We start from the raw sequence: 63,681 nt of genomic DNA, 5'->3' as shown, positions 1-63,681 counted from the left end.
TTCATGATCCATATTTGGGGGCCCACTGCCACAGACAAATTACGGTTATACATGTACTACTGGGCTTCGAGTGTATACTGCTCGTTTTGCCTGTTCGAGCGAAGAAACTCTCGATTCCGTATGCTATCTAGCATCGTCCGTGCTCTCCCTACAGCACTCGAATGTTTACAATTAAGAGCCACCAGAACAACAAAAAGTAGTGAAATATTTCTTCAAACCAGGAGAGAGCAGATAGACCATATACCAGCCTTAGAAAAAAATGCCTAACCATCATATTGAGATAGCAACATTGTCTTTATATCAATGTATGGTTTCTTTGAAACAACACAAATTGGCAGGTGTAATCGGCACCTGTAATGCTATTACTTGCTTAACAAACTCCAACTGAAGTTTTTCTACCCTTCCTTTCTTGAAACCCTTCTCCCTCATACAAAAGAAACACCATAGAAGAAACCAGCACTCAACCTAGGCACACCCAACTTGACACCCATTCTTCAAAAAATCCCAGACCACAAATAGAAAAAAACACTTGACTCCCTTCCACCCACCCAAAGAACATGAACACACTTAGCAGCACATGTTTCAATATGTTACAATGTAAACACAAAATGTAACAAAAATAATACATCCTACAATTACTCCTGTCCCTGTAATAGAGTCTCGTAAAAATTTTAGTTATGATTTGTCTAACCAATGGAACCTAATAGAATACATGTAGGAGAATCAGAAAAACTTGGGTAGACATCACCATATTCTGGACCGGGTGTTTTAGACGCCATTTTCCAAAATGGCCGACAGCGACAATATTTTCCTTTTATTTCCGCTCCTGAAACCGTTAAAGTCATAATTTTGGTGTCTAAATATATGTTTTGAAGGGTGAGGAATCGAATAAAATGCTTCCTGAAGTTGTATGATTGTTATTTATTTAAGAAAATCTGATGTTTTTTTTTTTGTGTTTTTTTTTCGAAAATGTCGACTGGACTCTATTACAGGGACAAAAGTATAATTTTGGTTTCATTTATTACACAATTAAACAAGAGGCCTACTTAACTGTATGTTTAGGGTGATAAATCTGTCAGAACTGAATTATATAATTCAAAATTCTAATAATAGTTTGTTATTTGGACGGGTTAAAGTTACCGTGGTGTAAGTCACTTTCTTAAAGAAAAGAAAAGGTCTGACTCTCAGCACCTTGCTGATCAACACAACAGCTGTTTCCTTTATCACTAGACGTTATACTGTCATCTGTTGACAGTTGAATGAATCTCTGATTTGCTTCACGTTTTCTGTTAACAGATTGACTTATATAGATCTGGTTTTTGTGTCTAAGTCTTTTTTTTTTTTAAAAAAAATGACTTACACCACTGTAACTTTAACCCGTCCATTTACAGGTTAACTACCACTAATTAAAAATGGATGAGCAAAGACGGATACCGGTAGGAACTAAACTGGCAGATGTTCAACAGGAAGAACAAAATATATTGTTTGATGTGCAGAAGTGCATTATTTGTCAGACTGTGGACGGTAACAATACAGTTACCACAGTTAATGGTAGAAAAAGAAATCACGAAGCAGCCGACATAAGAGATGACATAGTGGCTAAAAGACTGAAAAGTTTGTCGGCTGAAGAAGTGTTTGTGTATCATGTGACAAACCAGTGCTATAAAACGTATACTTTAAAAAAAATCTCTTGATAAAATAGTGGCCGAATGATTGGAAACTTCCATTGCGCAAAGGTCGTCCTGCACATTATTGGAAAATATCTGTGTGGCAGTGGTGCAAAGGATGCACTTATTGAGTGCAAAGTGTTTGTGTTAAGACTGCAGAATCAGTAATGATTGGAAGTCATGTCAGATCGCTCAAGGGCTTACTGATTCTTGAAGAAGCTATATTGAAGATGAAATGGTCAGCATTTTGGAAATGTAACCCAAAAGAAAATTATGCCATTTCCATTCAACAAACCCAGAAATTGAAAATAAGTATTTCAACTAAGAATGTGAAAACAAGCTCAACAGAGTTTAATCAACTTTTAGCAACCTTAGCAGATTTGCACAATGACTTTCAGAAATTTTCCGATGATTATGCCACTAAGTCAGAAACTTGCCGATATTGGGATACATTCCCTTACCTGGTAAACTTGTTCAAATTTCTCATAGCGTCTGACAGAGATGGTGATTGGAATAGCCACCTTCAAGCTATTCAGAACCTTCTACCTATATTTTGTGAATTTGACCGTATATTAACTATTTAAGATATGCATCATGCTATCTGGAAAAAAATGCGATGGTTAGAGGAACAGTATCCTGAAGTGTATCAGAAATTTCAAACAGGCCATTTTGTAGTGAGGCAAACCAATCGATCATTCAGTGCAGTGACGCCGGACATGAAATTGGAGCAAATTATTCAACGATCTCGAAAGAGCTCTAAAGGAATAATTGAACAAACAAAGCAACAAAAGTATGTCACTGAATGGGAATTGGTATATCACGAGGTACTAGGAATAAGCAACTGTTTCCGAGAAATACCTTGTGCTGATGATACCAGTTACAGTGAGGTAAGTCTTCATCATGAATTATCAGGAAACTTAAGTTCCAAGATGTTAATGTTTGTGAATGCAGTATTTGAATTTATGAACAGTAGAGGCAATCCATATGAAACATCCAGCCAGATCCAACTTCATAATTTTATCAGTAAACAATGTGTACCTAGAAAGGATGCTATCCGCCCGATAAATGTGAGAGAGCGTGGAGAAAAGAGTAGGTTATGAACTATTCAGAAGAGAACGTTTCGTTAAGAAAACTACAAAACGTTTTGGTGTCATCACGAAGGTAAAACTCCCAACAATGATGGGTGAAACAGTAGTGCCTACTCCTAAATTGAAGACAACACTTGCTTCCCAAAAGAATAATACTGCTGCAGCTGATAGAAGTATACACATAGCTAAAGCACGAGGAGAAACAATGAAAGATATTTTGAAATATGATCTGATGCCAACTAATATGTTATTAGATGATAATGGCTACACAACCAAACCTGTAAAGTATCTACTGTTGTCTGAACTGGAGAAAAAACTAGATCCAACTGATTACTGTTTTCAAGAACGTGAAGTCATGAATACTGCTCTCGTAGTTGATTTTATGTCACAAGTTCGCCAACTCAGAACTAAGTGTATGGGAACTTTTAAATGTATATTTGATAACGTCTGGGCTAATGCAAATCAATACCACTGACCTAACGAGTGGATTTTGCATTTGACAGCTACATCGAGCAGTCACTAAAAGAAGGTGAAAGGGAAATACGGAGACCTGCTGATCCAATTGAAATGATGACAATCGAATGGGACCCTCTAATTCCTATACAGATGGACTGATTCTGGTCTTCAAGTAAAAACAAACAGCTGCCTAATTGTCCGCTGCTACCACTGCTACCGGTTTTATTGAACATGCAAAAAGGACTAACTTCACTACAGTGATAAGTGGAACCATCAGAGGAGACAATGATACCAGAGATGCCTTAGTTATGAACAAAGAACTTCAAACTTGCTCTGACTTTCAGACCTTTGTAGAAGAAGCAGATTCCAGAATGATACCCCACACATATTCCATGAAGTAGTTGTTCTCGTCCTTTGATATCTATTTGAACTATTCATGAAAGAATTGGAAGAAATGTGGATTAAAGTGGGAGTGAGTGACAAAGTGCATTATGTGCCTCTACACACGCTGGGGAGAAAATGGGGAGCTACGCTTTGCAGCACTTTAATTAAGGCACACATCGTTACAGGTAGTCATGTTACAAGCAAGATAGGAACAAAGCCATGTTCACTGAAAGCATCACCAGAAACATTACTAATTGGATTTGCAGAAGAAAATACTCTGTCTGAAGAAGCACTTAATAAATCAGAGGAATATCTTGTTCACGTTTTACGTCCATCCTCAAAATATAAGACATGTTGATGAGCTTAGTTATTCATTACACAAACAGAAGCACATATCTGAGCTACCACCCTCATATTTCTCAATAAGAAATTGACATTTGAGAAGATGTTCTTTTGTTCTGCAGGATTGATTAAAACTTTCACAAAGCTACTTTCCTGATGGAACTCTGTAACCAATTAATTATGGATGGTGCAAAGATTTAAATGGTGTACTAAAGCCTGATATCTGCCTTCATGAAATGCCTTCTAAGCTACTAATACACTGTACTAGTAAAGCAGTGCTACTAGTAGATGTAAATGTAATATGAAATATTTACCATGCACTGAGTATTGCAAATGCGGCAAAGAATGTAAAAGTTAGTGTGGGAGAAAAATAAGAAATTATCATATTATTATGCAGATTGTTGCAATATCTTGTAAAAAACATTTAAGTTCAGAGTTTTCATAATTATCATGTGTGCTTTATTGTAAAATATATTTTTTAATGTGTGCTTTATTTTATTATATATTTGTTTTCAAATACTTTGTGGTTTAAATGTAACTTTCCAAATAATTGTAGTCAGTTTTTATTCATATTATCCTTTATAGATGCAAAAAGAAAACAACATAATTTCAGAAATAAATAACAATCAGACAACTTCAGGAACCATTTTATTCGATTCCTCACCCTTCAAAACATATATTTAGACACCAAAATTATGATTTTAACGGTTTCAGGAGCGGAAATAAAAGCAAAATATTGTCGCTGTCGGCCATTTTAGAAAATGGCATCTAAAACACCCGGTCCAGAATATGGTGATGTCTACCCAAGTTTTTCTGATTCTCCTACATGTATTCTATTAGGTTCCATTGGTTAGACAAATCATAACTAAAATTTTTACGGGACTCTATTACAGGGACAGGATTAAATGTAATTTCAGGAAGTTTAGTATAAATCTCTCTATGAGTTTCTTGAGTCTCAGTCTATGGCTTCGTAACTTTAAGTTCCCATCCAACCATTTGATGGCGCTAGTGTCTACCGCATCTCCTTTTCTGCAGGCTATGGTAAACAATAGAGTATTGCATTGGACCACTTTCACTCGAAAATACTTAATCAAATCATCCACTCGGCAATGTCCCATATTTCAGAGCCTGATAAGCAGCACTGTCAACCTAAAACCGATACATGGAAGGAAACCACTCCATGCAATTACAATTCTAAATAATGATTCCGTATATTATTATGTAAGGCTCAAATACAATATAGGTATATGAAAGTATGCAATATCTACAGATCGAAACGTAAAATGGATACACATGCTGACAGACCTGCCTAATCAATTACAAATATCGTATCACAGTGTAACAAATACGTGTACATCATTGTTCACTTACCGAAAAGGATAATCATATTCTGCGAAATAATAAAATTCAGTCAAGCATTATCTATTACCTTGATGCAGTTATAACATTCAATCGAACATCATTTAAATGTGACAATAATTGTAGAAACAAAAAATGTCAGCCAGTCTTGGTAGTTTCAGCCCAGAATCATCTACAGGGTGGCTCAAAGAGTCACTTAACACCCTAGGTACAAGGCCACTGCAGCATGCAACATGGAAATGGTGATGACCAATTGTTGCCAGGCCAAGGGGGAACCACATTGACGCCACCCGCATGGTTGCCAGCCATTTTGATGTCCGCCATCTTGAATTCAAATTTAGAATTTTAAATGGAAAGGGGGTGATATGATATATCAAATCAGGCTAGAATTTCACGAGAAATGCAATGGTGAAGGTTTTTTCGACGTATCTTTAACCAGTAAAAAGTTATGACTGAATTCTTGTACCAATTTGCTCCTTTTCGAGGTGTTAGAAAAATGCCTTAAAATTTGTTTAGCGCATGGGTAATGCATCGAGATCAAAGTGATGTCTAGGGAGAGAAGTTCGCATGCCCTTGCACACGATTTTAATCGGATATATCCACGAAGAGCTGCACATTATGAATGGTTGTCGCGAACAATTACAGTGTGACGCTTGCATTAAATGAAAAGTCCTTCACAGTGACAAGGCTAATGTTTATGTTCATAAGGAAGTTCATAAACAGAATATTCGATGCTTTTTATCTGACAACTCATTTTCGACGGATCTAAGCTGAATGGTTAGTGCTGGTAAGTTAATGGTGTGGCGTGCTGTATGGAACACGATTGGTTAGTCAATTTTCCATCAACGGAACCTTAAATGCTTAGGGCTACTTGGATTTGTTAAATAAACAGGTTTTTTCATCCTTGCTTATGGAAGAAGGTACTTTATACAGAGTTTTTTTTTCAATAGGGAGGAACACCAGAACACTATGGGAACGTTGTGAAGCAGTTTCTGTCCAAAGTTAGTTATCAGATGACAAGGGTCACATATTCTGTTTATGAACTTCCTGATGAACATAAAACATTAGCCTTGTCAATGTGAAGGACTTTTAATTCAATGAAAGCATTACACTGTAAATTGTTCGCGACAACCATTCATAATACTCAGCTCTTCGTGGATGTATCCGATGAAAATCGTGTGCTATGGCATGCGAACTTTTCTTCCTAGACATCACTTTGATGTCGATGCATTACCGATGCTCTAAACAAATTTTAAGGCATTTTTCTAACACCTCGAAAAGGAGCAAATTGGTACAAGAATTCAGTCATAACTTTTTACTGATTAAAGATACGTCGAAAAAACCTTCACCATTGCATTTCTCGTGAAATTCTAGCCTGATTTGATATATCATATCACCCCCTTCTCATTTAAAATTCTCAAGTTGAATTCAAGATGGCCACCGACTGCGCGGGTGGCATCAATGTGGTTCCCCCTTGGCCTGATAAAGATTGGTCATCACCATTTCCATGTTGCACGCTGCAGTGGCCTTGTACCGGGGGTGTTAAGTGACTTTTTGAGCCACCCTATACAAAACTGCAATTTAACGTTGAGATCATGACTATGTTCACCTATTTTTCAATTTCACTTCGTCTTTTACTTCACAATCCATATTTTAGGACCTATTACCATAGACAAATGACGGAAAATCTTGAACTAATAGGGTTCGTGAGTTCGAGTGTATTTCACTCGGTCGAGCATTTTTCTCACGAGCGTAAGACCTATCAATTCTGCATGCCATCTAGCGTTGCCCATGCAAACTATTTGCCGCTCGAGCGAAAAACGCTCATTGCAGCACTCTAGTAAACAATAAACATTCTTACCTAGAGTTTGTTCTTGTGGTGTTAAATATCTGCATATTGCAACACTGTTTTTCTGTCCTTCACGTGGCTTCACAGTGAAGTGATACAGTCACTTCAGGTCTAACACATCATTACACACAAAAACGTGAAGCATAATCTTGGATACAGGCCCAGGCCAATAACATACAATCTGATGCTGTAATTATTTCATGAAATAGTGTTATTGAATATGCTGTTTCATGATGGACGATTTTTTTAAAAAAATACACACATGCAATAGGTACTTTATTGAATAATATTGTAGGAATTCAACAATCCAATAATGATTGTTAACCATATCACATTTTTAATTGAGCAATTAAATTAATGACCTTCCTCGCATTTGTTGAGGTAATTCTTTAGACAGCCAATAACATTTGATGTACAATATTATATTTACATTTTCAACATTTTAATGAAACATATCTAATAAATATCTCAAACAAGTAAAGGCTTATTTAATTGCAACGCTAAAATAAAAATAAATAATATATTCTTTCTCTCTCACACAAAACAACAAAAACAAAAAAGAAACACTAACCTCACAGGCATAAATGGAATCAATTTGTGAAGCAACAATATAAAGGGAAAAATTGAAAACAACTTACAAAGTTGCTGGCAGTGTTTACAGGTTTGTGTTCTCAATATCAAACACGGATTGGCACATAGTATAATGCATTATACAGGGTGTCCAAAGAAAGTCACCAAAGACTTCGAATGTACGTAACTTTTGTACAAATAGCATTAGACACACACACCTTGCACTGGGTATTACCTTTGTCTATGGAGATATTTTTCAAACATGTCATGGTACAAAAACCTAAGCTACCTATCTTCTTGTGCAATAAATTACAAATATTTTATTTCATCTTGGCATTGATTGAATAGCATAGACATATGTTGGGCCCACCTGGTATTGCCCTCTGGCACTACCAATGTTGCCAGTACACCTTGTTATATTAAAAAAAAAATACTTTTTCATGAATATGTCATAATTAACCCCATAAATTGTCTGTAATGCATAAAATGCTTAAAAAATGTATCCGTTCGATAAATACCCACACAGACCATCGATACACATCGAAAATTATTGCAAGCGACTCCACAGCTGTGTTCTATTCATGTTTGTTTTTACTTCGTACAAAAACTTCTTTCTACCTTAGTAACTTTTCCGCCATGCTGAACATTCATGTTAATACCCAGTGCAAGGTTCATGTCTCTATTGCTCTTTATACGAAAGTTGTGTACTTCAAAGTCTCGGTTGCGTTAATTTGGACATGAACAATATTCAGAGCTGGTATTACCTATGTATCAAGTATTTCATTGCATAATAGTCACAGAAATCTTTGTCTGCAAAATTTTACACATAAAAAAAATTGAAATAGAAAGTAAAATTATTAAGTAATACAATTTCTAGTCATGAAATGCTGGGAAACATGTTAGTTTTAATATATAAAAAGTTTCTTCAACATTTTTTGCTCTATATTTTTATGTTGCCTCATAATGCATATCCTACTACATGAAATCGGCAACATGCGAGAGAAGTTCTGAATTATACAAATACTATTCACAAATAAGACATAATTTATTGCATAAAAAAATTGTACTGTGAAACTAAGTTGTCATAACTGCAAAAGAAAAAAAGGACTGCTATATTAATTTATTTGCAATTACTAATATTGGTCCCAAAACACAAGTGCCAATTCATAAATATTTTTAGATATTTAAATTATGTTAAATACAAGAAATTACCTAGATGAAGAAAAATCAAGAACTGGGGGCAATACAAAAACATGGTGTTAGTTAAAAATCGCTTGTTATACTCCAAATCTATTAAAAACACAAACCTAATCGAGGTAACAGCATTTATTACATGTGGGGATTTCAAATCCTAAAACAGGTAGCTTTTTATATTATTTTATTATTAGTAAAAGGAGATCTAAGATTTTCTAATTATGATTTATTTACAAAATATTTACGAGCCAAAATACTTAACTTACAACATTATCTGCTCACTTCTTGATACTTTGTGTGTTGTACAGAGTGTCTCACTCGCTCTCAGCGAGAAGCATACACAAAGGTATGTCTGTAGCAAATTCCATTATATTATAACCAATAGTTTGATTTTTATAAGCGAAAATCAGGGGACAAGAGCAAGTGAAACACCCTGTATTATCAAGCTAGTTTTAGTTCTTTCAAATGGAGAAATTAATTCATTGAAAATGCTTTGCTCATTATTAATCTCAGTAACATTATTCCTTACTTAACGTAATGTATGACTAGGTGAAAGTCAACTAAATTCCACAGAATTTCTATTCAGAATGGGGATAACTGTACGTATTATTGTCTAATTTCCTTCCATAGTTGCTCATAAAATACGTTTCGTCTATATATCAAGTCTAAACTTTGTAATCATAAGCTACTTTTCATAACTACACTATGAAGAATAAATTACGTAATCCTTTACATTGATGAATTAATTGATTTTTATAAAGAGTATGCAAATATTACATATATCTAGGTATGTAATAGAGAGCCTTTTTTATTGTCAAAGAGAGTATCGTTTCAAGTCCAAAGATCCCCAGCTTAGCTACAAAGTTTCATCACAACTTCCATTACCTTGATTCATGTGTTCAATTCTCAATGCAATTATTGTCCTGTTTTAATTGCATTCTCATTTTATCCATTCTTTGCATTAATGAAGTCATGGTATATTTATTGTCATGGTTCTTTATTTTTTGTTTAAGTTTAATTAAAATATAATATTGGCTCACACTTCACTTTATTATAGCATGGGGAAAAATCATCAGAATTAGATTTACTTACTGCACTAGTGTGCAGTTGATAAATATTAATTATGTTACAGATATGAATGTACATTCCATCCTTTGAAATTGTTAAATATTAAATAAGCTTGTAGATTATAAGAATACAGTTCTATGGTCCTGTATTGTTAATGAAGTTATTTAGATGGAAACGGTAAATGTGCCGATATTTTAGTCTGAGTTCCGACTGTGTAATGGAATTGAGAGTGGAAATAAGTTCGGAAAAATTAATTTTAAAATCTCAGAAAAATTTTGTCATGACAGTTAAACTTACATAAGTGAATATGCTCGCAAGTTGCTGAGAAGTTTTCTCTTAGTATAGAAATACTAAAGCAATCAACGCCTGGTGGTCCTAATCTACTCATAGCATTTAAATAGTACTGAAAGCAGGTACAAGGGTCGGCACCGAACCTACCAATCATTACACAGTCGGAACTTGAGTCTTATGTTTTGTTCATATTAATACCTTTATTTTTATTAAAATAAACAGCAGAACACTTCAGCAATGATGAATTATAAGCTATATGCAACTTGCTTGTAGAGAGATAATTCATATAAAATATACTTGTCAGTTTGTTCTAACGCCATGAAACGTTTTGTTTCACTCTTTCTCTCTCCTTGTATATACATTAGTTGGAAGACCTTGGTGATGACAAGACATAAAGCTCTCCTGGAGCTTACAGATGTATACCATATAAAAATAACGTAATGATAGCCTGCATCAACAACTATCAACGTTACACTAGTTACAGCATGTCCACAAAAACATCCCGTGATTATAAATGACCACAACATTTTAATTATGTATATTGCGAAATTTATACCGATACCATTCAAAAGAACAGCTCAAAGAATTTTAGTGGATGTGCAATTGTTGGCGTTAACTACAACAATAGATGGCATTACAATAAAATAATGAAAAAAATGAAAAATTAGCCAAAAGTAGCAGAAAAACACATTTTGGGATGTAAGAGAAAAATTAATGAAAATATTCATGGACAATTTGCACGGTAATACTCATGGATCCCACTGTACAATGCTGTATGAATGAGTGTTGCAAAGAAACTTGAAATAACAATAATAAGAAGAAACGTAATGGTGGACAAAAGAGAAAACACCAAAAGACCTTTCGATTGTTAATGTGTTATTTTAAATGGCATTGTTGTTAGAAGCAAATTGTGTTACTGTTGATGTTTACTGGATGTTTAGGTTTGTACAGTGGGATCCATGAGTATTACCATGCAAATTGTCCATTTCATTAATTTTCTCTTACATCCTAAAATGTGTTTTTCTGCTATGTTTCCTTTCTTTCATTCATTTATTGTTATGTCATCTATTGTTGTAGTTAACGCCAACAATTACACATCTGCTAAAATTCTTCGCAATATACATAATTAAAATTTTGTGGTTGTTTATAATCATGGAATGTTTTTGTGGACACGCGGTATAACAAAATTCGTTTACATACTTCACATTTAATGATCTTGTGTAATCAACAGTAATATAAAATTCTTTAATAGAAAATAAATAACAATAACAGTATGACCTTAACTGTGTTGTTTGAGCACCTCGTTGGGCTGGGACAAAAGCTTAGTCTACTCGTACTTTGTATTTCCAAGCAGCTATAAAATTTCTCACTCGTGGTAGATTGTAGAGATATACTGATCCTACTGCACCAAGTGTTGCACCAATCCAGTAAACAATGATGTGCTCGATAGCCGAGTGACCTTTGCAGCCATACTTGAGCGATGTTGCAAGCACTGGATTGAAATAACCTCCAGAGTAGTTAAATGCTGAAAGAATAGTAATAAAAATAATTTTCTTCATTTTTACCAAAAGTAAGGAAACGAAAGGTGACGTCTGCCTGGGAGAACAAGTTAAAACCAGGGTTGTTAAAGGTCTGGGAATTTTAAATAAATTCAGTTCTGGTCCAGGACAGAAAATCAGCAAGAGTAATTGGGTTCTGGAATGTAAAGAGTATTCTTATCTGTAAATTATTTCAATTCGGTCCAGGACCACATTTAAATTGTGCGAGAAAAAATGTTCCGGTCGTGTTGCGGAACCCCAATAGAATTTATTGGTTCCAGGATCTTAAACAACCCTGGTTAAAATTCAAATCACAAAGGGTAGTTTGGGAAGCAAATGTTGCAATTTCCTGGGTGTGTTGTCCAAATATATATATACTTGCAATTATGCTGATCTACATCCAAAATATGTTATCAAGGGTATGTAATATATATTTGTAACCATAACTGCTATATGCCATGTATGTAATCAAACTGATATGTAATAATATATACTTTTAACTTTAATCATACTGCATCCCAAATAAGTAATCAAGTGGATGTATTTGTACTGAAATCATGCTAATGTTATATGTAACAAATGAAATGACGTGCTCTATACTGCTGCAGATTGAAATATAAAGGGCCTCCCCATGGCGCAGTGGTAGCGTCGTCGCCTTGTAATCAAGGGGTCCCGGGTTTGATACCCGATGGAAGCACATAGTGGTTTGGATTCCACTTTAAACTGTAGGTCCAGTCCTGATTAGCCTTACTGTGCACAAAGTGGACTTAAAACACCAACTCAAACCAAAGATTGAAATATCTACAATGTAGTCAACAGAACAAGAATAAATTACAATTACAATTACAATATTCCTAAATCTTGCAATAAGTGCACATAGCTCACTTTCTTACCAATCAACGGGTTCCAGGTTTGATACCCAGTGGAGGCACAAGTGGTTCAGATCCCACTTTAAACTGTAGGTCCAGTCCCAATTAGCCTTCCTGTACATAATGTGGACTTATAAAACAAAACTCAAACTGACAACTCTTATCAGTAATAATCGAATAATGAATGAATTAATTAAAATTTTTCGGTACGTTAGCATTTATGGCCATTTTGCACCCTTCTAAGTACATGAGGGAAAATTCTCTTATATAAAACCCTTACCTTAGAGTTAAAAGTGTGTGGTTGTAAACTGACCTACACAGGGGCATACGCAACACATTAAGAAGGTGAGGAGAGTTTAAAAATTTCCTCAGAAACAGTGTAAGAGGCCTGTTCTTCTCAAAACGCTAACAGGATATGTTTAAAACACCACCATCATCTCCAAAGATGGACGATAAAGGTTTGGGAAGATTAAAAGTTTGTCTGAGGAAAGCAAAATTGCCACACTCAATAAGAATATTGATTGATTGATTTGGTTTATTTTACTTTGTTTTTCTGCCACCTTTTGGGGTAATCATGAAAATGGGGATGAGTGATGATATGATGAAAGGACTTGTGCACTTGAACATTGCCTTTGGTTGAATACAGGGTGGGAAATAACCTTTTGCTAGGGGTCTGCAGGAAAAAGTAACAACAATTAAGAAATTATGGTAATACCAAATGTTTACTACGACAATTGTGGTTACAAAAACAAAATTAAAAGTTAGTTCACGACAAAGCACCTTGCTTCAAGGCAAATGCTAAAACCAAGACCTTCTTCGGCGAAGTGGCATTGACTTCTTCAGCAGTTCTGAATGGCCGGGTGCATCACCGGACCTGAATGCAGCGGAGCATTTTGGGGCTATTCTGAAGGACGCATATGAGTCCTTGATGATAGTGGAACGCGGACCGGATCGCTATTCCCGGCCAACATTCCTTGCACATCTGGAACAAGTCCTCCGTGGCATGGAATGGAATACGGACTGTTTGCGAATCTTCTGAGCTACTACCCTGATCGTCTTCGTGCTGTGAGAGAAGCAAACAGCGGACATACCAACTTTTAATTTTGTTTTTGTAACCACAATTGTCGTAGTAAACATTTGGTATTACCATAATTTCTTAATTGTTGTTACTTTTTACTGTGGACCCCTAGCAAAAAGTTATTTTCCACCCCGTACTATCCCTTTCCCCCCCTAGGAAAATTTACACAAAGCATCCCCACCTTTATACTCAAGACTTGAGCAAATATCTCCCTCCCTCTCAACAATTTTCACTTCAAGGGCTGTTCTTTACTGACTGAATATTACTCTGAGTAATTTATATAGCACCCTCTACATCGACTGTACATATGCTGTAGGTTGCAATAACATCAACTGTGTTAAAACATACCAGCAACCACAAGTGAAGTTCCGACGAATGCATCAATGGCAGTGGCAAATCTTGGCTGGAGATCACCCAGTGACTTTGATACCATTCGACACAGGCAGGTAGCAAAACATTCAATCAAGGCTCCATAGTAAAAAGGTACCTATGAAAAATAACATTGATCAATGTTAAGCATATTAAAGCAGAAAATCAGTGGAGAAAGCTTCACAGAAGTTAAATTATTTATTCATCATTATTGTTGGGAAGCCTGATGGTAAGAGACCTGTAGAAAGGTCAAGACAAAAATGGAGGGATAACTTTGAGATGGACCTAAAGGAAATCGGTAAGGATGGAAAATATTGGATTGATCTTTCACAGGATAGGGACAGATGGAAGGCTTGTGTTGCTGCAGCCATAAACCTTTGGGTTTAAGAAGGCTAGAGAGTTATTTAGTTAGTTAGACTTAGGTGGACAGGCCATGTGGCACGAATGAGAGAGTAAAGAATTGTTTACAGGATTCTTGTTGAGTAACCTGATGGTAAGAGACCTGTAGGAAGGCCAAGACAAAGATGGAGGGATAACATTGAGAGGGACCTAAAGGAAATCGTTAAGGATGGAAAATATTGGATTGATCTTTCGCAGGATAGGGACAGATGGAAGGTTTGTCTTGCTGCAGCTATAAACCCTCGGGTTTAAGGAGGCTAGAGAGTTAGTTAACCCCTTAAGTGTGGAATTTTCTGAATGAGTTGCTACTGGAAATTATAGGTTTTCAGCAGAATTCCATGGAACAAAATTAACTGAAATAAAACTCCAGTATTTTCCAGTTTTTTTTCTGTTATGCAGTACTTTTTTACAGAATTACTTTTATATTCTACGACAAGCGTAAATAATGCAATAATACACAAATACAATTGTACAATAATGCATAGCATGTTGGCATGTATGTACTTCAGGTTCATGCAGAATATTTTTTTCCAGTGTGAAAGTATTTGAAACAAGTGCAACTCAATGTCCACATCACACAAAATTCGTTTTGGAGCAATATTTCAGTTTTCTTTCATGCACGAACTACACCACATGAGAGCAGACAACTTATCTTACGTATAACTTATATTCTCTTTCTTCTTGACCTTCTTCATCTTCTTCTTTTTCATCATCTTCATCTTCTGCTACTGGTTTTGTTTTTACAGCAGCTAGCATAATCTCACCAAGCGTTATTGTTATGCAGTCGAATCTAGTCAAAGGAAATTGTATATATACGCCATCCACACTTGAGGGGTTAAAAGAAACTCCATATATCCTCATGATGTTAGATCAATACTAAAAGTCCTGAGTCTGATAAGGGAATCAAATGTAGAACCACTCTACTGGAAAAGAATAGTATAGAATCGCTTTTATTGAGCAGGCGTGTTTCGGCTCTTAACAAACCCTTGTCAAATACATATTACATGTACAATTGCCACTTTACACTTTCTGAAAATCATGCATAACCCTTGCTAATACTAATAAATGATCAGTTACTTATATTTGTATTGTAATTATGGTATTGAAATCCATCCAAGAAAGTTGACTTCTGTGAAATTCCTGTCCGTTAGGATTGATTAAAAAAGTGAAGTCATTCGCTGCATGTGCACTGTGACATGAAAGCACATACTGGGTGTGGAGGTAACAGGACTGGGCCATGATCCACCCTGTCAAAAAGTTATAATCAAGTTTCATGATAAGAGTAAAAGTCATCGCTGTGTCTTACTGAAGCTACTTTTAATCAAGGGGTCCCAGGTTCGATACCTGGTGGAGGCACATTTCACAGAGGTTTGGATCCCATTTTAACCTGTAGGTCCAGTCTCCATTAGCCTATCTCTGCATAAAGTAGACTTAAAAACTCACCTATAGATAGTGATAAATATACACTGGTGTCCAAAATTAAAGCAACAAACAGAAAACCTTTCCTCCTATGATTTTTTTTGTTGATAAATTTGCCAAGTTTAACCTGTTGCTATGGTGATTTTTTTGTTGATAAATCCTGGCAGGGGTGTCCACAGCGAAGTTTTATGGCGCAGGTTGCACCATCGAGATTTGAGGGGGGGGATTTTTTCCCATCAAATAATATAAAATTCAACATTTATATCTTTTCCAAAACATATGTAAAAATTTTACACCTTAAATGCACCATATTTAATCTCTTAGATGAAGAAATGGAAGTGTTAAGGGCATTATCGAAAGGGGGGTCCTGAGGGGGATTCTGAATTAAACTTTGGGGGTAAAGTATCCAACTCTTGGTCTTAGATTATGGCGAGTACTTTAGTTAGAGGGGGATTGAACATTAAATTGAAGAGGCTATCTAATTCTTGTGTATTACTATTGTCTTAGACTGTTGCGGAAATTCCGGTGTGGAGACTGAGAATTAATTTTTTTGGATGAGGCAATATCTACTCTTCAGTATTAACAGTAAGTCTAAAATTGGCATGGAAATTTTGGTGGTAGGATTGAGTATGAAATTTAAAGGGGGAGATAGAAAGCTCTTGATAAAGTGTTAAATCTTAGATTGTCAAGGGTTTCTGTAGTGGAGAGAGAGTTCAAACATTACATTTTGGAGACTGTATTTAGCGATAAGGCATCCACACGTTTTCGACCCCAAATGTGCCAAAGGAAAAGACTAAATATCTCGGGATCTTAAGAAAGTATTGACACCCCATTAAATTAATATTCTTCAAAGCCTGCAAAGAAATGAATGTAAAAATTTTCTTGCTCGCTTCGCTCGCAATAATTTGTTGCTCTGATGTGTGTTTGGCACTTTAATGAGATGAATATGAAGTTTTTATACTAAAGCTGCATTACAAAACAAGCGATATTCTCGATTGATTGATTTGGTTTTTTTAAGTCGACTTTATGCACTCTAAGGCTAATCGGGACTGAACCTACAGTATGAAGTGGGATCCACGCGATATTCTCAATTATGATGAACGATTTTAGGGGTGGTCCTGAGTGATGGCACCCCTGTTTATGGAGGAGGGGCAGATCAATTATAATGTTCAGTAAAGCTAAGGAAAAAGTTACTTTCGGTAGTAATTAAATATTTTGTGGGGATTACGATATGGTTTAAGGGTGCAAATGATATGATTTGGGGGAAACACATGACATGATTTTGGGGGGGATGCACCATTTGCCTTGGGGGGGGGGGATGGGCACCCCTGAATCCTGGCACATTAAGGTTAGTTTATTTTCTATCTTAAACCAGTTGTCTATGACATCATAAATATTACTATCACCTGATCGTATTATGTGGTCAAATGGACACATGGGAAAGAATTTCCGTTTGTTGCGTTAATTTTGGACACTAGTAGTTGGGGTCAGTGGTGGTGATTGGGTTCCAAAACCGAGGGGGCAAGGTACCAAAACTGGTGGGGCAAAGGCAGTAAATTTCCCTTTGTAGGTAAGATTTATCATAGTTTGGGGACAAAAGTGGCGAAAAGTGGGGGGCATCTGCCCCCCAAATCGCCACCATTGGTTGTGGTCTTTCTCGTTTGGGTTATTCAATAAGAACGTGAATATCAAAATACATACATTTTTCTTTAAAGATGTGGCTGATCCAAATCTTTGACAGTCTGTGAGAAAGTGTCGAGGTAGAGAGAGACCCATGCACTTTGTGGAAAATGAATGTCAACCAAAAACATGATTTCATTTGTCACAGTAATTTGCATACATTATTATAAGTAACTGTTAATTACAAGTAAGATCAGTAGAGGAGTACACGCCTGACGAAGCTACCAGACGGGTGTCGAAATCGATCGCGAAAGAAATTTACGTGGAAAAATGAAAAGTAAGTTTATCAGAGTTAATGATCAGTAGAGGGTCTATTGCATTAATTTGAAATTGAAGCAGTTCTTTTTTGGGCAGCGTTGTTTAAAAAAGTGACTTGCTTGCACCTCCCTGGAAAAAAAATCTGTGGATGTCCATGTTAAAAAGGTAATTGCTTTTTGTGTCATACCTGCAGATCTGCTACACATTTAGCAAATGCTCTTCCCTTATGTGTGAAGGCAAATTCCATTCGCCATAATCTACGTATATACCTGTAAAATAAACCACATTTAATTAATATGTGTTTCTTCAGAGTAATATAAGTACAAAATATTCTTATTTTGACTGGTTTTTATTTCCTTGGTGATTATATTCTAGTTTCAAAGAACATTCTTAAGCTAAGACTACTGAGACAGAGAAAAAAAGAGACTCTCTTTGTCTCTCTCCAAAGAACCTATCATGAGACAGATAATTTGAATGTGTAATATTGGGTTGGTGCGAATTAAATGTCCACTTTGACGTCTGGTGGGAAACTCACCTCAACAACACAACACAGAGATTGACTGAGGTCCAGGATCTAACGTCAGCAAACAGACTGGAGCACCCAGACAGTCAGTCAGGAGGCAGTGTGTTGCTGAACAGGGTCGCCTGAAAGTGCACCATGGAGAACACACAATTACGAGTGATTTTTCTTTACGAATTGAAACTGGGACATTCTGCTCAGCAAGCTGCCAAAAATATTGTATTCCATCGGATTGTCACTTCAGATGAAAAATGGATCTGCTATGACAATCGTAAACTATCAGGACAATGGTTGGATCGTGATAAACGTCCAGGGCGGTTTCCGAAACCACCTCTCCACCCACGGAAGGTGTTGTTGCTGGTATGGTGGTCTGTGGTGGTGTGATCCATCTGTCTTTCTCAGGCGAGGTGAAACCATCAATGCAGATCGTTACAGTGCTGAACTCCATGAAATGCAGCGAAAACTTCTCCGCAAGCATCCAGCAATGGTCCACAGACATGGTGTCCTCATGTTGCACGACAATGCTCGCCCACCTGTCGCACAAAGAACGGTGCAGGCTCTCCATGAATTGCAATATGAAACCCTTCCTCATTCAGCATATTCTCCCAACCTCTCTCCCACTGACTACCATCTCTTCCAGCATCTCGATCACTTCATAACAGGGAAGACCTTCGCTGATGATCAGGCAGTGCAACATGCCGTTGAGGAGTTCTTTGCATCGCAGACTCCAGACTTCTTTCGCCATGGAATCCAATTGTTGGCTGAGCGATGGCAAAAGTGTGTGGCTGCAGATGGTGACTATTTTGATTAACCAGGTATTGTAGTTTTGATTTTTTGGCCTTTGGCAATGACGCACCTGGGCCGGACATTTCATTCGCACCAACCCAATACATTCTGAGCGAACATAAACACAATTCTACACATGTTTGAGTGATGGATGGTTTAAATTTGATATTTCTCATTTCTTCTGGGCACTTATGGATTTAATGACTAAGAGATGCTACTATAGGGTTTGTGCCCATCTCGTATCAGGTCAAGCTTCCCTGGTGGCATAGTGGTAACGTCATCCCCTTGTAATGAAGGGGTCCCAGGTTCGATTCACAGATGCACATGGTGGTTCAGATCCCACTTTAAACTGTAGGTTCAGTCCTGATTAGCCTTACTGTGCATAAAGTGAACTTAAACCACAAACTGAATCAATCATATCAAGTCAAATGACTAGAATTCAGTAGAGATGAAGTATGGTTTAATAGTTTGTTTTGAGATGTGCACATTCAATCAATATATGGTAACAATCAACTTTTTTACCAGTCACTGCAGTTTTCATCTGACTTTTATTGGTGATACTGATAATGTTAACAAGAATTACGTTAAGACGAACTTACCTAAAGATTAAGACTCCGCCAGTCAGTTCTGCCCATATTTTCAGTAGAACAACATCTATGGTTTGTGTTCCTTGTATTAGATCCTCAATGTGTGTGTAAGCGCATGCTGTTGCATCACCCCAGTTCCGAGACCACCATATTGTTAGAAGGAAAAGGAAGAGGGCATACATCAAGACCCCATAGTTGTCTGCAACTGTGGGGAGAGAAACACAATGATGGCATAAAGTTAACAATATAATATAATATGATAATTCATAATTTATAACATGTTCAAAATGACACAATTGTTATTTTTGTTTCATAATATTTCAACCATATCAAACAAGTTATTTATTAAGTTATTACATAAGGTCCCACAACAGAATATAAGTATTGTTCTTCACTGTCAATGCCAGAGAAATTTTGTAATGGGAGAGAAAGGGGGAGCAGCGTGGCAGCTGAAAAGGGGGGGAGGGGTTTACACAAAGATTGTTAAATGTTAGAAAATTAAATCAGCTTATTGAATATAGTAATAATGTTTGCCATAATAGTCAAAATATATTTTTCTAAAATAAGATGGAGAGATGATTTTTGGAAGGGGATTGCCCACCATGAACCCCTTACATCGCCATTGTCATTGTTTATCATTGAAGACTGCTTGGCTGAGTCAAAATATTACAAAAAGAAAAACAATATTAATTTTTATGAATATTTCTTTAGCAAAGTTTGTTTAAAACCAATGTATGTACAGACTACAGACATGGGCATCCAGAAGGGGGGGGGGGGGGCAAGGGGGGCAACGAAAGTCAACCAAAAATTACAAATTTCACACATATAATTTAATTTCAGCCACAATAATGTGTGTTAATTATTGCACGAACATGATAAATTCAAATTTAAGTAATTTTTTTTGAGGGATGAACACTATTATTAGGGAAAATATGCCATGTTGCCCCCCCCCCTGGAAAAAAATACCTTTCTTGCCCCTCCCTGGAAAAATCCTGTGCACGTCCATGACTACAGAGAAGTTATTTGATAATAGTCGTGATCATGTGTCCCGCACCGTGGGCATGCAGTCCAAGGCGTCATGGTTTGGGCTCAGGCTATGGGTCGAGTGTTAGTTCAAGACTCCTGTGGGGGAAGCGTAACAATCTTTCTCCTCAGATTTCGGGCAGTGTATGAGGGCAGTGGCCACCCACCATCGTGAGGAAATTTTGGAGTTATGAATGAGTAGCATAACCTGATCACAAAAACCTACAACAACAACTGAGGGTTCGTCACCCCGTAACCGGTTGGATGATCTTCCACCTCGTCACGTATGTAGGTAGGCCCTGGCCATCATGGGCTGTTGTGCCACAGGTTTTAATTGTGTTCATGTAACTTCTCAGTTGAATTTAAAGAATACGTAGTACAATCCTGGACCAAATCTTAGAATTATTTCCTACATTCACTCTTTCACTTATTGAAAGTTCTTTAGCCACAGGCTCTGAGGAACATACAACAGCCCTTCAGAAAATGAGGTCTGCCAAGTGGCTTTCAGTGACACATAGTGAGTACATTCATCATACCATCATCAATAAGCTTTCTAGAACAGAGTCTGCTTGTTCTTCTTTTCAAGATCATCAATGTTCCGATGCTCGGTCAGTGTAAAAATTTTCAGACTCAAACTGAGTATTAAACCCTGGACTACTTGCACACAAGTGAACGTCAGGCTTGCCCCCCAATCCCCTCCTGGGATACACTGGAGAAAATGGGGTTTGACTCTTCTCAAGTGTCAAATAAAAAACTTTTGCGATCACCGTGCAACAAGAGCTATAATTATCATTCATTGATATTTCTGATTTCATGCTCAACACAAGCTGTGGTTCTGAAATGTCATAGACAGTGGTCCACGGACTCTCTAAGATCCAAATCATAAGAATCTACAATTTTGGGCACTGTTAAGTTTTTGTACGATGACCACAGATAACACCCTAAAGGATCATACCCAGAGCTGAAATAAAACCATATCTTAAATCTAGTTTTCCAAAGCAAAGTGATAAAATCCTTTGATAAGCTGGTGTAAAAAAATATATATGATCTCAGTGCTTCATTCCCAACACATCCAATTTGGACAATTGAATTTCTTTTGTGTGTGTGTCCCCTGTGTTCAAATTAAAAAAAACAGTTCATGGTATTCCAAAAACCTCTTTTGCTATTTTAAATAAACAAAACTCTAAGATAAAAGAACCGTGTATGATGTTCTTTTATGTTCAGTGCTTTCATCTTCCAAGTGTATAATATACATAGTTTTCCTTACTTATTATGAGCTCAAAGCAGCATCCACATAGTTCAGCTCCAGCAATGGCCTCTTGAAAAAGTGTGTGTGCTAGAGAGCCTGGGGTTGAGATTATATCTGTTATCTTCCTGCAAGCATAGGCCAGAAGTAGCGTCAGCAGAATGTAGGTCACGGAAATAGACAAATCAGGCACAGGCAGCATGCTATCCTGGCCTTAAAACAGGACCTGTAAGACAAGAGAATAAGGGATATGTAGATCAAAATTTCATGCATGTACAAACAGTGGTGAAATAAGAATATGTTTATAACTTATTCCTTTATCCACATAATTAATGTTAAAAAAAATATGTAAACCATTCTAGTATGTTATCTATTTTCTTTGTAATGTCAACAAGATTATTGGATCTCCAGAGGCAAAAATAGGACCTACTAGTAGTGACGCAAACTCTAGGACACAACAATTCAAATGTAATTTACAGAGAAAATTTCAAAACTTATCAGTAATATTGCTAAATGTGTTTTCTAGCATACTTTTTCATGGAGCCAAGAATGATTCGCTATTTTATGTGTCATACAATATTTAGCAATATTAATGTGCAAATATGAACTATTGAATACATATGATACTATCCCTAATTTGTTAACATAGATGTTTTTTTTAAAAAAACTTGGAAATCAAGATACATTCCAGTAGGATGTATACAATACTCCTCCATTCATTGAAAACTCAATGCAGCGTGCTTAGGTTGTGGTAGGATGCTGTTATTTGGAGTGTGAATTTGGTTGGTACAAATCTTTATCTAAGAGCTTTCATGCTAACGAATTTATATACACAAATTATTGGACGATTTTATGATACCACAGTTTCACTAATGTTGAACAGACAGACATGACCAGCATGTGAAAGAGCGATCTGAAGTTTTGTACTGGCCTTAAATGCATACTTTATGTACCCCACGTGTGACATGGCAGATGTCGAGGCAGTACTCTCATTCTCGCCAAACCCTCTCAAGCATGTCCTGTGTGACATTCCCGATGGCGGTGTTCATGAAACTTTTCAATTCTGACAGTGTCAGTGGAAGTTCAGGATCGTAAACGATGCCTTTGATGAAACCTCACAGGAAGAAATCGCTCAGCTCACTGTGAGGTCCAGTGACCGAGGAAACTGCCATTGAAGACGTCACACAAAACATGCTTGAGAAGGTTTGATGAGAATGGGAGTACTGCCTGTACATCTGCCCTGCCACACGTTAGAAGCAATCGAATGCATTTAAGGTCTGTGTAAAACTTCAAATATTCCTCTTACAAATGACGCTAATATCATGTCTGCCTGTTCAATATTAGTGAAACTGTAGTATTATAAAATCTATCAATAATTTGTGGACACACACACAGAGATATATATATATAAAAGATGATCATGTGAATCAATACCTTCCCCACATTTATTTATAATTAATATGTTAATTCTATTTATTACCTGTACATGCAATCTAGAAGAAAACATTGTTGCAAAAGTAATTCGAACCTCTTACTATTTCAGATGCAAGAGATTTGGATTTCATTACATTTTATTTTGCACTGTTACGTGGCTTGCTTCCATTAAGGGGTAGACAAGCTACTTTGCAGTGCCATTGTTACACAATATGTATAATTATTTCCACAGCTGTTGTACTCGGTTCCATTATAATTATATATAATATTGTGTTCTCTGTAACTGATACATACATGGCCAATTCTCCACTCTTTTCCCAAAAAAGTATATTTTGTTTTAATTTTAGCGGCCAATCTTTATATATATATATATATATATATATATATATCAAAGTAAAAACATGATTTTTAAACCTACTTGAACATTATCAGTAAGTCTGTCTTTTTACCATAGGCTACATAAGCTGGAATTTTAAAATCTTACTGTTCATACAAATCAGAAGAGTGGAATGCACAAATATTGCTTGGCAAGTTGTCCATGACTATTTTCAGTAATATCCCAAGTAATCAGAACCATTGGGCCAACTATACTTTTTATGTGGGAAAGGTTGGGTTTACATCGCTTGGCAACTTGAAGTTGATCTTATGTTGGGCCAACCATTGTGACCAACTCTGCCCAACCATGGTTTACTTGTATGTGTGTGACATGTATACTTGTAGCTGTAACTTTTAAATATAATTAGCGGAGACCTCACAGGAAGATTGTTGATTGTTGCCTGGGAGGCCAATTCTTCCTTAAATAAGTATCGTATCAATCCATAAGATTATATTTTATTTAAAGCCTCTCTGATGCTTCATGTTGACCACGGCATTCACTTGTTTACCTCAGTTGTCTCAACCTCTGTGGTATGTAAATAATGCACAGTGTTGTGCTTTCCAAACTTCCTGATGTATTCAGGATATAGGAAGTTCCATCAGCCTATGGAGTCAGCTGTTTGCAATAGAGGTAGTAAAAATCACGATTCGGCATGGAGGAAGGTCTCCATGTCCTGGGTGATATAGAGGTGAGACAGACTGAGAAGGGACTGACTTTTGATTTGGATTGAGGAGAGAGAGGAGCTTAGAGAAAGGAGTTAAGGGAAAGTGAGGCGGGTCCTGGTCAACCTGCAAGGAAGCCTAGAGAGGACTTAGTTTATTTTATTCTTCGAAATTATCATCATTCTTCAGATAGACAGATAATTATCCTAACCCAGCCATGATTCAGGTTCAAAGGTTCATAAAACCCAATGAGTGAATATTGTCTTTCCTAGTTGTTAGTTTTAGTTGCTAGGGGTTTAGTTTTAGTTGTGCCTTTTGCACTGCCAAGCGTTTAACTTGTCATGTTATGTTTGTTGCAGCTACTTGAACACTACCATAGTAGGCCTGCATCTTTCAACCTTAGGCAAGTTAGGTTGTAATTTACAAATCGGTGCTGTGGTGCTAATGTGTGCAAAATACAGCATGACTTAGAAAAACTATGTATGTACTTGATATAGCATGTTTTTATATGATATAAAGTATGAATGGCTGTTTATATATATTTAAGAGAGGTCAGATCCCTCCCTGAAAGAGTTGGCAGTACTAAAATTAAACATGCAAAATACTCGTTTGTTGTTTAATATGAACCTAACCAAGAGTAGTATTTGATGGGAGGATGAAATAGAATCTTCCCCTCTGGCTACTGTATCCTTCTCTCTGGGAGCAAATTATTGGGTTTCTCAAATGAAATTATGTATGTAATTTAGGGCCTGTATAACATCCCAATGCTTGAAAAGTTGTTATTGGAATCCCCTCCTCTAAACTGAAAATTTTTCAAACACACTGAATATAAGGTACCTGAATCCAATGTGGCCTAGTACCCAATATGGCCTATTTGCTGTTTCCAAGTAGTTACAAGGTTAATTTAACAGTTAGTGTTAGTATGTCATTTAGACTGTCCTGTTGGCTGTACCTATAGTACAGTAATTTAAGGACAAAGAAACAAAATAGCTGAAATTCGTGAATGTGTTCTACGTGATCTAATATTGCACAAGTAAGTTATTACTTACTATATCTTCCAAGTGATATGTGTTTATAACTCTAGTCCATATTTTGATAGTTCATAATTTGTACAACAATGTATTCAGTTTAGACTTTAATCTAAAGTCAGGAAGGAAAAAAGAACACTATGTAAGGTGGACTCAATATGGCATACATAGGGATATATTGTGAAACACCTGAGGAAATGTGACATTTGTTAGTTCACGTAGTGTGTGTGGAACTCACTAGGATGATAAGGACCTTTCATTTGCCAAGACTGATGTGTAATCCATATTCTTCTGGTAACAAATTGTGACACGTCACTCACTTGTTCATTGGTTTGTAAACAAAGTTATTTCTTTATGCAAATCTCATGTGTCATTATGTAAATAAAATGTAAGTGCATCAATATACATATCTACCTATAAAAACAACATTGTGGACTTTCTTTACAATTTCTGTTGCATATTTTGAGGAAGGAACAAAATATATGACTTTTTAATAAAATCTTCCCTGCACCCACCTTATTATTTGGAATTGGCGCCAATTTTCATCAAACGCCCAGAAATGGTTCCTCTTTTGAATCTTGCGATTAGTTTTACTTTTTTAACTCTGTACACCATTAGAAAACTTGGCCATATTGGGTTCATGTACTTTACCTATTTCCACAGCACCTTACTTGAAGGCAAGGATTCGATTGGGATAGTCACTTTTGTATTGACACGGCCTTGAGAAATGCGTAATTATATAAAATGCAACTGAAACTAACAACCTTTTTTTGTTATTTCATAGATATTCCATTTCTCTATGTATTTTAACATAATTTCCTTGTAGAACAACTGCATTCATATAAATTCTATAAATACAAAAAAATTGGATGGAAAAAGGAAACACTCACCAGACACTGGAAATATTTAAATGCAGCATTTTCACACAGGACCAGACCTAAGCCAACCCAAATCTTGAACAACCAAATACCGCCAACGCCCTCATAATAGCCATCGGTGGCGTGCCCAGAGGGTGTTGGTGGGGGTCATAACCTTCCTTTGGCTCAGGATTCATAAAAAAATAACGTCAAAGGAAGGAAAAGATGGCAAAATGAGAACTGACAAAGATAATACGTAACCGTCCCCTTTCGAAAATCTTCCTCAGCGATCCTGATCGCAATTAACCCAAGATGTACCAAAGCGACGAAAAATAACCGACACGGAAAAATAGGAAGAAATATAATTACTTTTCACTTTTAGAACGCCGCTGCGGATTTTAAGATTTCAGACGCTTAACAATGGGAACGAAGACAACTGGGCTCGAGCATAGGCGTGCGCAGACCCTGTGATTAGGGGGGACAAAGCCTTGATGTAAGTTCAGTCGGGAAAGAAAAACCTCATTTTTTCTCACTGTATATACATTATACAGTATATATGGTCTAATGCAGCAACATAGAGGCGCCATAATGAATAAATAAATTGTCTCTGAAATGTGCTGCGCTTCTTTTCCTGCAAACATTTAAGACAAAATTGTTTAGCAGCAAGAGCCTGGTAGTTATAACTTCTCTTTCTCTGGTAATTTTCGGCATACTCACTAATTTTGGCCTCGTAATCACGAATCTGCAGTTAAAAATTGGCGGTCACGTCTAGAAATTGCGAAATAAGCTTGTCAATTATCGCTATGCAATAACATGGGAAAGCATGCGAGAAAATGACGTCTTGCGTAAAGTTGAAAAATATACCCCACGAACCATACACGTAAGGTTAGGTTAGGTTAGGCAAGCATAGTAAAAATTACGGGTGATCGTAAACATAGTTTTGAAACGCTAATCATTGCAAAAAATAGTTGTTTTCTTCATAAATCAATGCTGTTTACTCCGTTCACGGACCCACTTTTTTCGACTTATTTCGCAATTTCCAGACGTGACCGCCAATTTTTAACTGCAGATTCGTGATTACGAGGTCAAAATTAGTGACTATGCCGAATTTGAAAGCAATTGAAGATACTTGCGGTATTCTGTATTTGCTCCTTGATTTAATATGACACAAGAAATTTCATGGGTCGCCATATCATTCTTTTACAATTTTTTTAATTTCGGGGCCCAGGACCAAATCTTGCCGCCTCTAGCTACGGCTCTGAACTTGACAAGACTGTAAGAAAATTTTACGAAATGTATTTCTATTTGTACAAAATTTGATATAAGGGTTGGGGGGGGGCAATTGCCCCTATGTGCCCCCTGCACTTGCTCATGCCCGTCTGGTAGAAATAATGCAAGAAAGACGTGAAAACAAATTCCATCTTGAGTATATTTTCGTCCTGCTACTCTTAGATTCTACTATACTGAGCGCAACTCCAACTGGCGGCTGCGAATCAGCGATCAGTTGAATTTTCTTCAACTGAAACGGACATTTTCGAGTCACAAGGTACCGAACGTTGTTCGCGGGACCAAACAAATGAGCGTTGGGTCCACCACATGTTCGCAGCTGAGTTTGTTGACGCCCATCGAGGCCCCCCCCCGAAGACGATTGGGGGACAGAAAGGGCCAGAAATAGCCGTCAAGGTCAGACGCCAGTTGGAGTTGCGTTCAGTATAGCCTTGTACATTTACCTCAATGTTTGTCCCCCTAGAATTGATTATTTGATTTCCGTCCAAGGTTGGGGAGGGACACTAATAGTATAATATATTTTAATAACGGCGATAAGATTCCGCTAAGCTAAATTTCTAGGTGAAAGTATAATAATGTAGGAACATAGACGTCTGGAAGGGGGGCAAGAATAGCCACACCCCCTTCTTAGAAATCGAATGTCAACCTAAAAGTATATATTTCACACGCATAATTTGATTTCAGTCATAGCAATTTACTTTAATGCGATAATTTCAAATTCAAGTGGTGTTTTTTTGAGGGGGAAACACTATTATCGGGGTAATATGCCCCGTGGAAAAATACCTTGCTTGTTCCTCCGTGGAAAAAAAATCTGCGGACGTCCATGATTAGGGGGGGAAATTGCCCCCTCTTGTCCTCCCGTGCGCACGCCTATGGGCTCGTGAACCTGGTGAAACCAGTTCTTTTACGGACTTAAGGTGAAAGCGCAGGCGCAGGGATTTGTTTATGGAAAGTTTCCACATGACGTCTAGCGGAAGGCATGTCCTTCTGGCAGAAATTAACTCTACTGCGGGCATTGTTTTTAATTTGAATCACATTTTAAGAACAGTTAAGGCACACTCATCTTGTGCATGTTGCTTCATATCTCTCTCTGTTCAAATTAAGTTGTATTTTCCAGCGCAGTTTGAAGCTATCGTGCACACGCATTGATTGCAAGTAGCAGACGAATTTAACCGAACAAACTAGCCTCTGGGTCCGTGCGTTTGGATGAACTTCGCACATCGCACGAACGAAAAGCCATAACGAACTTCACCGAGTTCACGACAGGACTTATGGAACGGTCAGTGGCCATAACTCGTTTAACGAGTCCAATGTTCTTACAAATTTTCACTAGCCTGTTCGAAATCTGACAACATTGCAGGTGCATGTGAATAGAGCCAGACAATCTCCTTTGTTCTTTCAATCAGCTGATGCTTTGCCAATGAATACCAGCACCCTCTAACATCGTTACATAACGCAGTGACTTATTATTCCATTGAGGAAGGAGTAAAAATATTTCTCCAAGCAACACAGTGGCACAGATGTAGCCTCTGCTTGGCTACATTCCAACAGCAAGCGTTGAGAAGAATCAATTACTAGCTGGCAGATAAATTATGCCGTGCGGCACAAGTCCCGATTGTAAGCTTGCATTCAGTTGTGTCGATCGTAACGGCTGAAGATATATTACAGATCTTAACCCCTTCTCTGGGGATACGATATTGTTGAATGTCAATCTCTGTCATCCATACCATGAAAACTGCAGGGTGATGGGACTGTGGCGAGTTGAATCACGAGCTCTTTTGATTTTATTCATTTTATTTCCATCTTCAATGGATTACTTCTATGGACAAGACGAGACAAACTTTCACAGTGTACATAGGTCATTAGGGCTAAAAGCAACTTAAGGCCGAATCACATGGAACTTGATTTCCAGTAGGAATGACCTTGTTGGCGCTGGACTGGCTACCTGGCTGGCGGCTTGACTGGTGGTTTAGACGAATAATGGGTCTCCCTTATCGCACAACGCTAGATCAACCTTGCGTTTTGACGTCACCGCGGAATGATTCATTGTTACACTAAATTCCTAAGTTGTTAGGTTTAGTTCTCTTAGCATAAACAAAACGTTTTCTGTGTATTTATGCTAAGGGAACCAAACCTAACAACGTAGGCACATCTCTTCTCGTATGACGTCAGAAACGAAGTTGGTCTACCGTAGTGCAATAAAGGAGACCATGAATAATGAGGATTGAGGATGTAGATGGAAGATTACTAAAGTTCATGTGATGCAACTAACTAAATTTTGAGAAGATAAAAATAATATGTACTTACTGATATAATAACTGACTATTCGCGTCGGCAGTTTCAGGCCATATCAAGATTCTCCAGTGTAAAGTCTGTTTCTGCCCAGAGGATTTTCAACTCAAGAAGGAATCGTTTCACAACCCACTCTTTTTAAAGAGAGAATGTTCGACCATTCACACTATTAATCTCAACTTAGTCTTGAAAACGTACGCAATGTTCGATAAGGGGCAATTGAGAAAAGAACACGAAAATATCCATGTCCATCTGAAGATGCTTGCGTTCATGTCTCGTTTCAATCGCACACTTCCCCGTGTTTCATGTACCACTCTGTTCGATCGTGCACACGTTTGTCCTGGAACACTTGCGTTAAAATTGTGCAATCGCAGACATCGATAACTACATTAAGAAAGGGTTCACTGCTACAAGTCTCGTCGTTAGAGCGAAGACTTTCCACTGCCTTATTTGGATTTTGATAGCTAGTAAGGCTATGGCTGGTTAGTTGCAGATAAAATTGTTTGAAAATTACCTCGACTAAATATTTACTCATGTGTATAGGTTTGCACTTGCAACGCTGGTAGCTCTGATGTCGTTGGCCTTTGATTATTTGAGTTTCACGAACATTTTATCTTATCTACTAGGTGTACTGCAATAAGTGTGTGCGTGGAGGTTAAATGAAAGGATTATGAACAATTTGACTTGCTTGTGTCTTGTTGTACTTTTCATGTTCACGCTTCTACAAAGAAATGTGCTGATTTGTTTGCAAAAACCAAAAAGGTTTGGTTGATATTTTTCGTTAGTCCTAAACAAAAAAGCAGCAATCTGCAAATAAGCATTGTTCCAACAAGGCAGTGACGACGAATGGGTTCCAAAACTGGGGAGGGGGACGAAGGCAATTTTCTTTCTCTTGGTACATAAGGTTTACCATAGTCAGTGGCGTGCCCATTGGTGAAGGTCACAACCCCCCTTTCTTCCAGTATTCCTAAAAGAAAGAATGTCAAAGGCAGGAAAAGATGATAAATGATGGTTGACTACTAAATAAAAATAAATAAACGCCCCCCCCCCCTCGCCTGTCGAAAACCTGGGCACGCCACTGTGCGTAGTAGGCCTACTAAAAGGATTGAAGGTATCGATGCTATTGTCGCCTTGGTCTATTATATTTTCATTGTTGATTGATTTGGTTTATTTTACTTCTTCACTTTTCTGCCACTTTTGGTTAACCGCGAAGATGAGGATGAGTGATGATATGATGCTGATGAGGTGACACTCACATGTTCCGGAACCCCTGGCGTCGTTGCTCGCTGTGCTAACCACTCCGCTACGGTGGCCGGCACATTTTCATTGTTAAGAAGGAGGTGCCTAATAGCATGGGCGCCTGCAGCCCCCCCCCCTGAGATTTTTGAAAAGAGTTAATGCAACTCGAACGGCGAAATTGTACAGATATTTTATAACAAAAGGTTTTGTTTTCTGTGACTTACAGGCCGTAAGTTACAGCAGAAACTATTTATTATTATTATTATTATTATTTGAAATGGAGTTACATTTAAGCTTGCAGTCTATTTTAAAATGAATATCTAACTATAAAAAAACAGCTTTTTGTCCTAAATGAATTATTGTTAAGTATACAGTTATGCAAGTATACATATGTACAGTGGCCGTGGTGGCTCAGTGTCGACCTCCGTGGCGAAGTGGTTAGCAGAGCGCGCTACAACGCCAGGGGTTCTGGGTTCGAGTCCCGGGTAAGGCATGGGTATTTGTGTTCGTCCAGTTGATAAGAAACAAAGAAAATGTAAGAATTGAAAAGTGTAAAAGTGAGAAAAAGAGTGAATGGTGGGGGATACCTCCGTGTAGGGGGTATTTCCTTTTGTAAAAAAAAAAAAAAAAAAAAAAAAAAAAAAAGGTCGGTAACGCGTCTGACTACCATGCTAAAGGTCCCGGGTTCGATCCCCGGCCGGTTCAAATCCGGGAACTTTTCTAACGATGGAAGCGGCCCCGGCGCCCACCCAGTGTCGAATAACATGTACCTGGGGGGAAACCCTGGGGGGTAAAGGCGGTCAGGGGCGTGATGCTGATCACATCACCCCCACTCACGACCGGATCAAGAAAGTGTGGGGCGTTACCCCCACACCCCCTATACGCCTTCAGGGCGTGGTGCTGTACACAGGGGAGCACTTTACCTTTTTTTACTTTTTTTTTTTTTTTTTTTTTTTTTTTTTTTTTTTTTTTTTTTTACATATGTACAGAATATGGAAATTACAAATGTACCGGGTGGCCAGAATTAAAGTTACCCATCTCAGAGCCCTCTGTATAGCCTGTTTGAGGAATCATAGAACTCTGAAATTTGGTGAATACCATGGAGAAGAGGATGGAGATAAGAAAAAATAGTTCAATTTTCCGCCACCGGGTTGAAATGTGGCGCTGTACTTTCATAATGGGCTGTAATAATGACGTAAACTGCTCCAATTGGTTATGGATTTGCCTTTACCTTGCAATCTGGCAATAAAAGAGAGATTATTTTTTCGCAACTTCCAGCCGCTAACAAATGTCTTTCTAACTAATAACTCAGCTAAATCACTTAACGTGATATTTGTACAACCCATCATGGAAGTACAGCGCCACATTTCAACCCGGTGGCGGAAAATTGAACTATTTTTTCTTATCTCCATCCTCTTCTCCATGGTATTCGCCAAATCTCAGAGTTCTACGATGCCTCAAACAGGCTATACAGAGGGCTCTGAGTTGGGTAACTTTAATTCTGGCCACCCGGTATGTACTCTTAAACAAACATAGGTAGTAGTAGTAGTAATAGTAATAATAATAACAAAAATAAAAGCAATAATAGCAGTAATAATAGCAATAATAATATTAGTAATAATAAAAGTAGTTTCTGTAACTCTGCCCTTCTGGGAAAGAATCCTGCGTGCGTTCTTGCCGAATGGGGCTCTTTCTTCCTAATTAGATTTTTACTAATTTGAGCTTTGCTTTTATTGGAAGATGTGGGGAGCTACTGGTATTAGTAGCTATTCAAAGAACAATAACAAACTTACATAAGAGTCCATTGACCCAAGGAGGTAGTACCTGTTTCCAAGAGGTAAGTGAAATGGCTGACCTGATGTCTCTTCCTCACAGCGAAACTCGAATACTATTCTAGAAATGTGGCCTAGTCTGCTTGCCTATTTCATTCTCTCGTTCCGTTCGGTGTTGGCAGAGGACCAGAAGGAGTTGGAGGTTTTCTGAGACCGCGGACGAGTTTGCTGCAGTAGAACCAAAGCGTCGTGCGAGTGGTGCAATAAGAGAGGATATAGAATGAAATGCAAAAAAAAGAATGGTGCTGACAGGTAGTCAGGTTATTTTTCTTAACGTCCATGCGAGGCAAGCCAGTGAATGTCCACGTGGAAAACACAGTAGATGGCAGTGGATTGGTGCCTGGTTGAGCTGACGTTAACACATAACATACGAGGTGATTTTGGAAGATGAAGACAGAACGCAGTGGGGTAAATAATAGCCCCCGCGGTGTTGTTGTTGTAGACATGTTAGCGAGGTATAACCCACTTCTTAAAACTCACACTGAAAATGTGGCAAAATAGATAACGTTCTAAAGGCAACATTATTTCCCCTTGTTTGGGATACAACCCAAGTTATTATTAAAATTGATCAAATGTCAGTTGTAATAAGATACGTCAGTATTAAACCTATACTTTTCGTTGTAGTTTTTACATTGATTCAAATTACATGTATATATTAGCCTGGCGTGCCCAGGATTTTCGAAAGGGAGGGGTTATGTACACTTTTTCTGGTAGTCAACCCTCATCTTGACATCCTTTCCTACCTTTGACGTTCTTTTTTTAGGAATACTGGGCAAAAGGGGGTGGTTATGACCCCCACCAACCCCCCTTGGGCACGCCACTGATATTAGCCCTTCATATTTGTATATACTAATATAAATGTAGGCGTGAATTAATATTTTAGAAAGGAAAGCTTTGGGCGCACAACTGAAACTGGTGGGGGGGGGGGGGGCGTAGAGTGTGTTAGTTGCTACTGACAGAACGAATTGCTTTTATCTCTGAAATATTGGAATTAAATGATTAACTAACATACTCTCATCGAACATAATTGTTAAACTAATAAACAATTATACATATTTGTGAATTACTATGTGAAGTGTGTAAAACTAGAGTGCGCGGCAAATCTCCAGCATATGCGATAGCCAATAGCAGCGCACTGCAGCGATGCCATGTCGAAATCTCACACGGAAAAGAGACAGCGTGGTTTTTTTTGTTTTTTTTTTTATAGGCAACGCCGCACGTCTGTGATTCGTTGGTGCTGTTCAGTCGTTCAAGGCCATATGCAGGAGATTTGACGCACACTCTAGTGTTATTTCTAAATATTAAAAAACTTCACCCATTATTCCTATGTGTTTTTAAGATATATTTCCTTACAATTTTTCATGCTTTTATGATTATTTATTGTCCGAGACTAGTTCGGACATAGAGGAAGATGATACGGTGAGATGGACGAAAGGGCAATCACAAACACACAACGCGAGCCTCACACAGGATTATACTGGCCAGAACCTCGTTAGTCTGCAAAAAGCAGTCTAGGTTGTAGTACGTGGAAGGGAGGTGGCGATTAGCCAAAAGTGGCAGACAAGCGAAGTAAAATAATGTAAATCAGTCAGTCAATGTTTTAGATCCATATCGTGACTTCTAAATATTGGGTTGGCTAAAAACACAATTCTATAAAGATATCAAAACAATGAAATCCATTTTTTCGAAAACACACAGGCTACATCTCTCACATGAACAGTTCTCTTATCGTACTTAGAATTGCGTGAAGGAAAACGCTGTGCAAAGCAAAACCGTACTTGTAAGACGTAACCTCCCACATCGTGGGCCGATTCGAAAATAGATCGAACATTGTTTTCTGTTTCGACCTGGACATTGCCCAATTCTTCGGAAAAACGAGGTGCTTTTGTTTGAGGCTAAATACTAAAACATTATGTTTGTCCGATACGACGTGATTTTGGTCCTGCAAATACTCGCCAAGGACCAGAAAACAAAAACACAAAAATTATTATTTCTTTTATTATTTTATAGAAGGCTCTAAACTTCACATCGATCAAAAAGCCTCTTTCGTGTTTCGTATGACATAGAAACATGCAATTTTCTAATGTTTGCTCTGTACGGAGTTTAGAAGTAATGACTTACTTGTAACACTGTTGCAAGCAGCAGTAACCATAGTTGTTACCTTCTGAAATGGGTAAACTATAGCTTAATTTCAATGCTGATTACCTGAAAAAGTAATCAAGTTACTTTTCACAATCTCGGCCGTAGTTGGAGGTAATGTAATCAACACCATGCTCCAACCGTCTTTACCCACAATAATCCCTTCCCTGAAATCGTCCAACGTAGGGGAATGAACTCAGGACTCCCGAGTGACACTCCCTTGTTAACATTTTCTCTACTCAAAGTAACACTTTGTTATTCCTGGTCTGATGTTATCTTCATGTGTTTTGTGTGGTTATATTAACCCTTTCCGGTACATTTAGTGTCCAAATAAGACGGGCATACACACTATAGGATTCCATTGTGAATGAGTGACGTGTTATAATCGCACCGCATCTCTTGAATACCCAACGGCGAAAGAAATATACGTACACGTGTTGTAGCCACCTGTTTCATATTTCAACCGCTAGATGTCGCTGCTGTCGTCGGTGCTGAATTTTACTTGTACTCTTCTCGAATTGTGTTACGTTTTTGTTGATTATCTTCAGAATATAATTGAATAATTTAAATGCACATTGTGCGAAATTTTTAAGAGAATTCTGTTTCGGATTTCGCAGTTAGTGACGATTATGATTATAATAGGATAGGTTATTTTCATTAATTAATTCTTATTATGTATTGAAACTATGTTTTCAATAACTTTCATACATTGTTGAATAAGGACGTCGTGTTGTAGATTTCAGAAAAAAATGTTAAATAATAACACACTTAACAACATATTTTCTATGATTTTCTTAAAAGCAACCAACAAAAAGTCTCATGGGAAAATAACTGTATTCTTTAGCTTGTCCTGAATGGGTAAGTAACTTATGCCTGTACTGATCGCGGACCCACTGACGGCTGACATACATAGCTTCATCTGTCCACCAATCGTTTTCGGGGGTGTGTGCCTTCATGAGTGTCAACAACCTCAGTTGCGAAGTAACAGCTGTAGGGGTAACATCGCTCTCGTGTTACAACGTTGCCAAGCGTACGTCTGTTTTTGTCAGTTCTTTTTATTAGCTTGTTTGTACAGTGCTTCGGTGTTCTGTTTTAGAGTACGTTTGGCAACATGCTGTGTATCCGACGCTCATTTGTTTCGTCCCGCCAGCAACGTTCGGGTGCCTTGTGACACGAAAATGCCCGATGTCGGTCGAAGAGAATTCAACTGATCGCTGATTCGTTGTTTCCCAACCGCCAGTTGGAATTGCGAACGGTATACCTCTACTTTCACGCGCCCATGTAAATTTCTATCTCCTGTCCGACAACAGTAGATTCGTTATGGAAACTGTACATCTCGCCCTTAACACACACAATCCTACATGTGCTTTACTTGGCACTCGCAGGAAATATGCACTTCCGGTTTGAAAATAGGTCGGAAGTTACAAGGGATGTCCCGCTCATTTGAAGAATTTACTAATTCAGTCCTTCCGGATGGCGGAAGAAACTCCTGGAAATAAGATCTCTCCTTCTGCCAGACGAAGAGCTGGCAAATTTTCCCCGTATAAGATAGAAGCGTGTGAGATGAGATTTGAGGCCCGTAGCAAGGAGTAAGCTGAAGCCTAGGGCATAGAGGGCACGACACATAGTTGTTGTTTTTTTGTGTTTTTTTTGTAAAGAAAAAAGTAAGAATATGCGACGGACAAATTTACACTTGGCAGAGGTAAGGAGAGAAGGAAAACATACAAGGTGTTACTCGACCCTTGTTCCCATTGAAGATTTTCAAGAGATGAAGCCACCTCTAGATACTTTCCTTGGGAGGTCACTAGTCACTTCGGAACATGACGTTTCCTTTTCGACTACGTCACCAAAACATCTCTATCATAAATCCTTTTCGATTTGTGAGGTTGATACGAAGTTACAGACTTACCCTGTAATTATGACCGACATTCTTAACTTATTGTTATAAACCTCTTTTTATCTTTTTACCTGTAGCTTTCCTTATATTCCTTATGGTATTTTATTTTTCCAAAAGTAGTAGTACGAGAATAGTACATTCTTAAAGATGTTCTTCAGACGATGAGACATAACCGAAATATTCAAAAATATGCTAAACTTCTCGTAATCAGAAATGCGTATTACGAATCTTTAAAAAGTTTTTCTTTGTTCCCTCATTTCAAAATTTGTAAGATGTAAATATCACAAACCATGTCATAAGAAGAAAATATGGAAAGACGCACATAAAAAAACACAATTTGTCTATGGCGTCAAAGTATCTAGCTACGGAGCTGGGACGCTAAATAATTATCTTGATTGTTCCGTTAATGGTCTCGTGTTTGGAAGTTTGTAGGTTCTAATCCCTCGGTCGGACTTTCCGAATGACGTTTTTCGTGCTTTTCTTAGCTATCTCCAGGTTAATTCCGGGATAGTACCTTTAACTATACCTAGGTGCACGCTATATCTTACCATTTGCCCGACCCTGCCCTTAGTAGGTACAGTGGGATCCATGAGTATTACCGTGCAAATTGTCCATCGCCATATTCGTTCACTTTCTTTGACCCAATTAGAGCTTCAAGAATTAAAAGAAAAGTCAAAACAAGCTGTTGACAACTTCTGCACCATCATACATAAAAATCCATCGCTTAAAAACACACAGGATGTAAGATAAAAGTTATTGAAAATAGTCATGGACAATTTGCACGGTAATACTAATGGATCCCATTGTACATATCCAGAACTATATTTCTGGAAGGGCTCCAAACCAAGTGTCTCACTTGTAATAATAATAATGAAGTTGATAATTAATAGGTCAATAAGATTAATATGTATACTAATATTAACAATATTAGTATTAATTAGGCCAATTAGTTATTATTATTATTACGTGAACAGGTAAAAATATGATATAAGAATATTATAATAGCAACTTATGTCAACTAAAATCGCTAGAATTGGTATAAATCAAATCTTCCACTGCCTATTTGAGGCCAGATACTAACAAGTGACGTAAGTTCTTTCAGTCTTTACATGTGAACGTTAACACAGCACTAAACACAAGGGCGGAAAGCATTGATCTGCTACAAATACTAGGATGTTATTGCATTTGGCTCATAGATGGCGCTGTCCACTCGGCGCGAGCTACGTTTATCATTTGTTCCCTGATTATAACTAATCCTTTGGTGTCAATGTATGTGTTCAGTAAGCGCCAGGTCTGGTGCGGGGCACATCCATTTCCTAACAGTCACTAAAAACTAATTGCTAAAAGCTCTAAACCTCCTAACCTAACCACATATGCATTGTTAGAACTAAGCGGAATTGTTAAGTTAGGAGGGACAGGTTAGATGTCTTAAGCCGGCTTTAGACGAAAGCATTTCCTTTAATAACATTTTTACTAGCATAAATGCTACGCAAATGTTTCCAAAAACCTTATAACAAATAGTACTTTACACGAAAGCATTTTATGGACCATTTCGGTTAGCTGTTTCAATTACAATGTACGTACAATATATACAGCACGAAAGGCACGTCCAGTTACATTGTCAATGCTGTGAGCACGGTGTTTACAATTGAAAGAGCTAAAATATTCTTCCATACGTGTACAGTAAACGTTGTAAAGTATGTATTTAATCAGCGCAATTCTTCTCTACCTAAAACCATTTAATACGAAGCGATATTCCTCTCGGTTCAATAGTTATCGTCTTTTAAAAGTGTGAAGTGATACGTTGTTTACATCTCACGTGGCCGCCATTACAACTGCACTCGTGACCTAGAGGTCGCTTCTGATTGGTTACGCTACGAAAAATGCTACGGACCGAGCCTATCCTTGAGAAATGCCATGAAATATGCCATGGCATCTGAAATGCCGTAACATTTCTCACTTTACACGGTAGATTTTTGGTCATGGCATAAATGTTAAGGAAAATGCTAAAGCCAGTCTCACGCGGTGGTTAGTATGTCCGCACTTCCCTGCCCACCTCCGACTCGAAACTACCATAGGATTTTGTCTTCAGTTCGCCAAGGCAGCAAAAGGGGTCTCACACGATCCTTAAAATCGCATCTTTAAAAATGGCGACTGCACAAACACGGTATACCACTTCGCAAGTTTAGACGCTTCTAACTGCTCAAGATTTGGGAAAATTATGTTTTCTCTTAAAAGAATAGAGAATAACATTGGCACTGTTGAAAGATGTAGCACATGTAACCCGTGGCAGTGAATGTGAGTATACAACATATGGTATTTCAAGTTGATATATCACTTTACGGACACACTGGCATAAAGTTGCATCCGTATATTACGATAGAACTTGTATATTCTAATGAAACCCTTCTCGTACGGTTTTGAAATATATCCCCCAATACGAACTAGTAAATTAAATTACATAAAATTCACAACATTCAAAGTCCGAAAATTGTGGTATTTACATTAAGTTACAAAATTATATTTATATATCATTGACACTTCTTTGGTCCTAAAATACTTATTGCGAAATTCACTTTGATGTCCATGAAGAACTAATTACAATTAATAACTTATATATATCATTACAACTGCGGTGCTACACACTGCACAGTCTATTTGTTACAGCCATACATACGCATGTGGCTGTTCAGTGCTTTCTGTTTACTTCAAAATAGTATTCGCGTCGGTTGTGAAAGTAAAATAACAGTATCACAGTAGGAAATTTAGACATACGAACTATTTATTTAAAACAATAATAAATAGTAGACTCTTCACTCAACAAATAAAACATTCGCCGTAATCATTTATATAGCTGTATTGGTCGAATCTTTTTCTTCTTTGCTGCCTTCAAAAAACAGTCGAACATCTATTGCCTTTCTTCTTCTTCTACTTCCCACTTCAGCTGGCCAGTGTGCTCCTCAATTCTGATTGGTAGTTCTATGGTATTAACGATGGATTTAGAGACGGTTTCTAATTCTGTCGGGAACTGAATAACAGAAAGCTCTCACACGATCGTTAAGTAACGAAGATAGAAGTCGATGGGGAAGTTAGGACGAACCTAACTGCCGTGTGAGACTGGCTTAAGGAAAATGCTTTCGTCTGAAGCGAGCCTTAGTAATTAGTTTAAGTGACTGTTAGCAGCTGAATGTGCCCCGCACCAGACCAAGTAGGCGCCATGAGAGAACAGAAAATGAAAGGATTCTTCACCAGTAGCAGGAAATAAAAGGCGCTGAATGTGTGTTTTCGTAAGGAAAAGGTTTATTTGCTTTAACTGAATATGATAATAAATTATAGATGTTGAAATATTAATTATTAATACATTCAATGACAAAATGAATAGGCATAAGTATTTCCCATGGACCGAGTTATTTATTCTGAATAAATTCAACACGTTTCACAAATTTCTAGTTGTCCGTAACGGAATAACTGCAAATGTAATTATTGCATTGTCATGAATAATCAGGTAGATATATCTTTGGTCTGAATGAATCACATTATATACTCATGGTGCAAAAACCTTGTCGCTACAAAGTGGGGTAGCTTTAGAAATGTTTGCTATGTCGAGGAATGGACAGACAAAACAAAAATTGAAAATACGGTGGAAAGGGTCAGAGAAAACAAGGAGCAATGTTGGAAGTGGAGAGAAAATAATTTGTGGGGCAGTGGTTAAGAAATGGTTTGAGGCAGATGATGATCAGAGGGTAAATGCCACTAGGCTATCCTAGTCCAGAGGGCCCCACAAAAATGAGACGCTGAAGGGGCAGATTTGACAAAAGACCATCGACTGTTAAAATTTCTAAATATTGTGGTAATCTATCATCTATATATATAAAAATGGATGTATGTGTGTATGTTTGTTCTGGCATAACTCTCGAACGCCTGGAGCAATTTCAACCAAACTTGGTACACATATGACTTACAATCTGGAAAGAAATACTGTGGGGGTAAGCCCCCTTTGGCAAAAAAATAATCGAAAACGACCGATATTAGTGTGGAATCCATAGTTTTCGGGGTCGCTAAAATGAATAATGACACTACCAATGCCGTTCAATTTATTTATTCTTGCTCCTGGAGGTGAAACTAAAAATGTTGTTTATAATCAAGTTTTGAGTTAAATTAATATTATAGTGAATTTGTAAAATATTTTATTTTATAATTGTATACTGTACATATACTTTTAAATACCTGTAAAGAAAATTAGTTATATTTTACACTATAGTTAGATTTCATTATTTTCCTGTCTAATATGAGATTGGGATAAATAAATACCCGGGAAACGCCGGATACAAAACAGAATTATTTTGTCATATATGTGGACGGACGATTGTTTTGGCATATGGAAGGGAACGAAGAGGCAGCTCGACATTTTTGCCAAAGAAATAAAAGATGAAGAAAGAGGGATATTATTGGAACTTAAAATATAGAAGAAGAAGACAAGTTAAGCTACCTTGATATATTGATGAAAAGGAAGATAGAACAGGAAATTGAAACCGCTTGGCATCAGAAGAAGTGTGCCGCACGGGTATTCTGCCACAAAAGAAATGATGTAAGTGAGGTGACAAAAAGAAATTTCATAAAGAATATGGAGGACAGAAAAGTGCTTAGGAAAGCGGGCATTAAAACTTACAGAAAGGGAGGGAGAAGCATCTTAGGAATAGCGAAGAATGCAAACAATAAAAAGGAAAACAGCGAAGAGGAAGGGATTATCTACGAAGTAAAATGTAAAGAATGTCAGAGTGTGTACATAGGAGAAACGAAAAAGAGACTGAAAGACAGGTTGAAACAACATAGGGATGATGTACGACTTAAGAGAGAGAGAAATGCGATATTTAAACACACGAGAAACAGGACATGACATAGAGTGGGATGAGGCTAAGCAGATAGGAAGGGAGAAGAGAATGCTAGTGAGAAAATGGAAGGAAGCCAAGGAAATAGAGAAGAAAGGTGAAGAAGACACAATGAACGGGAATGGGGGACTGAAGTTAAACAAAGAATGGAAGAAGGTGTTAGAAAGAGTGGAAAGGACAAGAGAGAAAGAGGAGAGGAGAAGGAGGAAAATGAAGGAAAAAGAACGTGAGATATAAAGCCCGACCACATTCTATATGGAAGTAAATAAGTTTAGCCTTTTAGGTGAAAGTACAGTTGACAAGGGAAAGCCACCTGCTAGAAAGTTCCATAACAACTTTCTAATAGTCTGGAGGGAGTAATGTTTGTGTATATATAATGCCCTGTTTTTGTATCTTGTTACTTTTGTACTTGATACAGAGTCTGAAGAAGACCTTGCTAGAAGGTTGAAACGTTACGTTTAGTTTATGTTTTTAATAAAATAAATTACTGCCTTGGTCAGCATATTTAGTTTTTCATAATCATGGAAACAAGGCTTAATGGTGTTATAAGTGGAAGTTTAATGAATAATTTTGAATGAGATGTGTCTATATTTTAATGTTTACAAGTGTTATTAATACAGAGCATGCAATTAGCAGAAGTGAAGTATTACCATAATAACAAACTGTTCATAATAATAATGTCGGAGGGTGCAAAACAAAGGATAGTCTAGGAGCCCAAATTTTATAAATCCCCTCCTCCCCCCGATGATGATATCAGTTGATTAAGTGCATACTACGTTGCTGCAAAATAGGAAAGCTTCCACTTAGCAGCGAGAAACCTGCTCGCGAACAATGAATGAATTGTTTAACAAAACCTCAGACATTCTCGATTTACGAAAGGCCGTTTTGTCACCTTGCTTAATTGTTACATTACTTACCCGGTACTATTATAGTATGGGGGGTGACACCTATAAATCATATATTTCGCACTTTTTTACATTGCTAACGTACTATTATGGAATGAGGAACATTTCCTAAGGTGAAATAATGCATTTCTAACTAAGATAAGGTCTATTCTTACATTTACGAGTATTTACTGTTACTCGTTATTTCGATTCTGTAACACATTATAGCGGGCGATAGCGTACTGGTTCAGGACGCGTTGTGCGAATGTTTTGTCGATTTATGCAGTGTTGCAACCTCGTTCACCAGAAAATACCTACTTTCGTGAACGGATTTAAAATTATTCTAATACCTCGCAAACCATTGACGTTAGCCCCACAAACCATTCACGTTAGCCCCAAAAACCATTCTCGTTAGCCCCAAAAACCATTTTCCGTAAGGTTAGGTTAGGTTAAGTTAGGTTAGGCAAGCATAGTTAAAAAAAAATATTAAAAAATTAAAAATACTCGACACGTCATGTTCTAGTGAAAACACGGCGAGTTTGAAACACTGACTACAGGGAACATTGTGCTTTCTTGCAGAAAGCAAATGGCGGCAGCAGAAACAGTATGTCGGACAGAGATTTTCGCAGAAAACATGTATTCGCATTAAAATGGATCAAAACTACATTCACGAACTTCCACAACGCTACAGAAAATGATTTCCGTAAGTACTTTCTCCTGTAAATTTGAAGAAATCCGTCACCCCTATACTATAATGTTACCACTTACCCACACCTAAATCCAGAAAGGGTGAATTCTCTGTATAGAACTATAAGTTTAATTTGCATACTTTGAACATAACCGCTACATTAACAAGAAACTCAGAAAACGCAAGTATCAAACCCGTCAAATACCTACCTCAGTTAGATAAACGGAAACGTTATCAGAGAGATAAAAAAAAAAGATCACAAAGAAACGCACCACACGCAAATCACACATATGCACACACAACACTTGCTTTCTTCACATGTTTCAACTCGTTACTCATGCATTGCCCACAAAAATATCCCTCTCTCTTGCAGACACAGAGGTGACGCCTCCATGCAATGAGCGGCGACATGTCGAACTAAACAAACACACAGATACTTGTCATCTTCCAAAACATTTTCCAAACAGCGTGCTACTCACGGGCGAAATATGAACTCGAAGCGCTGAAGGATACACTTCCACACGCACACAAAAAAATAAATAAACCTTCTCTCAGGATACGATCCAGTGTAACTAAGAACCGCAGTGGGGGAGAAAGGGATTCACATAACTGGTCTAATTATAGTTTTTCTCCTGGGGTCTTCTCGGGCGACAAGACGCTCCTGCCGACCTCGGCTCTCCGACAGAGCGCGCTGCTATCGCTTGAGTCTTTTACTGCCCCAACGAAACCTCAACAACTGTCGTTGCCAGACCTGAAGTTCCGACTCTTTAGTACACGCGCGGTCTTAAATTAAACTGACGGTTTTTTGTCCAGTTAGTACTTTCTTTAAACTTAGTCTTGATTCTTCTAAACCCAGTCTCCAAAACAAGTTTGACGCAAACTTCTTAATTCCCTTGGTTAATGTAATGTCTGTAGACTTGGAAGGGAGTCAGAAAACTCTTACAAGGGAGAACCACTGTTCCCGTAATCTGTGTTGTAACAGTGTTAAATTCAGCTACTTTCTTCAGAGGGTGGGGTGGGGGAGTAGCCATCAAATTATAATACTAATAAAAGCAATACTAATATTACATAAGTCAAATGAAAACCGTAAAAGTCTAACAAACATTACAGGACAGCTCAAACTTATATGAGGTATCAACTGTCATTTATAGGACTATTTCACGGCTGCAACACTGGTCAAGTGAGCTTCAAAACGCCATTTTTTTTTAATTTTAAAGATGGCACCTCCTCTACACACTTGCACCAGTGAAGAGGGTGGTTTCTTGCCGGGGCCGCATTTACGCGCAGGCTATCTAGACTGCAGCCTATGGGCTCGCACAAAAAAAAAAAAGCTTTAAAAATTTAAATTTTGAATAGACTAAAATAAAAAACAACACGTTGGTCATGCCGAGCAGATGCTACAAAAGCCCTCTTGCGAGGGTATAAAGAAATAAGAAATGCACTTTTTTGAAATTTCAGAGGACAAAGAAGATTCAGGACAATCACGTGTTACTGCTCTAAGTTTGCATAAAGATGTAAACGGATCTCTACACAGCATTTTGGGATGATATCTTGAGACAAGTAAACAAAACTAGTGAAACTCTGCAGAACCCTAGATTGGACCTGAACACAGCTGCCTCAGCACTGACATCGCTAACAAGCTTCATAGGAACAAAACGGGATAGCTTTAAAAAATATGAGGTTATCTAAGTGTCCCCCTCCGATTTCCATAACACTTGGCAGGTGTATAGAGGGGCCCAAAGAAAGAAATACGTGTTTCTTTTGTTTCGGCTAAAAAAACTGCTCTAGGGGGCAAACCCCCCCTCAAATGTCAAGATGAGGACAAATTGAAGTGGGGATCTGACCCCTGTGTACCCCTCCGATTTCCATGAAACTTGGCAGGTGTATAGAGGGGCCCAAAGAAAGAAATACGTGTTTCTTTTGTTTCGGCTAAAAAAAACTGTTCTAGGAGGCAAACCCCCCTCAAATGTCAAGATGAGGACAAATTGAAGTAGGGATCTGACCCCTGTGTCCCCCTCTGATTTCCATGAAACTTGGCAGGTCTATAGAAGGGCCGAAATGAAGAACTACGTGTTTTTTGTTTCAGCTAAAAATCTGTTTTAGGGGGCAAACTCCCCTCAAATATCAAAATAAGGGCAAATTGAAGCGGGTATTTGACCCCTGTGTCCCCTCCGATTTTCATGAAACTTGGCAGGTGTATAGAGGGGCCAAAAGGAAGAAATACGTGTTTTTTTGTTTCGGCTAATAAACTGTTTTAGGGGGCAAAAACCCGCCTCAAAAGGCATGATGAGGACAAATTGATGTGAGGATCTGACCCCTGTGTCCCCCTCCGATTTCCATGAAATTTGGCAGGTGTATAGAGGGGCACTATACCCCTGTTTCTTCCTATGCCATATTTACTTGGTTTCGGGGTCAGATCCTCATCTTGACATTTGAGGAGGGGGTTGCCCCCTAAAACCGTTTTCTTAGCTGAAACACAAAAACACGTATTTCTTCCTTTTGGTCCCTCTATACATCTACAAAGTTTCATGGAAATCGGAGGGGGACACTTAGATAACCTCCCTTGTGAGTATGAGAGTGGAAGTGAAACACAGCGCAAGCGCAAAATAATCGTGCGTTTGGCACCTCTTGACTGTGTCCAAGTACCAGGAGTTGAGCTCACCCCATCAGAAAAATTTCGAGCCCAGAATTTCCTCCCTGTCACAGATCAATTTGAATCGTCATTGCGGCAGAGGCTTGAGGCATACAAACTACTTGATACCCGTTTTGGGTTTCTCAACAAGTGGATACACTTACCAATGAAGAGATAATTGCAGCAGCTCAAAACTTAGCAGAAACATATAACAATGACTTAGACCATCAATTGGGAAATGGACTGATTCAGTTCAAGGACACTTTACCAAGAGTTTCAAAAAGATGATGAGGAAAATGAAAAAATCATTAGTCGGGAAAGATGGATATATAAACTCCTCCTAGAAAAAAAAAAACGTCAAAGATTGTTTTCCTAATATCGAGGTCGCTCTACGAATGTACCTGTCACAAACTTCGAAAGTATTTTGAGGTACGGTATCCAATTTTGGGGGAACTCGGCTCAATCGCAGAGGATTTATAAAATTAAAAAAGAGCATTGCGTATTTTGGCAAATGCACACAAAACTGATACATGTAAAGCTCTTTTCAAAAAATTCCGTATATTAACACTTCCAAGTTTGTACATACTTGAAACACTTACTTTCATACACGAAACAAAATCGAACTATCCAAAGAACATAGACACTCACAATTACAATACCAGACAAAAAGATAACTTCCACATTCCCAAAGTGCGGCTAACTGCATACCAAACGGGACCTTTTTACTCAGGCATCCAGTTATACAATATGTTACCAAAAAGTTACAAAAAATTTGAAAGATCCACAATCTTTGAAAGTAAAGTGAAAAAATTGTTATTGGAAAACACATTATATTCAGTTCAAGAATTTCAAGAATTAAATAACTTTATAAAATAAATTTAGATTGTATACACTATATAATATGTACTTTTACAGCACTAGTTCACTTCAAGAAATAATTTGTCAATGTATGTTTTATTAGTTATATTATAAAAAAATTCTGCCAAATTGATGTATAGATATATATTATGTGCGATGTCAACATGTTGTATTTTGTAATGTACATGCACCAATGCCCCTCAGGGGTACTTTCGGTGTGAAAATTGCTCAATAAACTCAATAAACTTATGGTCACAAACAGCAGTGGAGAAAGGTCATTTTCAAAATTGAAGTTGATCAAAAACAGGCTTCGAACCTCCATGTTAGAACACAGGATCAACGTTTTGGCTTTGCTCAGGAAAGTGATATTTTAAGACAACTAATTTATGAAGATATTATAAGTAGCTTCATTAGTATGAAGTGTAGGCGAAAACCAATTGACCACTAACATTATTTGACACTTTCTGATTGTTTGGGAAAGTACTGTATTTGAATTAAATATAAGTAAAATTTGCTTGTTTGTTACATTCCTGTTTTATATCTTGCATTTGCCTAACATGTTTACTTAAAATTACAATATGTTATTTTTATAATTAAAATATTATTTTCAAAAAAATTTCCCCCGGTAGGGACCGCACCACAGGTTCAGCCTAGGGGTCTACAGATCCTAAATACGGCCCTGTTTCTTGCCCTCTGTCAGCCTAAAACTTCTCGGGAAATGAAAATTCAATCTCTCTGTGCATGCTTACCACATCAGCAAGTTCACTAATGGAGGAGAAAGTTCGACAGTGGCCTCAGTTCGCAGGCAGATGGGTGGAAAGGCTTTCGGTGTGGATCTTACATTTATACATATTTTTTCAAGTGTGTTTCACATTTGAACTGCTGCAGGTTAATGTAAATCAATGTTAATTTTAGTTCGTCACGCCCAAGGATTTATTTAGGGGTCAGAACCTCACTGAAAGACTTACCAATTACTAAAATGTAATAATCAAAATATAGATGTTCAGCATTTCTTGTATAATCAAGGCTATTTATTTACGTCGAGCTTATCGGAGGGCATGGATTATATTGGGATGACGGTATCAAAGAAGATGCACACTACTACATATAATAATATGCACAAAATATTAATCATAAACTTTACTTTTCGTCAACTGTATCTAACTCAATTCTTCATCTTTTTGATATGAATTTTCTTACCAGGACAGCTGTTCTTATACAAACTTTGGCGATCTTAACTACACGTAAGCTATATAATGAATAGGTGATGTGATATCTCTATTTTTATACCGTTTTTTTACCTAACAATACAACATTAATTAATGTAAAAACTATAAATAGACCTATAACAGGGTGTCTACCAAGATAACAAATCCAAAATTCTTGACTTTTTCTTGGCCCCTTTTTATCATTTTCTTAACTTTCTAGACTGGTAGACACGCTGTAATAATTATATTTTATTAACGTATTAATTTAAACATGTATTATTAATATTTATTTCTGAGACACTTGCCCCCCCCCCCCATCCAAATACGTATATTTCTAGATACGTGTCTGGTCACGCTAGTAAAAGGAAAATTGCTTTTGGTTCACGAAGTTGGTTGAAGATGTTTCCTTGTCTCTGATAAAGTAACAATAAAACCGAATTACATTACAACTGGCTTGGTTTTTGAGCATAGGAATTGCAACTGAGTGTACTTATAAAGTAAATCCCGCATCACACGAAACTGGATATCCAGTAGGTATGCCCTAGTTGACGCTGGACTGGCTACCAATTTGCTAGTTTTCGCCTCACACGATACTTATCAGCGTACTTGTCGATAGACTTTTGTTCCCATACGAGGCAAGTTGTAATGGCGGCCGCGTGAGATAGTAAACAATGTATCACTTCACATTTTTAAAAGCCGATAACTATTCAACCGAGAGGAATAACGTTTCGTGTAAAACGTTATTAGGTACAAAACAATGGCGCTGCTTAAATACATACTTTACAACGTTTACTGTACACGTGTGGAAGAATATTTTAGTTGTTTCAAATGTAAACATCGTGCACTCAGCATAGATGGTGTAACTGAACGCGCCTTTCATGCTGTATACGTTATACATTGCTGGAGTAACACTCTGAAACCACGGACAAAAGCGCTCCTTTGCACACTCACAGATTATCTTCACATGGCGAAACTTTGCTCTGATTGGCTGTTCCACAGAATCCAGTCGAGGAAAGTAAGTAGCAATTAGAACATGTCCTATTCCTCCAAACCAATCAAGCAGTCAGCCAGGCGGCCATGATTGCTACCTAGAAAGTTAGTTCAGCGCCAACTAGGGCATTCCTACTAGAAATCCAGTTCCGTGTGATCGGGGCTTTAGTTTAAAAGTGGTGAGTTTCTCTTATCAACACAGCGCTCTTCGTGCGAGAAACCGAAAACAGATTCTCGGTGCTTGGCAGTCCAACGAAAGAACCTTCCACAAACCTTGAACCGCAGTAAAAACGAGAATATTGTTAATTCCTCCCTCGCAACTTATCTGGAGGTTGTCCAAACCCCTTTTCTTATTTTGCCTTCATCCTGGCACCGGTAGCGTCCCCTCTTTCCAGCCGGGAAGCAGTGTTGCCGATCGAAATTTCCCTCTCGCATTGTTTGCGCTGTACGTTAGGTTAGGTTAGGTAATGTTAGATTAGAAAGCAGCAAATTTGCGCTAAAAATAGGAAATAAGACATTCTCAGAATCACAGCACCGTAACTTTCCAACAGCCAATCAGAGAGCAAGAAATGGAACCGCATTCACAAGTTGACTGGAAAATGAAAATTCGCGGTATGAGACAGCGTTGCCAAATTTCATGATTCCGGCCTGTAATGAAGCTGGCCTTGTTTAGGGGCATTCCAGCGTTACGTATGTAACATTTCATACATAAAGTGTAAGGTTTAAACATGAGATTGGATTAAAATATTCATAATGAACTGATTTCAGAGAATTGTTAACGACCTATTGGCTTTGAAGTCCACAGAGCGCGCTCACCAGCTGCAAACAATCACATTCAACGCACGGTGTTGCCACACATCTACTCTACGCCACCTTGTCCCTCCGCGCACAAGCACCTTCCCACGGTCTCCACATTGAAGTTGCAAAGTACGGCAACAGCTTATCCGCAGTCATGTGACTGAGACTCACGTGGAGTAGACGAGCAGAATGACAGCTGCCTGAAGGTTGAGTGTGATTGCACGAAATCAACTCGCCCGCTATTTATCCCCACCCACGTTCGTGGCGGCGGCTTTCTTCAGTTCTTCGACGTTAACGAAGTATACGCGTGGACTATACGTGTATGATGCTTTAAAAAATTTCTTCTTCTTCTTCATGACCCTCGCCGCCGGATATGTGGCAGTTTTGATCAAGGATCTAAGGGGTGTAGCACACTTCACTTCACTGTGCTGTAACACTGATCACAAACTTTCATATACTCACAAATTTCAAAATTGAATACCATTCTGGCGGGCAAAACTATATATTATCCACATCGTACGAGGGGAAGGAGACGATAATAGGGAGGGTATGGATACAGGAAATGGTATCTTGTCTCTGTGTAATATGTTTAAAAAAACGTGTCTGTGTTTGTTCCTTAACGGGCAAGAAGATATGATTTGGAGCTTGTTCGTTTGCTCCGCAATCACAAGCAGAGGAGGGATTTTGATGCAGTGCTTTAAAAATGCAGCAAAGTTTGACGTCAATTGTCTGTGAAACATATAGGCTGATGTCATGGTGAAATATGCAAAAGCATTCACAAACAAAGGACCACTTTTCGTTGAATGCCAATTAACTATAAATTTTGACTATTAATTAAACTTATACCTTGAAAGTTCTTACACTTTTCATTACAATTAATCAGCTCAGTTAAAATTTGAAAAGAAGTATGATATTCCAGGCGCTTATAAGTGAAAAGAAAAGCAACAGTGAGTCAGAAATGAGCAATTGTGAAGTGGATTATATATGATTTTCTAATTTCCTTGTTTAGAATAGAATATAATGGTCCTTTTACTGAAAAAGCAGGCGTCTTTCGGCCTCGTGGGCCGTTCTTACTACTAACCCTTGTCAGTGATACACTCAATTAACAAAAACAAAGAAAAAACACATTCTTGCACATTTTTTTCCTTTCCTGTCATCATCAGCTCCAAAATTCCCTGCTGGGATCCACATCGCGTTGATCTACTTGCTCGAAGCGCCCCCCCCCCTTTTCCTTTTCCTTCTCCGCCCCTGTCAAATGTATTTTTTGCAAGCAAATAAAGAGGCAGGAATCGCAGAACATGCGCAAAAGCTAAGGACGCGTGCAAGAAGATGTCGTACTCACCGACGACTGAACATTTCCTGGCCACCTCTGTCATGATCGCCCGGACACATTTTCCGACTGCGAAATGTCTCAGCTTGTTGCTACCGAACGCCAGGAGGCAGCACCGTACTGCTTCCTCGGTTGATGATACTGTCTGAACCGGAGAGAAACTCTGATGAACTTTGAGGGTGCTAGCGCGTATCACCACAGAAGATTGATTGATTGATTTGGTGTTTTAAGTCTACTTTATGCACATTAAGGTGAGACTGGACCTACAGTTTAAAGTGCGATCCGAACCAGCCTCCGCCGGGTATCGAACCCAGGACCCCTTGATCACAAGGCGAAGATGCTACCACTGCGCCATCGGGGAGGCCCTCACTCCAGAAGAGGTAGAAAAGTGACATAAGGTAGACTAGACATAAAGAATTATATTTATTGAAAAATGGCTTAGCACTGCTAGATATCCTTTCCCTAGGGTTGTTTAAGATCCAGGACCCTTAAATTCTAATGAGTTCTATTGGGTTCCTCTGCAGGACCGGAACCTTTTTCTCGCACAATTTAAATTCGGTCCAAGTTGCGTATGGTTTCATTGAAAGAAGGTTCCTGGACCGAATTTAAATTGATCTGGAAAAACGTTCCTGAACCGAATTTAAATACTTTACAGATAAAAAGGTTCTTTACGGTCCAGAACCTATTTACGCTTGGTGATTTTCTCTCCTGGACCGGAATTGAATTTATTTAAAATTCCTGGACCTTTACCAACCCCCCCCCTCTCTTTCAATATTTTACACCGTCTCTCTTGTCTTTTAAATTGCTTTCTTTCGTTTATCCCCTTTTCTCCGCCTTCGTTTCTTTCTTCCTCTCTCTGTTGTTTTCCTTTCTCTACCTACATTTCTTTATCTCCTTTCCACTGTTTCTCTCATTTAATTATTATTTATTTCTTCTTCCTCTCTTTTTGTATATATTTGTTTTCTATCTCATTTCGTATTATTTCTCTTCCTTCTGTTCTCTTTTTCAGTTTCTTTCTTTTCTCTCTGTTTTTCTCTCTGCCTCTATCCCTTGTTCTTTCTTATCTTCCGTTTCTTTCACGCCTTATCTCTGTTTCACAGTTTCTTTATCTCCTTTTCTCTGTATGTGTGTCTCTGTTTTTCTCTTTTTATGTTATTTGTTCTTTCTTTTCTCTCCCCTTCCTCGTAGTACACCAAGGTTTCTTGCTGGTTAACGAGGCTCTGGTGCCTGGACTCGAGGCAGTATAATCCTGTGTGGAGTCGTGTAGTCCTCTATCCTTAGTGTGCTGAGTGTCTCCATACAGACTCAGCTTTCAACTAGGGTATGGAGATTTTATCCTCAGAGCTAGTATAGTTTTAGTAGTTCATAGTAGTCTAGGACAGTATGACTCTTATCAAGTTATTGAGGAAGCTTTTAACAAACACATTGTTTCTTGTTAGATTCCTGTCTTCCAATTTGTTTTAGCTGAGGGACTCATCCCCGTATTCTGTGACGGACACAAACAGCTTATGATTTTAAAACCAATCAATCAACAAATCGTTTCTTTGTCTCTCTTTTCCACTGATTTTCTTTCACATTATATTTATTCCCATTTCTCTCTCTGCAATAAATAACGAATCGTACATTAAACTTATTATTAGCATTATTTGGAAATGTACTTAGATGAACTAAGAATATTTAGCAGTGGCGTGCCCAGAATTTTCGAAAGGGAGGGGTTATGCATACTTTTTCTTGGTAGTTAGCTCTAATTTTGTCATATTTTCCTACCTTTGACGATCCTTTTTTTAGGAATACTCGGCCCAAGGGGAGGGGGTTATAACCCCCATCAACCCCTCCTTGGGCACGCCACTGGGGGGTCTCATCCTCGCCAAACAGGTGGCGACTCCCCTATAAGATTGTTAATCTTTATCAAAATTAACATATTACACTGTAATGTGATGTATATTATATGTATTTACATAAAGTGCGATACTTACGTCATTTCTCTAGTTTTCATTGCGATATGTTTGTTACGCAAACATTCAAACTATAATTTTTCGTCAATTATTATCTGAATAAGACAGACCTTACTTTGCCCCTGTTTTCTGATTTTCAAGACTGGAGTCTGTTTCTTCTTTTCAAGTAGCTCCCCAACTGTCTTCAGTACCTTGGGTCAAGGCCGAAGTTTTGGAACTCTGAACTGGGATCCAACTCGGGTCCGCTGACACCAGAGGTGAGCGCGCTAACCTCTTCGCGGGAGCACTATTTGGAAAATATCACGTCATGTAAAATATTTAATTGCGCGCGTGTGTGGGTGTCCAATTTCCACGCTCCATTCTTTGTCTGGAATGATATTCTGTTCTTATTTTTGGCACAGTAATTATGCACATGCAGTGAAAAAATAACTGAGTTAAAGTTACTCATTACAAGAAATAACTAGATACAGGTTCCGTTAATGGAGTGAAGCAATTGCATTACAAATAACTCGTTATTTCGAGACACTAAAACAAAGCAATCTCTTCCTGTGCCCTACTTTACAAGAGTTTCGAACGCATCTCGAAATTCATAGAAGTCCCTGACCTACATAAGAGTCCTTTACTTGGACCCCTTTTGTCAGTGTACTACGGCCGCTAAATATCTCCAGGAATCGATATCATGAAAAGACTGCATTCAACTCTTCCTTTCGTCTATCTCCTGTGCTTCACGTACTTCACAGAACGTCAATAGATGTCTCTGGATACTTGCGAAGTGGACGTAGTACCAAGGTTTCGTTGACAGATGTCGCTAGTCACATTATCATTTGCTCATGGGGAATGAAACGGGAAAATAATGCACCCTAATCCCTTTCCTGCTGCTAATCCTATGAACATTCGACAAAAGAATTCAGGATTGTTTTTGAACCGGTCGGATTACGAAAGAAAACAGAGGAAAAGGCAAAATAATAAGGATCAAAAAGAGGCAAATCTGCTTGTAACCATCAAACCAATAATTAAGCGGGCTTTTCAAAAAGCGGGAAATTAGGCTGAGACCAAAAAAGGCATGCAAATGATATTTCACGTTAAGAATGGACGATGAAAAATAGAAGAGAGAGAAAAATATTTTCTTCTAGAGAGCGACCACAAACCAATTAACCTTTTGCCAAAAGCCTTCGCGCATCTTCCCCTCCATTCGTTCAACTCGGAGCATAAAGAAAAGTGATCCACTCTATCCCTCCTCTCTAGGCGTGAGTACGATGTATAGGACACGCGGTTCTGCGCAGGTCTTTTTGCCTGTGATCCCACTATACATCTACTCTCTCCTTCTCTCTTATTTCTCACTTCTTATTACTCTTTCCTTCTCACTCTTCTTATTACGCTGTCAATCTCTCTCCTACTTCTCTTTTCTTATTACTCTCTTCCTCTCCCTCTCCTACTTCCCTCTTCTTATTACCCTTTTCCTCTCTCTCTCATTTCTCTCTTCTTATTACTCTCTTCTCCTCTCTTCTTATTACTCTCTCCTCTCTCTTATTTCTCTTGTCATATTACTCTCTCCCTCTCTTATTTCACTCTTCTTATTACGCTCTCCCTCCCATTTCTACTTCTCTCTTATTAATACTCTCTTCCTCCCTCTCTCTTATTTCACTCTTCTTATTACTCTCTCCGCTCTCTTATTTATCTTGTCTTATTACTCTCTCCCTCTCTCTTATTTCGCTCTTCTTATTACGCTTTCCCTCTCATTTCTACTTCTCTTATTATTACTCTCTTCCTCCTTCTCTCTTAATTCTCTCTTCTTATTACTCTCTCCTCTCTCTTATTTCACTCTTCTTATTACGTTCTCCATATATTTTCTACTTCTCTCTTCTTATTACTCTCTTCCCCTCTCACTCTATCTTATTTCTCTTTTCTTATTACTCTCTCCTCTCTCTTATTTATCTTGTCTTATTTCACTCTTCTTATTACGCTCTCCCTCTCTATTCTACTTCTATCTTCTTATTACTCTCTTCCCCTCTCTCTCTCTCTTATTTCTCTTTTTATTACTCTCTCTTCTCTCTTATTTATGTTGTCTTATTACTCTGTCCCTTTCTCTTCTTATTATTATTACTCTCTCTATCTCTCATCTGCCATCACACAGGGGGAGGCAGACAAGATAAGTATCTCTTCCTTTCCCTTTCTCTCTCTCTGTGTGGGGGAGAGGCATTCCCCTTCTGCCAGTGATTTCCTGTAACCACTCTGAGAATCCTGTGAAGCTAGTTGTTTTGATCTCTAATGGGCAACCTTGCGTGGTTGCAAACGGTTAACCACAAATTTGCCTATTACAGTTACGAGCAATAACTTGTAGGAGATAAGCTTCAATCCGGCTCTGGGTAACTCGTATCTTTTTGTGGAAGATCGCTCTTGTATGCACGCGTTGGAGGGTAGGGACAAGGGTGAGCGAGACAGGAGGCCTTGAGGTGCATTGTGTAGGCGGGCAGCCGGAGTTAGCCTGTTTTATATCTCTGGAACACAACGTATCAAAACGTGTTTTGTAGTAGTGGAGAAACTTAGAAAGCTTACTTGAATTTATGATTGCATGAAAGGCCTCAATTCATTCATTCTTCATGCTCCCAGGTTTCTTTGTGCAATCATTGATTCACTTATTCGAAATTTTTGCCCTATCTTTTCTTCAGTTTTTAGTTCTTCAGTTTCTTATCTACATCTTTCGTATTTCCTCCGTTTCTCTCTTTTCCTTTCTTTATCCTATTCTCCTCTATTTCTTCAATTCTTTTCTCTTTCCTTTTATCTATATCTTCCTTTTGTTTCCTCCTTTATCTCTCTCATTCTCTTCTTCATCCCTTTCTCTCTCTCTCTCTCTCTCTCTCTCTGCTATATCGAATCTCTCTTTCTCTCACTCTGTTTATTTCTTTCTCATCTTCTCCTTTATTTCTTCTTTTCTTCTTTATTTCACTCCATTTGTCTGTTTCTTCCATCCCATTCCCCATCTTCTTTCTTTCTGTCTGACGGTGTAAAATAAACCTAGTCAATTAGTATACTTGAGTCGTTTGAATATCGTGCCTGGAAATATATATTTTTAAAATAATTGGGAACTTTGTTTACATATCCTCTGAATCCTCATTTGGCTTTCAAGCGGAACTGTCTCTAACTTCCTACCGGAACCAAAAGAAACTTCAGCTCTACCTCACAAGGATCCTTCCCCTCAGTTCTCATCCACTTGGTGCGAGAATACTCGATCCTGCCTCTGTGCAGGGACACGCTCTGCTCTCAACACCGCCTTTATTTAGTCTCTGAAGTTCGTCAATAGCCGGGCCAGAACATGGTCGAATTGTGTTCCGCTCCTGTGCAATTATGGATCTCACTTATCGCACAAACCTCTAGCAACCTTGCTAGCGCGTAACGCTGTCATTGTTATGCAAAAAAGAGCCTTATCTGTTAGGTTAGTTTAGGCTTAGGTTTAGTTGTCTTAGCATAAATAGTACATTTGCAATGTACGAGGGTAAGTCAAAAATTATCTACACTTTTGCCACAACTTTTCTCAGGTTGGCCACACTGCCTTCAGCGCTTGTGTGCTATAAGGTTGTACTTTTGTGGTGATGTGGCCGAGGTTTGATCTTAGTCGCTCCATTTTTCTTTCTATTGTTACAGATTAAACACGGCCGCTCCACTGGCAGTGTGCACCAAGGAAGAACAGGGATCATTGATCCGATTTCTCTGGTCTGAAGATGTGTCAGGGATTGAAATTCATCACAGCCTTTTCAGTATAATACAGGAACATCGCTTTACCACGTAGAAGTGTGTATAAGTTGATCAAGAGGTTTAAAAATGGCTGGACAAGCGTGAAACACGAAGCGGGAGTATGCCCATCAACAACCTCCACCACCTTTGGGAAGATTCAATAAGCTTGAGAGATGATTCTGATGAACCGATGGTCACTCATCATCCAAAGAGATTATTCTCACATCATCACATGTACTGAAAGCCTGAGATGATCAGTCCCTGACACATCTTCAGATCAGAGAAATCGGATCACTGATCGCTGTTCTTCCTTGGTGCACACTGCCAGTGGAGCGGCCATCTTTACAAAAGAAAGAAAATTGGAGCGATTAAGATCAAACCTCGGCCACATGACCGCAAAAGTACAACCTTATAGCACACAAGCGCTGAAGGCAGTGTGGCCAACCTGAGAAAAGTTGTGGCAAAAGCGTACATACTTTTTGACTTACCCTCGTATTTCTGCTATGAGAACTAAATCTAACTGCCCTAACCTAACAAAGAATGCATTCCCGCGTGACGTCAGAAGCAGGGATGGCCAAATTCGGTTAAAAAGTTTCTAGGAGTATAGCATATCTTGATATCCGAATTCTTAGAATTATCCGAATTGTCCGGATTATCTAGATGTTCGGATTATCTGGATATCCGATATTAGGGTTATCCGAAATGTCCGGATATCCGAATGTGTGCATTATCCGGATACTTTTATCGTTTATCCATTTTAAGGGCTATCCGCATATTCTTTTATTTGTGATTTTCAAATTTACAACGGAATTCGGACTATCAGGATATCCTAATTATCTTAATATCAGGAGCGTATATTCTAGGCTCGCTAGACTATCTGCGAAGCCTGAAGTCTAGAGAATGAAATAAAGGAGAAAAATCAATCAGAAATTGTAAATATTATTTTTCATATCAGTGACATGATGCTGATTCTGGAGTTGGCAACTTGATTTCTTATGGGTTGGCAACCTGATTTCCTATGAGTTGGTAACCTGACTTCTTATGAGTTGGCAACCTGATTTCTTATGAGTTGGCAACCTGATTTCTCATGAATTGGCAACCTGATTTCTCATGAGTTGGCAACCTGATTTCTTATGAGTTGGCAACCTGATTTCTTATGAGTTGGCAACCTGATTTCTTATGAGTTGGCAACCTGATTTCTTAGGAGTTGGCAACCTGATCTCTTCATAGCCTAGAACCTCGTGGCATAGTGAGATAGCCCAGTGGACTCAGTATAGGCAACTGCTGAATATCCTAATTATCCGGATATCTGGATTATTGGTTGCATTAGAAACGGATATCGGATAATTTGAAATCCGGATATCCGATACCGCATCCTGTGGCCATCCCTAGTCACAAGGGCGAGGTTGCTAGAATGTTGTGCGATAAGCGAGACCCGTGCATTATGGAGAAGGCGGCTATAACGGGGCCATCTCCAGCACGTAAATGGAATACATTTGCATCCAGTTTGCCGCTCGAAGATGTTGCAACGGTTTTCGTGCCTGCGGAAGCCCACTTTGTTTGTTGTCGATGGAGCCCTTTGTGATCTCGCCCCGGCAACTTCCAAGAACACTTGGTGAGTGACGAGCCAAGTTTCCTCCTCAAGGTGGCCCTTCTCCAAGGAGCCCTTTGGGAGGGATGGAAGGGAAAGGGTTGGAGATGAATACGTAACAATGTTCATGACGCGAGCGCGAGTGTAATTGCAGATTCTGGATGTGGTTTCCTAATTAAAACGACGCGTCCCGACATTTGAATTAATTCCGGGTGTAAAACTGACGCTCCGGGCTGTTCTCCGGGGAAGTTTAAAATATGCTTCGGGCAACTTCTGGAGCAACAGTGACGTCACTGTAAACATTGCAGAGGGAGTCCAAACAAGATGATATAGTTACATGCCGTCCGTTTTCTATACTAGAGATGGCCACAAATTCCGGATAACAGAAAAGGATTTCAAATTATCCGATATCCGTTTCTTTATAATACTAATATCCGGATAATCGGGAAAATTCTAGTTTTAATGTACTGATTCATTTATCATGTTTCGAAACAACTTTCTCAAGTTAAAATATAATTAAACTTGCGAATTAATACAATAAGAACACGTCCAGCTTCAATGTCCACATATATTTAAATCGAAGAACAGTTGCCTGTCTGAAGCGCAAGCGTGCTGCCACCTACAATTAGCTTTGCCTGACCAGCTGCATTGGAAACCACACCAGCATTCATCTTTCCCAGATCATCTGTGTTTTCAATAAACACACCTGCGAAATATTTCCAACCTTTCCTTTTGCCATCATTGTCCATATGTAGCACCAAATCTGATATCCATCAATACGTTGCTAATTAATGTAGAAAAAAATGTCAAAAGTTTCGCATACCATAGAATTACATATAATACATTATTGATACTGTGCTTTCAAGTCAAGAATTATCTTTTTGAATAGAATCTGTGTCAGATGTTATTGGCATGTCTATAATTAGAACCCCCCCCCTTTCAGTCTCTCTTGATGTTATTAGCAAGTTTGGGCTTCTATTCATTAAAGTTCATTAAATGTGCAAATTGGTATCGGATTGGCTTCGTCGACACTGAACGTACTTTTTAATAACTGTTTCATTAAGTTTACATTCAATACGCAAATTAGATCGATTGTGACGGAATGTTTAAAGCGGCATTCTTAAGGTCTGACGTAATTCAATGGACGAGATTCATTCGTCCAAATTCCAAATTACGTCATGCAACGCTGTGGTCTGTGAAAATAATCGAATACACAGAAATGCACACAAAGTTAATTTGGTGGAGAAGTAGGCGTATTCCGATGAAACCCACAGATTTTGTTTCTTGATTTTTTACCAGATTGAATCACTCATATCTGTATTTTTATATCTCTCTCTCGATTTATATACAGGGGTTTCCAAATGTCCTTCTAACATTTAAATTCACTAAAACTTTGTAAGGAACACAGCTATTTCAGTGGAATAAGGTTTGTACTGCGCAGCAGGCTTTAAAGTTTCACCTGGCAACACTGCGTGATGAGAGGATCACGTGACTGCGAGCGATCAGGCGATTCCAGGATGGCGTCGATTCAGGAGGCCGCAGAGGACCCACATCATGGCCCGTAAGGTCTCCAGATCTGCCTCCATGTGACTTTTGGCTGTGATGTGACGACAGAAGTGTACGCGGAAAAGCCAAGATATCTACATGACCTCAAAGTAAAGATTTCTGCAGTCATCGCGGGAATTTCGGATTCAGGACGAGATTGCAGGAATGCAACGATGTGAATGGTACCCAGTTTGAGGTGTGGCGATGAGGACGACAGATATGCAGTGTTGCCAGGTAAAACTTCAAAGACTGCTGTGAAGTACAAACTTTTTTCACTGATGTATCTCTGTTCGTTTCGGAAAACCCTATATACAGGGTGATTCAAAAGTTCCAGACCACAAGGCAACTCCGTTATTAAAAGTTGTTGGAAATATGTGTTTTTCAATCTAATGTGCTTGAGGCTGTACACTTGTACGAGAATGCCACATGCTTCGTCCTCAAAGGGGGTAATTTACCGTACCGTACTCAAGAATTAATGACGATAATTGCATTAGATTTTATTTTGTTATCGCATAAAGACCAAGAGGGGGATCGGAGATAGGCTATGACAGCCTATGACAGCTATGACAGCCTTTAGCCACTCGCTTGCTAAGCGAGAGGAACCTTGTAAGAGAAAGGGGGTAGCTCTGAAGAGCAACGTCGACACTGAAACTGCAAGGGGACTAGCCCCGTGAAATAAGAACACACGGACATATATTTAAAAACACTACCTTTGACTGAACAGGCAGGGGGAGGAAAGACATAAGGAATGTTCGTTACCTGAAGTTCTGCGGCGATCTCTTCTCCGCTGGTCCTTGGATCGACGAGGTCCTACTCTGAAATAAAGTCGAACGAGCGCAATGTGGGGCTCCTAAACTCGAGACTCGAGTATACCGATGTTCTAACTAATATCCTCCTTCTTAATTAATAATAACTAAGAAGCTCTCTCGCGATACGTGTATTAACGTTAACTGAAAATAACTCAGACGGAGTTCTTTCACAATTACTGACTTCAATGAAAAACAGGAAACAACTAAGACTGAGACGTCCGTTACGACGGTTGTCTCGATCGCGTCCTTTGGCAACGGCGATTCTGAGGAAGAACGCTGATTTCCTGATTTCATTTTCTAATGCAAAGTCAGCGGAGGTTTTCCAACTCCGCTGAAGGTCGCTGTCACGATGAGCTTTTAAGAAGCTCTTTTTCAATGCTTCAGCGGGACCCTCTTTATAACATGATTAACTTATTTATTTATGATGCCCGGGTCCTAGGTTCGATTCACGCCTGCGACGTGATACGGCACACCGCTTGGGGACAAAAAATTACATTCACGTAGGGAAGTTAACTTTTTGTAAAACTGCTGCTTAAAAAAATCGTCGCGGTTACCCATCCTGGAGGAAAGTTATTTTTTGTAAACCTGCTGCCTAAAAATTGTCGCGGTTACCAATCCTGGAGGGAAGTTAATTTTTTGTAAACCTGCATCCTAAAAAAAATTGTCGCGGTACCCATTCTGTTCAGTCAAGGGGCAGAAGACCGTATATATCTAAATTAATAATGAAACAATACAATCAAAAACGCAAAAAATGGGTATATAATAGAAAAAATAAAAACAACATAAAATCATGCAGAGCCTAAATCTAAACTGCTGGGTTACAGACGGAACCGATTTGCGGTTCGCGAGACTGACGGCGTGCGTCTTATGAATCTCCGGTGGCGATGACAGAGCAATCTCTCGTGTCAGCGCTGACGACGAACTTATTCATCACATTTCACTCGGCACGCGCCGAAGCATTTGACACCGGAGCACACGAAAGCACTGTAACACGGAAGATAAAAGGTATCCTTGCTTCCTGGGCAAGGGTACTTCCATTGCGCATCGTCCGGAAAACACGGAGATTGTTTATACACCTTTAACGGGGAGTTGTCTACATCGTAACGATCCGTAGTATCTTTTAATTATTATGGACAAGGAACTCCAACTTCCAGTCATTCAACCATCGTTTTCCAGTTAGGAAATATTCAGAAACATCACAGGAATGCAGTGTCAGACAGCACTGAAGCTCTTCCTGGTCATCAGCTGTAAACAGACGAAATCCAGGAAGAGGCTACAGGCCTGACTGTGCATTTGTTTATTAAATTGAATTGCAATAAATGTCTGGGAGGCAGAGAGTTCGGGGTCAGTTCGAATTCAGTTATTGAGGAGCAAGTTACGATTGAATAGAGAGAGAGGAGGAGGTTCTAGGGAGAGCGTGTTAACGCTAGTCGCAAGTCAGACTCTACGTACAGTCACAGGCATAACCTCTCACGGCAGATCTTCAGTTGGAGTACAGAGACAGGTATATCCTTACATTACCCATGCTGATCCAGTCTTTAGGGGTGTGAAACTCAAGTGTCATGTGTTGATATTCAAGTGTGTAAATTTAGTACCTCTAGCGCCTTACCACCAAGCTCACCACGAGCAGAGAGTGCTTTACCATCAAGGATGAATGATGATTAGTGAGCTACATTCCCAAAAGATCCCTCCATACCAGATGGTGAGACGATATCACCTTAAAAAAAAACAACTTGGTATCAAGACCCAAGAAAAGAATCATGCAATAAGATACAAAAGTAAAGACCTGAAGGGTTCACAAGCAATGAAATTTTTAAATATCCTACACAAAGAAAGTAAAATTGAAATATTGTACCATGGGGCGATTTGCTCCCCAAAAAACCATTTTCGTTTGATTTGATGCACATAATTTGAAAAAGGATTAACATTAGTGGCAGAAATTTACGTTGAAATTGTTTAAGTCTTTCTGCCGGTCTGAAAAAAACTGTTTCCCGATGTTACACTGCGAGTTTGTGTTTTTGACATATAGTACTGGCCGAAATGTTGGTTGGCCAGAGGGAAACAGAAAAAAAGACACTTAGTTCGCGTTCTTTATGTCGCTGAAGGATACCCCATTAGCAATCGCGATGGCGAGCGTTCATTGCTAACGGAGATCGGCGAAATGTTCTTGAAGATCCGGCGACGAGAGTCGAACCGGGAACACACGGAGCACACGTATCGACGCGGACACACGCATTTGTATACGCGACGCGACACACGCACAGAGGAGATATACCGGAAACTGGAAACAAGGTTATCCAAGGAGTCCGTAAAACGTCACCGAAAGGCTATTCCTGGAATAAAGTTCTGGCTCGCGTACAGTAGGAGTCCAAGAGGAACAGACACGCGAAAACGGCAATGGTAGAGCGTCCATTTTCACAGATTTCGGTATACGGCGTGAGTGAACGCCTGAGTGAGCGTTCGGAGATCCACCAAGAAGTGGCCGTATGAAGGTCGAAGGTCGATGAGGGGATGTTGGGCAAGCCTGGAACCGGTGAACCCACGAACATGTATTAAGAATCCTGGCAATCTTGAAGAGGGGGGTGACACCGTTGACTGCAAAACTGGGTGCTGTCTTCTGGGTTCGAAGTGGAGCACTGGACGACGCACTTGGAGGAGAGAGGTGGTGCGGAGATGGGCACTGGGCCCA

General features: G+C 38.6%; 1 protein-coding gene across 6 annotated transcripts; it reads right to left on the bottom strand.

The window, feature by feature from the left end:
* Positions 1-7,408: 7,408 nt before the first annotated feature.
* On the bottom strand, positions 7,409-51,402 carry AQP (aquaporin). Of its 6 annotated transcripts, none has more exons than XM_083132563.1 (6): positions 51,373-51,402; positions 22,062-22,266; positions 19,784-19,976; positions 18,066-18,147; positions 14,102-14,240; positions 7,409-11,793 (listed from the first exon to the last, which is right to left on the bottom strand). In XM_083132563.1, exons 2-6 carry the CDS (start codon positions 22,240-22,242, stop codon positions 11,591-11,593), a joined length of 798 nt encoding a protein of 265 aa, XP_082988689.1. In that variant the 5' UTR covers positions 22,243-22,266; positions 51,373-51,402; the 3' UTR covers positions 7,409-11,590. The 6 variants fall into 6 exon arrangements, with proteins under 6 accessions (XP_082988689.1, XP_082988685.1, XP_082988686.1 ...); XM_083132559.1 differs by lacking the exon at positions 51,373-51,402 and adding an exon at positions 44,024-44,213; XM_083132560.1 differs by lacking the exon at positions 51,373-51,402 and adding an exon at positions 43,754-43,860.
* Positions 51,403-63,681: the final 12,279 nt, after the last annotated feature.

Source organism: Lepisma saccharinum, chromosome 12 (genome assembly GCF_977018435.1).
Source record: "Lepisma saccharinum chromosome 12, izLepSacc3.1, whole genome shotgun sequence".
Classification (NCBI taxonomy): Eukaryota; Metazoa; Arthropoda; class Insecta; order Zygentoma; family Lepismatidae; genus Lepisma; species Lepisma saccharinum.
The sequence above is the reverse complement of the archived record's forward strand: the minus strand, read 5'-3'. Positions and strand labels throughout refer to the sequence as shown.

Coding starts and splice junctions, on each gene's coding strand:
- AQP (XM_083132563.1), bottom strand. CDS start 22,242: ATGCTGCCTGTGCCTGATTTGTCTATTTCCGTGACCTACATTCTGCTG. Junction 19,977..22,061: donor CTGCTTTGAGCTCATAATAA/GTAAGGAAAACT, acceptor CTCTCCCCACAG/TTGCAGACAACTATGGGGTC. Junction 18,148..19,783: donor GGCGGAGTCTTAATCTTTAG/GTAAGTTCGTCT, acceptor TTTATTTTACAG/GTATATACGTAGATTATGGC.